The sequence below is a fragment of the Sinohyriopsis cumingii genome, chromosome 11 (genome assembly GCF_028554795.1).
Source record: "Sinohyriopsis cumingii isolate HCF-2022 chromosome 11, ASM2855479v2, whole genome shotgun sequence".
Taxonomy (NCBI): domain Eukaryota; kingdom Metazoa; phylum Mollusca; class Bivalvia; order Unionida; family Unionidae; genus Sinohyriopsis; species Sinohyriopsis cumingii.
Genome location: NC_142971.1, coordinates 56248889 through 56320977, shown reverse-complemented (window position 1 = coordinate 56320977; position 72089 = coordinate 56248889). Strand labels below are relative to the sequence as shown.

The window sequence follows — 72089 nt, the reverse complement described above, 5'->3', positions numbered from 1 at the left end:
CTTGGAACTCGAATTACAAAATACCAACCCCAACAAGATGACAAAGAATATGACAGAAGAAAAGGAATTTCATCTTTTTCGATTTCGAATGCATTCATATTCCTTATTTCTGCGGTGCTCATCGAGCGTGGGAGAAGTGAATCCAAGAACCTATCTTTTGTCATTGTCCTCAGTGTAGCAAGATTCCTGGAGGATCTAACACGTTGTCCAATTTTACCCGATGGATCTTTGAACCTATTGACGAAACGTGGAGCAAAAAGGTCGTCGAACTTTACGGAGATTGCCATCGCTATGCCACGGTAATGGCTCACAATTTCTGGTAATACGATGGACAGTTTTGTCTCAAATACAATACGGAACAAGGCAACGAACGTCTTAAAGTCACATTGAACAGAGCCAAACTTATTTCCATGCAAGAAGGACAAGTGCAGTTTAAAGATTTGACAATTTACTTGGCTATGCCATTGAGTCGAATGCCTAAAACGTTTGGAATGACATAAATGGCCAAAGGTTATTTTTCCGTACTTTTTGAATACCGAACCTAATCAACATGCCGTTTTACCCCCTTTGGCCTGATGCTCACTGCTACGGCTCCGACAACGTGCGCACCTAACAACGATAAGCTTTCTACGCTTGGTACCAAACGGACGCCTCGGACCCCTTCGACTTTCAGGAAAAATTTTTAAAGTATTGTCAGTTGGACATCGACATTTTACGGCGATATTGTTGAAAATTTCGAGAAATTTTCATCTAGAACGGAGGGATTCATCCTTTGAGAAAAGCTCGCACCATTGCCAAAGCGCGTTCCTTAGTGTACCGCAAACGATTCATGCCCGAAAACATAATGGCTGTTATACGCCATCAAACGACGAACGTCAAACGTCAACACTTGGTAAAAACCATACGCTGCCTACATGACTTATGTGACAAGAAAGACAAATAGATCCAACACGCACAAGGATTAGGTGAACGTATTCGGTGGATGGCTGAGACTTCGAACACTTTAAGATCGTGTACGAGTTTAACGGATGCTTTTTACACGAATATGCAATCTGCTACCCTCAACGGTACATACAAAATCAGTTTTTACAGTGGACCATGGTGGACTTGCACGAGACCACATGTCAGTGACGCTTAAAGTTATAACAGCAAGAATATCAAGTCGTGGAAATGTGGGAACACGAATACGATCATCGTTTGAAAACCGATCGGAATTTAAGAAAAAAGTGGAAGTTGGTGGACCCTCCGAACCCGCTGAACAGTTTGTACGGAGGACGGACGAATGCCACCTGTTTTCTGTATTAAGCGGACGAGGAGAAAGAAGAAGAAATCAAATACCTGGAAGGGTGTTCGCTGTACCCTTACGTGTGCAAATATAGTCACCTTTTCGCAGGAACCCACAATTACTGACGAAACAAATCGACCTGGACAACATTCGACATTACGAATGATCGCTTAAATGCAAAGTTTTGCATTCCACCGACTTGTATCATCCAGTTTTACCATACCATTGCCGTACTAGTGCTGAAACGTGCAACCCAAAACCAACCTTATCATCACACGCAGGACAGGAACGTGGGTTACGTATATTTGTTTAAAGCTCTAGACCTGGCATACCAACCGTTAGAAGTGTACTAAATGTACCACTTTCTCTTACGACATAACAGTACTACGAGGGTGCGAGGCTGAAAAAGACATTTTCGCGGATAAAGTGGATGCTTTTTTGAAACTGAAACAAGAAGCCAGCGGCTATCCTTACTAGTGACAAACTCCCAAAGACCTAGAGAAATTCAAAGAAAAATACTTTGAGCAAAAGTGCATCACTTTAGACCACATCGTGAAAAGCGAAGGAAGGCGATCCTTTGCCAAGGTGATGTTAAATTGTTTCTGGGGAGAAATGGCACGACTCCCGTGTTTTCCCAAGACGGAGTATTTGACATAACCTTCCCGCTACTTCCAGATGATTCCCGACAAAACCAAATACATGAAAAACGTAGACGTCCCTTGTGAAGACTTGCTCCTGGTCAATTACGAAAAAGAAATGGGCATTGTACAGGCTGACGAATTTGGAAATGTCATTAGTGCAGCCTACGTTACAGCCTACGAAAACGTAGAACTTTTAGGAGATTGTGCGATGTATTTTGACACAGACAATTACATCTAAATCGATCGCCTTGTTCACTCGTCACCCTGATATCAGAAGAGACCGCTTAGAAGCCTGGACGGACAAGCATCCCGACGACAAGGTTCTGTGTTTTGCTAGTGGCGGTCCAATACATTACGGCTACGAATATCAAGACCCATGAGGAGAAGTGCACACCTAGTGCAAAGTGAAAGAATTTACACTGTATTAGCGCACCAGTCTTGTGGTGAACTTTGAGGTATTGAAAGAAGCCTTGCAATCTGGAGAGGATTAACATTTTAAAGTGACAACCTACGAACCTCACAATATTGTACGTTTAACAACACACCAAATCGTCAGTCAACATTTGGAAAAACTGTATCCAATCGTGTACCAGAAACGAGTACGGCTTCCCAATTACTTCACTTTAGCATACGGACACACTGATATTGGTCAAAATATAAAAAGGGAAAGCGTCTAAGTCCGATATTTAATTTTCATTGCAATTGCCAAGCGAGAAAGATGAATCCTTTTAAACAGACACAATTAAAGTTCGGCGATTCTCAGGTGGAGTGCATTGCTGTTCCGTGCGATTGAAGAGATGCCGTATGCTGTGACCTCAGCGATTCAGCACAACGTCATGGGAAATTCACAATGACTACTACTACTATTACTACTAAACCTACCATGGAAAATGATGCTGTGCGTGTCAAACCTGATGGATGCGAAAGCGATGCCAGTAGTCATTGTAGAGTATTACCTTGTTATTATCCTCAACGTGAACACATGTGGATACAACTCTACGGATGTCATCCCTCCCTGAGTCAACTACTGCGGGTTTCACAGTACCCTCGTCGAAATGAGCCTGTGAAAGAAGAATATTGGTTCCCTGTGAATTTGTCTGAATACTGCGACTTGTGATTCATACAGTGTTGGATGCCACTCATTCTACTTACAAGGTGATCGTACTACACTGAATTCCAACGGAAGAGTTAGAGGATTACCTAAATTTGTTACACAAACAAATCTTGGTTTAAGAGGAAACTTCTGTGCGGCGTGTGGTACGTGAGTTAGTGACTAAAGAATTTTGCTACGGTGCTGAAATAAAACCTCTTCTGTTCAAAACGTACATTTATTACCGTCGACAAAAAAAGATATAAACACTTGCTACCATGCAACGTCCTTTATCATTAGTGATGCCACAATTGCCGTGGAAGGAAATCAGTGACACTATTCAGACTGGCGGATTACCAACACTTTAACGAGAACTGTATCCAATGAATTTGGTCGTTGTGTGGTGTGTGCCTTAGAGACTTCCTTTCGGTGATTTCGTTTACCAGCCAATTGCTTCTGGGCTCTTTACGATCTGTACCTCACAGTACCACCAAAAACATCATGGTGGTACCCTTAAATGTACACGAGTGTCTCATTCTGTTTAAAGCAGTGAGTTTCCATCTCGATACTTCTCTAACTCTACGGAATGGGCCCCAAGTGACCGAGTGGTCTAAAGAAACGCTCTCCGTTACGGATCACTGCCATCTCAACTCTGTCTGCATGGGTTCGAGTTTCGTATTCGGCCAATGTGGGTTTGTGAGAAAGCTTGACATTAGTTTCTCGTAAGTCGGTGGTTCTTTCCGGCTTTTTCTCGAATTCTTTCTCCACCATTAATACTGGCCGTCATGTATACCCTATCGTGTGCTGAAAAATGGCGTTAAACCCTACAACAACAATAACAAACTCTACGGAATAAAATACTCGTCAACCTTTAATCACCGAGGGTTTTTCCTAAGATGTATGTAGCTTGTGACTTACACCCTCACTGGCAAGATGCACGTGATTGGAAACGTATTGGTTTCGAGGCTTGGCTACAAAAGTGGCAAACTATGCCCAAGATTTGTGTTAATGACTTCAAACGTTCAGTGAAAAAGGTAAATTTTAAACCTTTGTAACATGCCAAAAGAATTCGATACCGAATACAACCACCCCATTCAGAATAGGACGGTCGTTGACATTGACATTCCCGAAAGGCCAATCCGGGAGGACACTTGTGTGGCTGTGTTTAGTGTAGAGACTCTAAGAACATTACCCAGTGTCCCTTGGACATCCCATCTTCGTCACAAAAAATGTTGTATATTGTCTTGTTTATATTCCACTTCGATCGTTTTGATGTGTATTTTATCGATGTACCTAACCATTTCCATTATATGTATTTTTGTCGTTCGTATTTAGGGTACAATTTTATTTAATTAAACGTGTCCTGATAAAGTATAAAAAGTATTGTCTTGTGTGTGTTCGTTTCAAAAGTCACATCCCTGCACTATGGCTACCTCTGCTGTCTCTGCTGCCTCTAACTCGTGCCAGCTGGGAGGCCTTGTATCTTCGCCATCCCTTTAACATGTTAATTGCTGCACTGATCGGTTCAGGTAAAACCGAATTCATCAAAAGTTTGATCGAACATAAAAATTATTTGATAGATCGTCCACCTCAACGTATCATGTGACGTTATAAAGAGTGGGAATCGGACTACATCCTCCTGCGAGAAAGTCAAGGCGATTCCATCGTGTTTGTAAAAAGCATTCCTGGAGAAAACGACGGGATCATGTCTGACCCCAGTCAAACTCATTTGAGCATCTTGAACGACATCTTAGGAGAAGACGAAGAAGAGCCTAAACTGTGGTTTACTCGCAAAGGACGAAATGCCAGTATCGTTTACATTACCCAAAATTTGTTTCAACAAAGAAAAGCTCATTGCACCATCAGTCGCAATGCTTATTTGGTCTTGTTTAAAAGCCCTAGATATAAATCGCAACAGCAAGTGTTAGTCAAACGGTTAGGAATGCCTTGGCTGACCTATGCGTACGACGATGCCACATAAACCCCACACGCCTATTTATTCTTGCATTTAGTGCCCACGACCCCCGATTATTTGCAAATTCGTACTCATATCTTTCACCACGGCGCCAAGACGGAGGGCCTGATGTGTACACGTCCCCGTCGACATACAAAATCTACAAAAGCCTCGGACACTTCTGGTCTGTCTGACACATTGTCAACATGACGTCCCTTAAGTCTCTTCTTCCCGTCAAATTGATTCGTGCCTTCTACGATATCAGTCGCGAACAAATCCACAAATACGTGCTCATTTCTTAGAAGCCAGTCTCAGACACGTTTTACGATTCTTTACGGTGACAGCAAGTCAATTACTTCAAGGCATCATTCACATCCCTCATCAAACCAAACGCTTTTTTGACAGACACAAAGTAGCCTTGACGCAACGGGAAGATCTCCACATTTACAATCAAACCGAAAAGCAAATCATTTTGAAACCTGGAGGTAGAGGTTCTATTGGAGGTGTCCTCTTAAAATGGGATCCACATGCCCTAAAAGTCATCCCCAACTAAAAGCTGCTCTCCTACCCAAATGTACCCAGAAGAAAAAGAGCAGTGTTGTCAATACCAGGTCACAGTCCCCAGAAAAAGAAAAGCCCCAAGATAAGACTCCAGCAGCTTCTAATGTTCCTTCACTTCTCCGTTGCTTGTGAAGACAGCTAAACCCAATTTGACAAACGTCTTTCATAATTTGATGAAAAATGTGGCAACCCGTTCCTCCAGGAACTTTTCTAGCGGTGATACCCTCACTTCTTTAGAACTGACCCGATTTAGTCCGTTGCAAACCCCTCAACGGTGAGTGATGCCTGCCTTGCAAATGATACTACGGACCGACAATCAGTGGCGACGTATTCCAAACGATGGTTATCATTGTTTGTGTGCGCCAGAACGCAAAAATATGTCACCCCCACCAGAAGTGCATATCACCACTATCATCGTTCTCCTGTCCGAAAAGGAAAAGGGAAAAGAAAAGGACAGTTTTGTCGTTTTACCTCGCATCCGAAGAAACGCTTAGCCTAGCATCGAAGTGTACCCCAGAAAAGACACAGTCTTCCAAAGAAAAAGAGGAGCATCCAAAAGAGAGAATTTTTTTTGGCGATATAGAAAAAAGTCGTCAAATGTTTGACCTAGCGATAGTCAAAGAGCTCCTCAAAAAGATTTGTTATAAATACTCCACCAAAACTTAAGATAAAAGGACGTGTGCCAAGTCATCGACGTCAGTGTATTTTTTTGTGTGTCATCCGGAACAAACAAAGATGTCATCCCCCATAAGTCATCCCTCCTCTATCCCCAAAGGAAAGAAAAGGAAAGGACTTCCTCTGCGTTTATCCAAATATTGGGACATGTTGTTCGTTCTGTCCAAATCCCCTCCACCCATGCGAAAAGAACTCATTCAAACCACCTTCAAATACGTCATCGATACCATGTGCGACTGTTGTCTGAATGTCTTGAAAGGAATGATACCTCTGTCTCAACACCAGAACGAATGCTTAGCCATGCATCGACACCTGTCAAAAGCAAAAGATGTTGGTGCAACGTGGATAATTTCTGCACCTGTTGTTAGCACCCCTTGTAAAAGAGGTATTGGGAACATTGATTACTTATACTCATGACGGAAGCTGCTTCACAAGGGAAAGGTAACAGTTAAGACAGGATCAAGAATATAAAGGGACTTCTGGGGTCAAAATATCTCAGATGTGACCTTTGAATCTGATGGTGGGACAAAAACTGACTTTAGTCCCTTCCAAACGATGGATGGAGTCCCATCGTAGGCAAAGACAATGGACACCGCATTTACCTCTGAATCCTCATTTGAATGATGTGTCCCAGTTACAACATGAATTGCAATCGTTGATGGATCGCAGCGATTTATCAGAACGGCAAAATCGCAATAATGAGGTCAATTGTTGAAAAAACTTCAACTCTTTCACCAGGTAACTTTAGGCGAATCAGCTCGACCGACTCTGAAAGATTTTAAGAACCTGATGAAATGTCCATCACCATCTCTACCCCCTGTGAACAAAACATTCGCAACCCCACTGATGCCTGAGGTAGAATAGAACGAGAAGTGTTTCAAATACCGTTAGCGTCTCCCATCCCTAGTAAGATTTCAGCGTCCTTGTTGACCCCTTTACCCCACACCCAACAAGAAGAATTTAAAGCTTGGGTTAAAAAGATGATATCCACTCCTCCTTCAAACAGAAGTATAAAATAAAGAACGGAAACCAGAAGTGAAAAAACCCAAGACAAATCCAACCCATTTACGCCACCATCACTACCCTCGACTTCTATTCCCATGGCACATCGGACACTTAAAGCCGTTTCCAAACAACCACCTCGCCCCAGCCAGAGCAGCATCAGTGAAGAGTGTTTGACTTATTCAAGAGAGAGAGAGTCCTGTTGGGGAATTTGTTAGCCAGCGTTTAATATGATCCATCCCATCCCGCGGGATACAGAAGAGTTCAGAAATTGTATCGTGTGCCAAAATCCAACTCAAAAGTGTCCGTTTACCTCAAGTGCTACGATAGTTACAAGAACAAACCACGTACACCTTACTAAAACCCATTCTACTAAAATTTTCCAGATATCGCACTCAAGTGGAGGGGTATAAATCATCAATAGCAAGCCGATTTAGCCGATGTCTCTCATTTAGCCAACTACAATCGTTGCTACAAATATTTGTTTTGTGTCATCGACGTATTTTCCAAATTTGCATGGTCGTTCCATTGACTTCCAACTCGAGCACAGAGTTAGTGCGAGCCCTAAAACTGGTGTTGAAAGAAAGCGGTCGTCACCCCCTTTGATGGCAAACCGACAAAGGCACCACATTTCTGAACCAAGCTTTCCAAAAAGGATTAAAGTAACGAGATATTCATTTTTTCACCACCTGGAATCCCGAAACCAGTGCCATCGTCGTAGAATGTTAGCAACGCATCTTAAAAGAACGCATGTGGAAATATTTTACGCATCAACACACTCTCAAGTACATCGATTTATCAACGTCTTACTTCACCTGGTCCAAGCGTACAACCAATCTTACCATCGGAGCGTCGGATATTCCCCCGAAAAGTGACTTCTGACAACGAAGTGACCGTCTATGAGCGCCTGTTTGGTACGTCCCCAAGAAAGGTGGAATGTTGATGACGGAAGAATGGTGCGTTTTGGCAAAAGCAAACACACTTCCGACAAAGGCTAGTTACCCAACTGGGCCATTGAATTGTTTCGTGTCACTAGACGGGTGCATAGCCGTTATCATGCCGTCTATGCAATGGAAGACATGAAAGGGGAAGTATTAAAAGGAACGTTTTACTTGCCCGAGTTACAACGAGTGACCAAAAAAGAAGACGAAGTGTATGACATCGAAAGCATTCCCAATCAAAGAACCCGGAAAGTGGGAAAACGACGTGTCAAAGAAGTCAAAGTACATTGGAAAGAATATCCGCCCAGTTTTGATTTTGGATCGTCGCTTCGCAAGTCATCGACTATAAGAAGTGAATATAATGCCCTTCAGCACAGCGTCAACCACAACAGTGACCACTTCTTCTCCGAGTTCTTCTCTGTAAGATCTATACAAGCAACCATTGTGGATGTGGTGTGGAGAACGTGTGCCTAAAATGCAAATCGTCTTTTTCTGCCAAATCTTTGTGGTGTATTGTGTCATCAGTGTTTTCGCTGCCAATTTGAGTTTGCAACAAGAAGACAAACAATTGTGGAGCATTTTACTGAGCAGTTGCATCGGTTACCTTCATCCCAATCCTTTCCTGGAATATTTTAACGGTAACAGCTCGAGTCTTGCGACCAACGTCAGATACCCCCAAACAGTCACCACCAAAACAACAATTTCCCACTTTTGGACACTCCTCTGACCTCCAGTGACACCTCGAACAGCATAAATCTGGAATTATGAATAATCCATTTTACTTAACTTTGCCCAGTGACAGTTCGATGGATGTGTTTCCCGACAATTCTTTGTGCTGTATCACGGCAAAATTACCTCAGGCCATCCAAATGAATTACGAAGCCCATTGGGAAGTGGCCTTGGTCAAAATGATTCACCCCCACACAAATCAAAAACATTATTATTTTAACGGTCAACATCTGGTGGACCCTATTGCTTCCTAATTCAATGCGTTGTTTGGCAAAGCCTTGAACAAAATGAAACGAAGTGTTACCATCGAGTACCATAAATTAGCTCGTCGCCGTTCGGGTGCCTAACCGTTGTCCATTATAGTTTGTCCTGAATTGTTTGACATTTTCTCGATTCCCTGTAGAACTAAACCAATGACTAAATTTGATCTTTGTGTACCTCATGTGTATGGATTACAACGTGGTGGGACACACATCCACACCGTTACTGCGAGTCATTCCTTTCAAAGCGGTTTTTTCACGACTAATGCCGAGGAAGGTGGAAATACATATCATGTTAACCGTGAATTTGCACGTGCTCACTATTTGCCCGCCAGTAAGTCCTATTTCGACAGTGTCAACATTAGTATAAAACAAGAGCTGGGACAAAATATTTCATTCACCAAAGGGAAAAAATCACAGTGAAACTCCATTTTAGAAAACGATTATCTAACTACTTGTAAGTCATGTATCCTGTATACCGAGTCGCTCCACAGCGATGACATGGTTTAGGTAACATGCTAAACCCGGCGTTTCGTTCTGTGGCGCCTGTGTTGAAACCAATGGTGACACGAGGATTGCACTCATTGAAAGATGCCGCTTTGATGCAAGGCAAAGAATTTATCCAAATCGTCATCATCAAGAAACAAAACTCCAAAGAAGCCTTCTTGGGAGCAGGCGAAAATGTCTTGCTTCAAACTGGAAAAGACATTTTGGGCCGACGAGAAGCTCCTATAAATGCACTAGACGCTGCTGAGTCAGACATGTATGCTTCCCTGACGCCATAGCAAGGACAAGGTAGAAAAAGACGAAGACGAAGACACTTCTCCAGAGGCCTTCACACACACACACACACACACACACACACTCACAGAGAGCTAGAAAGACCAAGAAAAATGAACCGTCCGAGAATTAGACGTCTTTGATTATTAAATAACAGAGAACAATTATGCATCGAGAGTCTTCGAATGTTCCAGATCGGAACTGGATCTATTTGCCATGCCACCCACTATGATGATGATGCAAGAATCCAAGTGGGTAGAATTTCATCTCATCTCCTCTTGGACGACCTCAGTCCCCATCTAAGTTGAAAGCAATGGACAGCCCAAAGGTTACATCGATGTGAATAGCATAAACATGTACCTGAAAGTCAAAGTTTTCGATCCGACTGGAAATTCTATAGACGGCAATGAGGAAGTAACTCCTGTCAACAATTTCATGCATTCCTTGTTCAACGAAGTAGACTTATACTTGAATAACAAACTGGTCAGTGCAGCATGGATACTTACCCATACCGAGCGTACCTAGAAAATCTCGTGACGTGCGGAAAAAAAGGCCAAGAACACCCGTCTGGATGCGTACGTGGTATCGAAACCTGACACGGTAGGCTAATCCAAAGACACCGATTTGATTACATATAAAGAACCAAACAACAATGTGGGATTCATTGACCGACGAAACAAAATCAGTGATAGGCAGAGTTTAGAACTGATGGATCGTTGCATTTGGACATATGGTTACAAGAGACGTATTTGATGAACGCAGTGGATGTCCGCCTGATATTGAATCGGAGCAGTACCGCTTCCCATTTGATGACTGATGTTGCCAATTACCAAGAAGAAGCCAGACTATATGTGCGACACGTGGAAGTATTACCTAAAGTGGGAAATGAGCAGAATGACCTCCAAGTATCCGAAACAAAGAGTGGAAGTGAAAACATTCACCATTGCGCTGAACTTTCCCTTAACAAAAACCAATTTCCCTACGCGAAAGATAGTTTGTTTTGTGTGAATGCGAGTAGTGTAACTATAAACACTGAATCCTTTACTGATGTGATAGTGTGTGTGTGTATGTGTGTGTCTTTTTTTCCCTAAGAATATTATGTCCCTACTCTTTTGAGTGTTTCTTTTGTGTGAAAGTGGAGTGGTGTGGCTATATTACAAACATTAACTCACTTGACTGGTGTGATTGTAGGTAATGGTGTGTTGTAAATAAAAACTCTCCTCTTCCAGTATCTGTTAGTATGAAGTATTGTTGATTTTGTTGGTATTAGTGTATTGGTTTGTATAAAAATGTATTTTAGGTTAGCACTTTAATCTCTGTGGATTGTTTGGTATGTGAATTGGGTAGTTGGTATGAGGATATGTTTTCCCTCACGTACGTGTTTGAGGTATATAAAGCAATGCGTTCGTCAATCGCTCCGTTCAACACTGAATAACAAAAATGGCATGTAATCACATTGACAAGATGCAGAAGTTGCAAGAGGTGGTGGATGATCTGGGAATGGTGGAAGAAATGTTGGTCAGATTGGAGTATGGGTCTTATAGTCCCCACCGAGTCAAAATGGAGATTAATAATTTGAAGAAAGCGAAGGAAAGACTAAGAGACCTGATAAAAAAGGAAAGGAGGAGAAGGAGGACAAAGAGGAAAAGGAACGATCAGAAGATGGAATGAAAAATGATGAAAAAGGAGGAGAAGAAAAAGAGAAAAAAGAGGAGGAGAAGGAAAAAGACGAAGTGGAGGAGAAAGGGGATCAGAAGAAGAAGACGAAAAATGTTGTGAAGAAGATAATGAACTGGTGGAAAAGATCATTGAAGAAGAAGAAGAAATCCCAAAGGCCCTTTTCAGGGCCCTTCACCTGTCTCGAAAAGATGCCTATTCTCTCTTGTCTAAAAATATTTTTAGTCGGTTGTATAGTTGTTTGTTTAATATATTTATGTCGATAAATTTATGTATGTATATGTCACTGTTTATGTCTCTTACCCTGTCTCTAACCACGTCTCTATGGCTATGCATCTATTTGTCCCTAGAGTAGCGCATATTCAGGTCAACCCTTTGCAATACTGTTCCACCCGATTGAGGTCAGGCCCTTGCAACATTGTTACCATTGTTTCCCCAGTGTCCAGTACCGTGACGTCACCCCTCTCCAATTCTCCTTGTCGCTGGACAGTCCCAATCCCTTGTCGCTATATATTCCCTATGTTGAATTTCCTATTGTCGCTAAACCGTCCCTGTTCACTACTGTCACCAAACCAGAACATGCTCTTACAAAACAAGGTGCAACACCTGTGGCGGCTACCATGCCAGCAAGCGCACGTATCAATGACTACAATGCGCAAACTGTCGAGAACTGTCCTGCCTCAATTCAGATGAGTGTATCTTCACCACCGGGAAAAGGAAAGTATCCACCTCGTGGAGACGGACCACTTATTGTATCAAAAGACGAAAACCGTAGTGAGGCAACTCAACCAAGGAAAGAGACCTCAAGCCACTCTAACATCAAATGACGCACTACATGTCGATACAAAAACTGCAATGGTACCCCCTCCGCATCCATGAGACCCAGGAAAGAAATCATCTATCTTACAAGTCAATGGTACGGAAAAACAGCAGGGTAATAATCATAGCAATGCAACTAAGAAACAGGGAAATGATATTGAAAGAAGTAATGATAATAGAAAAACACGATTTCATATATACCCCTAACCAAGAACGTATCTCAAGCGTTAGCAATGCCAATAGATGCCAGGAACCTATACCCACAATATCAAAAATACCTTAAAGCAACAAGTAGCACTACAAGCAATGAGGATAGTAACAAGGTCATCGATAATGATAATACCAGTATAACATACCATTTCCCACTAAGCGTAATGCTTAAATACATCGGAGAATGTTTAGTAGGTATCATAAACATAACTCAGAGCAACCTAGCTCCAACCCAACCTACCGTTAGACTTTTATCAGAATCGCTACAAGAAATATCTCTGTAAATCTAACTAAATTTCTCGATAATCCTCATATATCAATATCCCAATATTACTGGTTAACTATAAGGTACAAAAAGTAATAAGGACAATGGAATTGCCATGGATTAATTAAGAATAATCCTGAATTAATAATCAAATTAAATAATGAAAATATTAAACCAGGTATCATCTGTCTGCAAGAAACAAACCTGTCTAGTGCTACTAGATTTTCACCAAAAATCCCAGGTTACTTAGCTAGTTATTTCCAAAATAGAACAAATGGTAAGAAAAAGAGGGGGTTGGCCATTTATATTCACGACTCCATTCCCAACTCCGCAATAGGGCTTACCCAATCAGAATCTAACAATGCAGATTCAATTGAATTCCATTATATTAATATCCATACAGGACAGTCAGTTATTTAAATTTTTAATATTTATGATCGTGGGAGTATCATTTCTATCTCAACCCCGACGCACAAACAATTGTCAGATAAACTTAGAGACTGTATCATATGTGGAGACTTTAACGCCCACAGCGAACAATGGAAAAGCAACCATAGGGACAAAGGAGGAAAACTAATAGAATAATGGGTCTATAGCTCAAACCTAGTAATGTTAAATGATGGAGCTCGTATAATAACCCATAAAACGGCACGTTAGCAGCTATAGTCCTTGCTATCTGCACATCCAAATCGGCTAAAACAGCATACTGGGATGTGGACCAAACCAGCACGTTAGGAAGCGATCATTTTCCAGTAATAATCAACCTGAACCTTACCATCCCAATTACTAATTTGACTAGGTTACCGTAATGGAAATTTGACAAGGTAGACTGGTTAATATTCAAAACTACATTTAGGTTTACATTAAGGACTACATTTAAGTTAACATTCGGGTCTACATTCAGGTTAACATTCAGGACTACATTTAGGTTAACATTCAGGTTTACATTTAGGTTAACATTCAGGTTTACTTTTAGGTTAACATTCAGGTTTACATTTAGGTTAACATTCAGGTTTACATTCAGGTTAACATTCAGGACTACATTTAGGTTAACATTCAGGACTACATTTAGGTTAACATTCAGATCTACATTTAGGTTAACATTCAGGTTTACATTCAGGTTAACATTCAGGACTACATTTAGGTTAACATTCAGGTTTACATTTAGGTTAACATTCAGGTTTACATTTAGGTTAACATTCAGGTTTACATTTAGGTTAACATTCAGGACTACATTTAGGTTAACATTCAGGACTACATTTAGGTTAACATTCAGATCTACATTTAGGTTAACATTCAGGTTTACATTCAGGTTAACATTCAGGACTACATTTAGGTTAACATTCAGGTTTACATTTAGGTTAACATTCAGGTTTACATTTAGGTTAACATTCTTGTCTACAGTTAACATTCAGGACTATATTCAGGTTAACATTCAGGTCTACATTCAGGGTAACATCCCGATCTACATTTAGGTTAACATTCAGGACTACATTTAGGTTAACATTCAGGTCTACAGTTAACATTCAGGACAATATTCAGGTTAACATTCAGGTCTATATTCAGGTCTAAATTTAGGTTCACATTCAGATCTACAGTTAACATTCAGGTCTACATTTAGGTTAACATTTAGGTCTACAGTTAACATTCAGGTCTACATTTAGGTTAACAGTCAGGTCTACAGTTAACATTTAGGTATACATTTAGGTTAACATTCAGGTCTACAGTTAACATTCAGGACTATATTCAGGTTAACATTCAGGTCTATATTCAGGTCTACATTTAGGTTAACATTCAGGTCTACATTCAGGTCTACATTTAGGTTAACATTCAGGTCTATATTCAGGCTAACATTCAGGACTACATTCAGGTTAACATTCAGGACTACACTTAGGTTAACGTTCAGGTCTATATTCAGGTTAACATTCAGGACCACATTCAGGTTCACATTCAGGACTACATTTAGGTTAACATTCAGGTCTACATTCAGGATAACATTCAGGACTACATTCAGGTTAACATTCAGGTCTATATTCAGGTTAACATTCAGGACAACATTCAGGTTGACATTCAGGACCACATTCAGGTTAACATTCAGGACTACATTTAGGTTAACATTCAGGACTATATTCATGTTAACATTCAGGACTACATTTAGGTTAACATTCAGGTTTATATTCAGGCTAACATTCAGGACGACATTCAGGTCTATATTCAGGTTAACATTCAGGACTACAGTTAGGTTAACATTCAGGACTACATTTATGTCAACATTCAGGACTACATTCAGGTTAACATTCAGGTCTATAGTCAGGTTAACATTCAGGACTACATTCAGTTTAACATTCAGGTCTATATTCAGGCTAACATTCAGGACTACATTCAGGTTAACATTCAGGTCTACATTCAGGTTAACATTCAGGACTACATTTATGTTAACATTCAGGACTACATTCAGGCTAACATTCAGGACCACATTCAGGTTAACATTCAGGACTACATTCAGGTTAACATTCAGGACTAGATTTAGGCTAACATTCAGGTCTATATTCAGGCTAACATTCAGGTCTACATTCAGGTTAACATTCAAGACCATATTCAGGTTAACATTCAGGACTACATTTAGGTTAACATTCAGGACTATATTCAGGTTAACATTCAGGACTACATTTAGGTTAACATTCAGGTTTATATTCAGGCTAACATTCAGGACTACATTCAGGTCTATATTCAGGTTAACATTCAGGACTACATTTAGGTTAACATTCAGGACTACATTTATGTCAACATTCAGGACTACATTCAGGTTAACATTCAGGTCTATAGTCAGGTTAGCATTCAGGACTACATTTAGGTTAACATTCAGGACTACATTCAGTTTAACATTCAGGTCTATATTCAGGCTAACATTCAGGACTACATTCAGGTTAACATTCAGGACTACATTTATGTTAACATTCAGGTCTATATTCAGGCTAACATTCAGGACCACATTCAGGTTAACATTCAGGTCTATATTCAGGTTAACATTCAGGTCTATATTCAGGTTAACATTCAGGACTACAGACTAACATTCAGGACTACATTTAGGTCAACATTCAGGTCTATATTCAGGTTAACATTCAGGACTACATTCAGGCTAACATTCAGGTCTATATTCAGGTTAACATTCAGGACTACATTTAGGTTAACATTCAGGTCTATATTCAGGATAACATTCAGGACCACGTTCAGGTTAACATTCAGGTCTATATTCAGGTTAACATTCAGGCGTATATTCAGGCTAACATTCAGGACTACATTTAGGTTAACATTCAGGTCTATATTCAGGCTAACATTCAGGACCACATTCAGGTTAACATTCAGGACTACATTTAGGTTAATATTCAGGTCTATATTCAGGTTAACATTCAGGACTACATTTATGTTAACATTCAAGTCTATATTCAGGTTAACATTCAGGTCTATATTCAGGTTAACATTCAGGACTACATTTAGGTTAACATTCAGGTCTATATTCAGGTTAACATTCAGGACTAGATTTAGGTTAACATTCTGGTCTATATTCAGGTTAACATTCAGGTCTATATTCAGGTTAACATTCAGGACCACATTCAGGTTAACATTCAGGACTACATTTAGGTTAACATTCAGGTCTATATTCAGGTTAACATTCAGGACTAGATTTAGGTTAACATTCTGGTCTATATTCAGGCTAACATTCAGGACTATATTCAGGCTAACATTCAGGACTACATTCAGGTTAACATCCAGGTCTATATTCAGGTTAACATTCAGGACTACATTCAGGTTAACATTCAGGACCACATTCAGGTTAACATTCAGAACTACATTTAGGTTAACATTCAGGTCTATATTCAGTTTAACATTCAGGACCACATTCAGGCTAACATTCAGGTCTATATTCAGGTTAACATTCAGGTCTATATTCAGGCTAACATTCAGGACTACATTTAGGTTAACATTCAGGTCTATATTCAGGCTAACATTCAGGACTACATTTAGGTTAACATTCAGGTCTATATTCAGGCTAACATTCAGGACCACATTCAGGTTAACATTCAGGACTACATTCAGGTTAACATTCAGGACTAGATTTAGGCTAACACTCAGGTCTATATTCAGGTTAACATTCAGGACTACATTTAGGTTAACATTCAGGACTACATTCAGGTTAACATTCAGGACTACATTCAGGCTAACATTCAGGACTACATTCAGGCTAACATTCAGGACTACATTTAGGCTAACATTCAGGTCTATATTCAGGTTAACATTCAGGACAACATTTAGGTTAACATTAAGGACTACATTTAGGTTAACATTAAGGACTACATTTAGGTTAACATTAAGGACTACATTTACAAAATCTTTGAAATCTCAAGCATACAGGCTGAACAAATCAAATATCCTGATCCCATATTACGGACATGCAACATACCGCATATCAATTTATCCGTAACAAAGCTTGGACCCAAAAATGACAAACCGTTAGAGATAAGATCGATAATACTCTCTGCCATTAATGACTTGTACTATGATAACACTAAGATCTATACTGACAGATCACAATCAAAGGATCCTATCAGAACGGAAACTGCTATATTAGTACCGGAGGAACCCACAGAGCTTCGATCTTGACTCTCAGATAACTGCTGCTTATATACAGCAGAGTTCTGGGCCATAATTGAAGCCCTTAAATGGGCGCGATCCACAAACATCCGTAAAGCAATGATTATCAGTGACTCACTTAGTGTCTTGAGATCACTCCACCAGCCGTGAAGACTTCGTAGTGTCCAACCTGTTGCTGAGACATATGGAAAACTATGACAGGAAGATCAAATTTATGTGGGTTCCATCTCACATCAACATACCAGGAAACGAAAACGAGGACCAAGCAGACAAAATAAACTTCAAGCAACTAACTCAACCACACTCCGGTACAGCACTAGTTAAAAACAATCTATAGCATAATCAGTAAGGAAATCATGGGGAAATGGCAACAATAATGGGATAATAGCAACAACAACAAAAAAAAAAAGGTTGCGCGCTTTACCATATACAAAAGACTTTTCCAGGAGCATACAAGTACCTACTCTGGCTAACAAACATGACCAGAAAACTATCAATAGAATCAAAACTAGAAACACACTATTAGCCAGCGGTTTTAGAAAATATCTCCCAAGCAATATGGCTTGAGGATTGAATTGCCTTCATTGTCCTACTCCTGAGAACTTGCACCACGTGTTTAACGTGTGCAATAAATACCAAGTACAACGGGAAATATTTAGGACCAAGCAACAACAAAAAAAACAAAAACATAGGAGCCCCAACGACCTACCAGAAATTCCTAGCGCATAGTAACCCTAACATTAATGACATATAATGATAAATTATATTTCCTGAAAGAAATTGGCAAACAAGGAAAAATATAATTCACTTATTTACCCTCCTCATACCCCATTCATTTTGCAAAAACAAACTGTCAGTCAACCAAAAAGCAATGCAGTGGCAACTTATAATAGTCAAGAGAGTTCCTTAAGAGCGCTTAATGCAGCACATGGGCCTTGTGGGGTGGGGGTGGGGGTGGGGGAGGGAAGGAGCATGACAAATGTACGAAAAACTTAAGGAAAAGCTGAAGACAAGCCGCATATGGTGTGGTGTTATCCCGGTGCACATACAGCGTACCCTATACCGAATGAGACAGACCAGACCCACTGCACCATGATGTGATTGCAAGGAATTGACTTAGCAATGGCAGCAGTAACAGGACCCATATCGATTGCGCTAACGTCATTATGACGCACAAGTAAATATATCATTTACCTATCTACACTATCTATATTTCCTTTATTTCTTATAACAAATTATCCCTCTATTCAACAACCAGTGCAGTAGTAACTAAAAATAACAAGGCAGTTCTTCGAAAGGGCGACTGGGTGCAGCGCAGGGGCGGGGGGGGGGGGAGGACAAATGTATCAAAAAGTTTGGGAAAAGCTGGAGACCAGCCGCATAGGGTGTGGTGTTATGCCGGTGCGGATACGGCGGACCCCATGCCGTTTGAGACAGACCTGCCCCCCACCCCCCGCCGATGTGGCTGCAAGCTTTTGACCTAGTAATGGCATTGATAACAGGTCCCAATCAAATCAGTACTACTAAATAATATAATAATACACCCGTCTACCAAAGCAGTGCACGTAGTAATAGACCGGGAAATACTACCTATATACATATAAACAACAATATAAATAAGCATGTAATAAGGTAGAATATATAGACTAGGGTATATCAATAGACATCAAATTTTGATGAGCCGCTGGTAAATATCATAAACACTTATATATAATACAACCATTTGGAATTAGTGAACTACAAGAAGATGGACTAAATATAAGTAATAGCAGTTAGTGAGTCTCCAAGTAAACACTGTGAATCAGTCTAAGCCCAGGACTGATATGGCCAGCCACACAAGGTGGCAACATAAATAACGACTGTAATTATATAGGGCCCCAATTTAAAAATTATTCGGTGGTCAAGAGCCTAAACCATCAGACCCCATTCCACCCCCACCCCCGCACAGTGCGGACTAAATAGAATAGGTAACTATCACTTAAGCCAAGAATAGTATTGGAGCGTGGCTACGAAGATTTGGAAAGCATAATGCAGACTAAGCCGACCAACCCATCTCATAACAAATACTACGAGAGGTTTTACCATCGTCAGAACAAAATATACAAACAAGAAAAGACCGCAGACTAATTTTCAGCGAGGAATACCACCATTTTTTTTTGGGGGGGGGGGGCCACTTTGACCATTTGTGAGCGAAGGAGGCAGCCACCAGGATATATGGGAGGGAAACTATTCGAGTAATAATTGACCTGTGAGAAGTTACAAAAAAGAATAGCGAGAATGCATATGGTTGGACGGGAGGCGTCATTCCATGAGAAGAGGCAGCCACCGAAAAAACTCTGGAATATAGCATGTAGCTTATACGGATGAAAATTGTCGACGTCCGGAAGAAGATCCAAGTCAACGGTTCAGGAGTGAAAAGACCCGATGTATGACTAAGATTGCCTGAATGTATGAGGTTTTCCTTTTGGTAATTGGAAACCTCTTTTGATAATTTCTGTATCACAAGCCTTATGTAATTATGCGTGATACAAAATGATAATGAGTCATTTAGACTCAATTGATTGATTGGGATTATTTTGGAAATTAAAAGTGCACCGTGTACACTAAATTCAAATTACAATGGGTGAATCAATTCATGAAAGTTGTTTGACTTAATGGATTTGGCTAATTGCACAGGTGACTTACACATTATTGGTATTTTAAATTGCCTATTAGAATAACTGGACTAAATTTGATTAGAGTACGACCCGGGGTTTCAGTAATTCAGTTGGCGCTTGTCGCCTCTTGCCTAGTCCCTCTCCTCCTCTTCCTCGCTCTGACATTTACATGACGAAATGTGGAACTATTTCCACTCGTCTAAATTGCAGGTGCCCCGATGAGCGTGTCAGTACGGAACCGGGGTGACGCTATGAATGGGTGATTATCCCCAAAAAGTATATTATACTAGATACAGAATAAGACGATGGGCATGTGTGTTTCTATTCCCGCCCACCTTATGTTCCGTGGGGCATTAATGCTCCAGAATCAGACTAACTAACTAGCACACTATGTGTACATAAACACGTTGAGGAATGAGGCTCTGTTTCCTCCCCCCCCCCCCCGATTTATTCATTAGCCCGCTGTGCAGACATTAACCCGTGGCGCATGCCATATGGCGACTGCCAAGTTAATTTAAAAGGTAGTCAATCAGTGCAGGGAGTTATTGTGTAGAACTAGGAGAAGAAGGGTTAATTTAAATATGGAAAAGAAAACCATCTTTCTTGTGACTAAGTCCCCTTAGCGCAGTTACATCATAATAAGCGCTACTAAACACCAGCGAAGACTGTTGAATATTATGATCCGTTATATGAGGAATCCAGTCAAAATGTAAGTATGCACACTGTTCATTTAATTCTTTGATATTTTTTTTCATTTAAATCCGATGTTAGGTAAATCATAAGTCTTTTTCATAGTTCTTTTAATGATTTTTAAAATTTTATTTTACTTTTCTTGTCCTCTTATCTTTTTTGGTTATCTCAGTAAATCATTTTGTATTAGAGTTAGTAACCATCTTGTTCTTGGGGCTATTAATATTGGTGCTAAAATCATTCATTCCATTGTTCACCTTGACCCCTTTATATTTTCATTGTGTATGCTATTTCGTAGCTGTTACTGTTGTGATAGTACGCTGCTAAAGTCTTTCTCTTTCAGATATTTCTTAATTTATTTCATGTCGCTCTCTAACGCATCTGTCTTCGTCGTTCGATTGATTGCAAATGTAATAAAGGTTCTTTTATTTCTCTTGGTAATATTTTAACAGTTTTCAATGTTTGTATAGCTGCTGATAAAGTAACAATCTGTGTTTGGAGAATCCCTGTGCATTAAAAATATTTATGTGTTGTGATGAAAGTATTTTTTGTAAATATTGAAATTTCGCGTCTCTTTTATTACTACTCTGTTCAATGGAAGATATTTTGTTGTCTGCTTGTTCTCACCATTTCTTAATATCCTTTAAATTATTATCGCTTAGTCTTACGTATCTGAGCACTGATACGTGTATTTACACATTGTTTAGTAACAACATCGTTTATTTTGACGGATATCTTAAACCGGTGGTACGGTAGTTATTCATTTTTAAATCACTGTGTAATGTTTGGTCTGTGTTTGTGGAATAGCTTTATTTTCCACTGATTTAATCCCTTTTTCACTAGGACTCCTTTTAGATATCTCTGCCATTGTTTTAATTTGTTATAACGTATTTACTTAATATGAAAAGCGCACGGTACAGGCATTCAGTTAAAGACAGGCATTACAGACAGGCATTCAATTAAAGACAGGCATTCAATTAAAGACAGGCATTCAATTAAAAGCTAAAACTTGACCATCTTCATCTGTAATGCTAATATTTAATAGTTTTATTGACCCTCTCTCTCTCTGCAACTTTTATAATGATATCAACACTGTGTAAAATAAAGTCACCGTGAAAAACGTTTGTCATTCGTAGAAACTCAAGCAAGCATCTGTAGTTACCATTAGTGTAATGTTTGTTTTTATTGGTCAGGTTGAAGAAACACCATATCAGATTCATCAGATGTATGTCTAGTTCTCTGACCATAGAATCATGCTAATTAAGATTTGTATATGGTTATGTTCATCATGTAATTTTTGGCTGAATTTTATTTATTTACTCGTTATTAGCCGTCATTCAGTCCTTAATCTTTGTTCATGTACATTTAAGGGCATAAGCACTATCATAATTTTAAACAGTGTTTTATTGTTGTAGTCGGTGTTATAAAAATATGTTGCGTTTTAATTCGTTGGAAATAGTGTAATGACCAAACAAGACCTATTCTCTGTAAAGAGATGAATAGTTTGTCGCCTCTTTTTATACGAATTATTCTTAATTTAGTGGATTTTGCAAATCCCAAATTCATACCGCTATCTTTTTTAAGCATCGATGTTTAGACTCCAGTTTTTACATCTTATAGTATGTTTAATTACTTAACTATTTTGTCTGGTAAAATCCCGCTTGATGTAGTTGTAAAACTGGAAATTGAAATTAGAATAATTATTTTTAATTTTAATCAAATTTAGTTAACTATGTGAACCTATCGACATACCAATATATTTTTCACAAGCACACTGTATGTCGTTATAAGAGCCGGACAATGAGTGCCTAGCATGTTCTTTATTTAATTCATTTATTACTGTGAATTTCACCATTCCTGAAATCAGATTGTGGGCTCCTGTGGTTTTTAATTAGGTTTAAAAATGTAACCAATTGTAATATTTCAATATTTCAACAACAAAGCTTAAATGAAACTTGTTGGACTGATTTCTTCTCTTTTTCCATCTTCAGTTAGTCTTGATTTTTTTTGTTATAAGTTTACACTCGCTATATAGAGGTCAGTTCAGATTAGTCTGAGTAGTGAGAGTTTAAAGTCAAATTTCATTCTCGTTCCTGACAATCATTTTCTTTGAGAGAGAGAGAGAGAGAGAGAGAGATTCCACGACATTCCAGAAGTTGTTATTGACCTTATCCAGTGTCATGACGTGCCGAAATCAGAAGGAACTGATAGATTCCATGAGTATTTCTATTTGAATGAGTGTTGCTTCTAATTCTTAACTGAGATGAAAGTTCTTTATGATGTTTATTTTGCTAATATTGCCCATGTTGATCATATATGAGATTTATATAAGACTTCATGACCATTACTTTATCTAAGATGGATGACCATTACTTTATCTATGACAGATGACCATTACTTGATCTATGACGGATGACACCATTACTTTATCTATGACGGATGACCATTACTTTATCTCTGACGGATGAGCATTACGTTATCTATGACGGACGACAACTATTTTATCACGACGGATGAACACAACCCATCATGATGGTGTTATGTGATGTGATTTGGATTTTTTAACGTAACTTTAACAATTTTTCAGTCATATCGCTACTATGTCTGCAGTGTGGCAGTTTATAGTGATGTCTAGCACTGGGGCATCATGCCGCAGACATGTAGCATGATATCCCACCCAGTCACATTATCCTGACACCAGGCCGACCAGTCCTAACAATAACCTCTTAATGCTGAGCGCCAAGCGAGGCAGCTGTTAGTACCATTTTTGTAAGTCTTTGGTATGACTCGGCCGGGGATCGAACCCACAACCTCCCGCATCCGAGGCGGACGCTCTAACCACTAGGCCACCGGAGCGGTTCCCATCATGACGGACGACAACTATTTTTTCATGACGGATGAACACATCCCATCATGGCGGGTGAACACGACCCATCATGACGGATGAACACAGCCCATCATGACGAATAAACATAACCCATCATGACGGATGAACACAACCCATCATGACGGATGAGCCTGCATCTTTAGAGTTGCAGCATTTATTTTCAACAGGCTACATGGTTAATTAGAAAACAATGTTTAAGACTCACCTTGCTCCGTCAAAGTTTGGAGAAAACTTGATATACGAATATTAATCTTTCTCAAACATTTTCTAACTGATTTAAAGGACAACAAATCTGCTGTTTGAGTTTGTTAGCCCGTCAGTTTCCAACTTCTCTCTCTCTCTCTCTCTCTCTTTCTCTCAGACACACACACACACGCACACACACACACACACACACACACACACCACATTTAACAAAACACAAATATTCATTTAAGTATGATGTGATTGTACGTGGTAATGTTGGGAAGACTTTGAAGTGCACTGTTAATTCCGTCAATATACTTTAGTATGCTTTACTAATTGGAATTAGATAAGCAAACTGAACTGTTTCATTTTATTTAATTTTATTATGTATAAAGCACGAATTTACTTTTCTGGATCACAAAACACAGTGACCGTAATTTTCTTTCGATTTATTTCGGATAGTTAATTCAGAAATATTAAATGTTTATTGGTGATCATATACTGGCATTCATACCCTTGAAATTGCCCATAACATGAAATATTCATATTAATGTAAATTGTTATTGCGATACGTCATGGGATTTCTTTGGAGAAAGGTATGCACACGTTCTTTCGACAAGAAAGTGTTTTACATTATCTGGGATATTAATGTCTTCGGTGAAGGCATAAAAGATGTTTCAACTGATGACTTGTTTAGTGATGAAATTTGTGTTGTCTGCCTTCTTTGCTTTTTATTTGGTCTCAAATTTGCATTCTCTGCTAAAGTGCTCACAAGAAGTAAAGTATGATGGAATCTGGAAATCAAACAAAATTAATTTCCCTCCTCCTCTCCTCCTGTCTCATCTTCCTCCTCCCAAATCCAGCTCTGACGTAGACCAAGTGTAATGATTTACAGCACGATAAACAGTTAGTTGGCACTGATGAACATTTGCTGACAGATAGGACAGTATAAGTATTAGGACAGAACTTTTAAGTCAAAGTATTAAGATTGAAATTTTCTCTAAATTGTACTAAAAGTAATTTGTCATTAAATTATATTGAAAGTAATTTTCCACTAAGATATATTGAAATAAATTTTATTTATTTGTGTAGTACAACTGTATGCTATTTTATAAAGATCGCGCTTTACAAGCAGGTGCAGAAATCCATAAAATACATTTCGCTTGTATCTCAATGTCAGCAATTGTCAGCATAAAATACATTTCGCTTGTATCTAAATGTCAGCAATTTAGATTTGGGGGGAAGCTGAACAGGCAAATTATTAAATCAATTATAGATGAGTTACGCAGATGATTCACACGATTTCCCTGGGAAAGGTCAAGTCTTGTTCTGACTGGACAGAGCGAAAGCAAAACCTGTATAAATAGAGAAGCGGGCTTACGAAGGGTTAGTTCGTTCCTCGAGTCAGAACAGCTCTATCTTTTCCTTACAGGTAAGAATCGTCTGTGTTCGCAAATGTCTTTAAAGAATGGGCACATTTTTAATATTTGAGATTTTAACGGTAAAATTCTGATTTTTCCAACATTTTTGTGAGTTTTTTTATATTTTATATTATAATATAATGGAATGTCTAATTGTATTTGTGGTATGTGTGATTGTAAAAGACGAATTCGCTACCAACTTCATTTTTAGATTTAATTTGTAAATAAAAGATTTTTTAAGTAATAATGAGTAATGTTTTAACCTCTGCCAAATTAGTATTCTATTTTAAATTTAGTAAAATTCCTTTCTTCGAAATGATTGTTGCATTAATCGCAACTATTGAATTTTATACTCATTGGATATGATGAAGTAATCGAGATTTAACTATCCGTATTACATTCAAAAAGGCAGAAATTATACAAATGTATAAAGTTGGTAAGCTCAAAGGAAAAGTGTAATTTTATATGTATTTCGTGTATTTTAAATATAAAGCCTTTGTAAATGTATCTTTAGAATGTAGCATTATATATATATATATATATATATATATATATATATATATATATATATATAAAGTACGTTCCTCAATTTAGAACAGCTCTGTCTTTTCCTTACAGCGATTCCATACCTCATTCCCCGTGATGTAGCCGTATCTACACGGTTATTGGTGACACCCTTGTTAGAGAGCCTGCTCTCTCTCTCTCTCTCTCTCTCTCTCTCTCCATGAGCAAAGCCATTTCTTAACTTATGAGTAATCCCTTCTCATAGCAAGAGATGAGAAGAACCTTATGATAAAAACGTGTGGGACAACTTCTTGCAAAATTGATAACTTGGATTAAGATGCAGAATTATTTTAAGGTAAACATTTCCATCTTTTAAATAATGTATTTTTTGCATGATTATAAAAGATACCTAGCAAATAGAATTTTCTGGATTACAGGTAAAGAAGGTCAAGGAGTGGGTCTTCATGTTGACATTTAGAAATCATATTTTCATATGTCTTTCGAGTCGAAATGTTAGATATTTTTGTACACTTTATGAATATCACTTTTCTTAATTAAAGTAAGATCGTTCTTTCTTTACACAAAATGGATTTTTTTACTCAAAATAGCACGTGATTCAATGTTTACAGAAATGACGTATCGTTGCGCAGAATTGCCAGACGTGCAGAATTTGCCGACATGGTTCGTCAAATTATATATATATATATATATATATATATATATATATATATATATATATATATATATATATATATATAATGTTTCTATCCAGTCTCTATGGTAACTTAATTATTTTTTGCAAAAATCATACATGTCCTGTTCATTTGTCTTTTCCCTGCCAAATATTTCTCTTCCGATTCAAACTCTTTGCTAGAGCTGCTAAATTGGAATTAGTACTACCTTATAGATTATCGCCCATAGATTGTTTCTTCGGAGATAACAGGAATTCTACAAAACACAGTTCAGCTTTACGGAAGGTAATTGAATATCAATTCACGCTTAACACTTTATTATTTAAAGTTGAATCTTTTATATCTGAATTTAAATATGAAGCCGCCTTCATCAGTAAAACTCAAACGAACTTGTACTGATCAAAGATTCGTGCCTGGTCATTGTATACTTTCGCTTTCAAAGTGTCATCGCTGATCTATCTTCACAGGAGTCTGACATTACCTGGTGTTTATTTTGTTTTCTGGATCGCACCCTTTATATGGTAAATACTTTATTATACACTACGATCCAGAACAACCAAGACACTAGTAAACGTCAAGCTCATGTGTTTATTTAATAAAAGTGTCTAAGTTTTGGGTCCTAGCCTACAACTTTTAGTACAAGGCTATAAACACTGCTGAGTCTATGAGGCACTAACATACTAAGAACACGAAATAGGCCTACAGAAAGGCACTAAAATATACAATGAATTAACAACAAGCTCAAATTCTTGTTCTTGAACTAAATCTACAACAAACACGTGCTTAATTTCTTTACGCCAGTACACGCATACTAGCCCGCAACGCTGTATTATTGCGGTACTTAATGTTCTTATCGGTACATATTAAAACTTTTTTGCTATTTTGCTTACTTATAATGTGTAATGTTTCACTGGTTTTCCCTCTTTCTATTCCTTTAAAAATCTTTGTCAATCGAAGCTCGCAAACGTAAATAAAACAACATATGGTGGCTGCCCCAGATTAACATACCATGGGAAAACGACTCTTTATTATCGCGGTATTTGCCTAACTTACGAATGGTAGCAGGCAAGTATTATAATAAACATAAAATACAACTTCCGAGAAGAAATGTCCACGCTTATACTGGCATAATATTTCCACTATAAACGAAAAGATACGATAGTAAAATCGAACTCACAAATGTAATTAAAGTGTAAATCCATGAATAACAACATTACAAATTAAAAGCAGTTATTATTTAACTTTATATGAATTTTAAATGCAATGTGAGCAAAGATCTGTAAATATATAACAACTATTATTAATGTTATTATTGAAATACGTCTGATTTCAGGAAAGTTTAGCTTATTATATTCTTATTTACATACAAGAAGTATGATCATAAGCATTTTGAAAATTTTGGTCCAGATTTGATACCATGAAATGAAATTGCAATCTTAAACTTGTAATGACATGTATGTTACCATCAGTATATGACCTATAATCATCAAACATCAGACGATACACTGAATATATTTTGTAATCAAAGCCAATGCAGGTATAGCAAGTTAAACTGGAGTTTTGTATATGATGATCAACGTAATTGCATGCACTTTGCAAAAAAGTGATGTTCATCCTTTTCCATTGTAAACTTCAAAAATGTTGACATTTTAGATGAAATTGTGATGTAAGATATTTGCATCCTTACTGGCTACAGCTTTACATATCTGTAAACAACCGCTAGACAGCACCTGTCCAAAATTAACTGGAAAATCTTGTTTGCCACAAAAATATAGAGCCCATGATAATACAGCATTGGAGTAGACAATTTATGTTATTATGAAAGCATTTCACTACAGTACTGGTGTAGTGGTGAATATTGTACCATTTGAGCTTCGTGGTCCACATATTTACCACAAGCACTTTATAAGACCCAAAATACCACAATTATTGCAATTACTATTATTACAATTAATATTAAATTCTTTTCTTAATAATAATAATAATAATAATAATGAATTTTTACACATACGAATGAAAATAAAAAAGAACATTGAATCAACACTGCTTTCAAAATGATCACTTGTAATTTATTTCAACCAGCATTTTGAAATTGTCATTCTCTGATTGTTTCCAGATGCCAAAATTATAAAAGTACATTAATATTATATTTGAATGAAAATTGTTTTGGGTCTCGTATGTACATAATAAATTCTCATAAAAAATATACAATTTAATTTTATCCCCATGACTAAAAACATAAATACTGAAACACTGCCTTGGTTTGTATATTACATAAATTTAAACAATGGTAGGGATAATAATGAAAATATCAGTAATTACCTGGTCGAGGAAGAATCCTGTGGATTTAGGGGTTAAATGGTGAAAGATAAGATCACTGAGTTAAAGAGGACAAGTGATTTCTGCACAAGAATTTGATTTGTCTAATTAGAGGAGTATTTATGTGATTGAATCAAGTAGAATTATTCCATTATTTAGAATAATCAGTATTATCATGTTGATTATGAAACTCATATTTTTCCCTTAATTTGATCCTTTTATTTTAGGTGTTTATGAAAACTGATGGAGGAAAGTCATAAAAGAGCCATACGCCAAAATTGGTCATACCTTATCCAGAACATTGATATAATAAGTCTAACCGATTATCTACGAGAAGATCGTACACTTACTGATGACATGTGTGAGCAGATTGAAGTAGAGAGGACAACACGGGACAAAATCTCTACATTTCTCAGTATAATTCAGCGGAGAGGGCCTCATGCCTTTAACAAATTTATTAAAGGATTGGAGAAGACTGAACAAAAATTTATCGCAGAGAAGCTTTTACAGTCAGTACGGAATACACCAGTTCAAGCAAGTTCTTGAGAATATAAGAGTAGTTGATAATACAAGAAAAGACTGAGAATAATTTTCTACCTAAATTAACTAATTGTGTAATAGTAATTCAGTAGTCATATTGACATTGTATTAATACAGTAGTCATATTGACATTGTAGTAATACAGTAGTCATATTGACATTGTAATAATACAGTAGTCATATTGACATTGTAGTAATACAGTAGTCATATTGACATTGTGGTAATACAGTAGTCATATTGACACTGTAGTAATACAGTAGTAATGTTGACATTGTAATTTAATGTTTAATAAAAGAAAGCATAATGTTGTCATCATTAAAAGATCTCTTTTTTTAAATTTTGTATACAGCTGCTATTACAGTTTTCTTGAAATGGGTATATTGCATGAATTAGACCTTCATATTTCAAACTATTTAATTAATTGTACAAACTAGGTAGGCAAGAAGTTTTCAGGTTAAAATGTTTTCAGTAGTCAGTACATCAGCATCAGTTGGCTTTACATTTTAATGGGAGCAGTTTGAATTATGTTATTGAGACTGTTTTGCATAATGAATTTTATTACTTCTGTATAATGGTAGCAAAAATCATATTCTGTTTAGCTTAGGCTAACATACCCAAGGGTTGTAAACTCTCGGCCTGGTCCAGTAGATATCATATATTCCCTATTGTTACACAAACGAAGTTCTCAGTGCACTGTAAGATCATAAGGTAGATTTGTTAAAAGGGTCAGAGAAGTTCATTCACAGTACACATTTTCTACAACATGCTTCTCCCATATTTTTGTTATTAGCATAAGAAATACATGTAAAGGTAACCTTTTATTGGCAACAGATATGAGTGAATTAGTATCATTTATTTGGACATTTAAAGTGATGTTTTGTAAAAATAAGGGGTGACAGATACATTTTAAAATTTGCATAGAAAACTTGCACCATGGTTTTTTTCCTATCCATTTTGCCAAATTAATCTTTTCACTGACATTCATTGCACATCAAAAGGGAATAGGTGATATCTGGTAACTATCTTCTGGAGATTCCAATCCCAGTGTTATATAGTTGCCAGTCAATCCCAGTGTTCTATAGTTGCCATTCAATCCCTGTGTTATAGTTGGCAGTGAATTCCAGTGTTATATTGTTGGCAGTCAGTCCCAGTTTATATAGCTGGCAGTCAGCCAGTTTTTGTCTCCCTATATTCAGTGTGGTCACTGACTTGGGTTTGTTGGGGTTTTTTTTGCTAAGCACACTACTATTTTTAAACAACTTCTATACTCAGATAATCTCAAATTACAAAATATAACTCAGTAATATATTTAAATAATCAACATAAGTAAAACCATTCAATAATATCCTAAGAACAGTACATACTGTAAACAGGACATATGCACATAATGTAGTCAGTGCTTCAAAATAGGATCCTTAGATTGATGACATCAGCAAGGATTAAAAACCAAGTTTCACCTCTGTCAAATGAGAGATCATGTCAAAATACCTAGATAGTAAAAAAAAAAAATCGTACATGTTCTTCTTGGTATATTTGTTCATTCCTTGTTCAGTGATGGTAATTCATGTTTATATATACAGTACATTGTAATGCCAGGTGTTAACTCGAACAAGTTTCTCTAGTGGGAATGGAGATGTTATTTTACTTGTAGAGAAAACAAAAGAGGATTCCCATTGATCATTCTTGGGATTGGAACAAATAGTTAACAATTTTATTGTTCTGATTTTAGTATTGTTGTGGCGGTTAAAAAATTATTATGCATATGTTTAAACTTAACATTCTATTTACGAAAAATATATTTTATTTGTAGTGTGATATTGCTAATGGCTATGAATTAAATCCAGATATTATTAAAATAATGATAATATGCTTTTCATTTTCCTTCCTATCCTTTTGAAATTGAGGGACTTATGAGTTTATGCCAGGGACTCACATATATAGGCTAGGGATTCTTGAGTTGCATGGAGTGGTGAGTCCAGGAAGACTCATCCAGAAATTATGTTGAGAGCCATGACTGTTATAAAAACCTTACCACAACTGGTAACATTGCATTCTGTTATGTTTATATATGTTGTGTGTTTAAATGTTGTCCATGATAACAGATTGTAATTATCATTTTGTAAACATGTTACTTAGTTAATTTTTGTCCATGATTGTTGATTATATTTTAAGATAATGATCATTTGTAGGAAACATGTTTACTTGGATTTAAGATCAGGACATTGGTTTTCCCCTGGAAGAAACAACAGTCTCCCTGATGTTTGTCAGATTATTTGCTAAAATTTAAGTAAATTTGTTTACAGATTTGATGGAAAATTCCATTGGTTATAATCTAAGTCCAGTGCAGACCATTATGTCATAGTTCGGGTGACAGTCTGTATATAAGTTTGAAGTAAACAAGATTATTTCATTCATACTTTAAGTTCATCTCTAAAATCATTGTTCATTGTGTTTATATATAATTAGAGGGGAAATCTTTTATTGAAAAATTATTCATTGTTATTACAAAGCACTCACTGACATTTTGGACTAATCAGTAGTGTGGGACTATTGTAAATGTATTCATTCTGGATTATATCATTGTGATTCATCAAAATTGTTAGCAGATCCTCTCATTCAAGGCTACTGACACATCAGTACATTCAATTCTGGAATTCATTTAGATCACTATACTTCTTGACTTGTGATAGAACTTTTAGGATTGTTTGGTATTTAATTCAAAATATTGTAAGTTCCTTTATATTTTCATATTGTATTCACTGGAATTAAATTATTCTTTAAATTTGACTAAACATGCTTTTTTCTGTCACTTATTTTAAAACCACAGAGTCATAAATTTCAGCATCAACTGCACTATGTGGAGAAACTAATTTATATTTTTCATTGTGTGACTTTAATAAGTTTCTGTTACTCATATATCAGAGTTTTCTGTTCTAGAAAATAATTTGTGCATGTGAATGCTGTATATTGCAGATTCCATCACGTGACTGTTCCACTTCATGGAACACAAACATGCATTTAGTTACAAGCTTGCTGATTTCTTTAAAATATTTTTATGTGACCTGGCCAAAAAGCTTTTCAGTTTGAGAGCAGGCTTGCAAGGATATTATGCTGTAATGATTTCTTGTCTGCTGAATTCTCACAACTCAGACAGTTCCAACATACACCATCTGTCCCACGATTTCTCGTCTGCTGAATTCTCGCAACTCAGACAGTTCCAACACGCACCATCTGTCCATGATCATTTCTTGTTTGCTGAATTCTTACAACTCAGACAGTTCCAACATACACCATCTGTCCCATGATAATTTCTTGTCTGCTGAATTCTCGCAACTCAGACAGTTCCAACATACATCATCTCTCCCATGATAAGCCCAGGCAGCCAGCTACATAAATTCATTTAAAAAGGGCTTATCATAGGATATTGCTGTCCCAGCATAAACGTTTGCTAACTTTATGTTGTAGCAGGGTGTCTTATCACCAAACAGGATCTTATATTTGGAGAAATATGGTGAAGTATTTCTTATCTTCATTTATTTATAACACTATAATGACCTTTTCACTATGAATTTTATGAAAAATTAATAGTATGACTACATATTTTTATGCCATGATGCAGGGACTTAAATATATGCATAATATTATATTGGCCCTATTTTTTTAATCTTATATAAACATGACAATAAAACAGTTTTTATATAATTTTTTATTACACTTCCAAGCACAGTAATAATTATAAATAAATATAACAATACCATTATATACACATGAAGTTCAATGTGAAGCATTAGAAAGGCAAGAATGCTTAAAAATGTTTCTTAATCATTGATAATACAAAATACTGCTTATTCTTTACAAACAATGTAACTGAGACTTCATCAATATCTGCCTCGTTTTTTTCCCAGACCGTTTTTAAATGTCTTCCTGAAATCAAAATTTTCAAAAACTAAGCACATCAGTAGAAATTCTCGTAATTTTTTTTTTCAGAGTAGATATACCCATAGAGTTAAGTTTGTTTTGATGACAGATTCTGGCATCTGAAACCCCTCTCAGAGTCTGCAGTAGAAATAGGGGCAACAGGTACCTGGTAGCTGCCTCAAATGTAGCTGGATATAAATCTTTGTTTTTCAGAAGCCCTGTTACACACTTCAGCTCACAAGGTTCAAGCAGTTACCACCAACGTAACATAAGACTAGAACTGTTCACTAACCGACATCATTCAGGCTGTGGGATGGAGATCAGAGTCCACAATCTCTAGCTTTTATTGCTGAGGTTTGTCATCCCCGAGATTTGTCATCCCAGAGGCCCCAATGCTGTCTGGTAGGACCTATATCTGCAACTCAACAGGTCTCCCTTCGAGATCGATCGAAGGCTTATTAAGATGTGGCTTCACGACTTCCGCTGGGTTTGTGGGGAGAATTTTTGTCCCTTTGAACCCATGCCATGACAAATGGAGTCCCCTTCAGTTGGGTTACATAGAAACTGTCTCACATACCTTAGGGGACCAGAAATGATATCTCCAGTGTAAGGGAATGTACCTCCCTCCACCTCCTACCCATTCTCCTAAGGTATTATGATTGGGTAACATTTTTTTAAGCAGAAACTAATTTTCCCAAGTAAAATATGTTTCTTTGAGAATACTTACCCAATCATAATACACACCTTCCCAGTTTCCCTGCAATTAGATCAATAGACAGCATGCCTTCCAGTAAGTGAAAGTTTCTCGGGCTTTGCCCCCCCCCCCCCCCCCCCCGGTCTTAAACATAAGTGGAGATAACTCTGCCTGACTGCCACATAGGCCAGAAGACTAATTTTTGTTGTTGTGGTTGCACTCTACAGTTTCATATTTTGCATAGGGTTAGAATTTTAGAGAAAAAGAATTTCCCCAGCTTTCCTCACTGGTTATACTGGCTATTTAAAAAAGACCTTGTATATTTTAGGTATAATTCAAAGAACCTTTAATTTCCTTTATTTTGATGTATGATTGATGGGTGTAATATGGGTTATAGTGTATACAGCTTGGCCTTACTCCAGATGTGCACGTTTCAAAAAAGTGCAAGCTCTACTTGGTCATTTTCACTTCTGAACTTGAGGTAAATTGTATAAAAAAGAGCCAATAACATTTTTTACATTTTATATATTTGGTAATTCATTCATCGCACTTTCAGAAGCTGGTATTGTCTAGTCTGGCAAAATTCATTTTCCCTATTTTAATAGCTGCTATGGATAGTGTACTTTAGACTAATTCAGGCTGATTTTTTAGCACAAAGGAGCAGTCATTTTAGTTAGCAGTGTGCTTAAATCATGTACAAGTTTCAAAAGTACAATATCCAAAGAAATATCATCCACATTAATGTAGCATAGAGGTATGCCAACATTCTCTCCATTGTGCATGTTTTAAATGCAAACAACTTCAGCTTACATACTTCACTCTCTCAAAAGTACATATTAACTGGTGAGCACCCCCTGTTGTTGTAGGGTTTAACGCCATTTTTCAGCATACGATAGGCTATACATGGTGGTCAGTATTAATGGTGGAGGAAGAACCAAGGAAAACCCCAGAAAGAACCACTGACTCACAAGAAGCTACTGGCAAGCTTTCTCACATACCCACATTAGCCAAATCCGAGACTCGAACCCATGCAGACAGTGAGATGGCAGTGATCCGTAACGGAGAACGCTTTAGACCACTCGGGGGCCCTCCAACTTTTTGTAGTGTAAGACTTAATCAAATTAGCTTTGTAGTATCACTTGACAGTAAAAGTAATCAGATATTCCACACTGGATTTAGAATTGATACACACCAACAGCTGGTTTATGTTACACATTCAATAGGGTTTATGTTCCATGGGAAAAATACTCTCAGGGCAGTCTTTACTCCCCTTCCAAGCTGTATGGTATTTAATAAATAGTATAGAATGTCTTCTGCAGTTATTCTTCAATAACAAATAACATTACACTTTTAGCTCCCTTTAGCTAAAAGTATTATCTAGGAGGGCTGGATTTGTGATGTATTAGTTATATGTACAGTAGTAATTATAACTGGGTAAGTATTCTTGAAGAAACATATTTACTAGAATAACTTGGTTTCTTTTGTAACTGAACGTCATCTACACTTGTTAAACACAAGTTACATGTGATTTGTCAAGTATGTATGTATGTTTGTCCATTAGTCGATTCTCTTCAAACCTGAACTCCATCTATATTAAGAGAGGTTCTTTCTATTGGATCATGCTCCATGAGGATGACTGGATTTCATACAACGGTCCTGGGTAATGGATACTGAGAAAGGAGGGTTAGGGAAGTAAATGCATTATTATGGACTCTTCCAGCAACAATTTAACATCATCTGCATGTGCACTTATTGAGGGAAGGTTGTAATCTAACAAGTTAATAAAAATGGTGTACATTTCTATGTTGTAAAACTTTACTCAGAGATATGGGGAAAAAACAATAAACTCTTTACTGACCTTTGCCATAATGGTGATAAATTTATAATGTGAAATTTATATTTCAAAACGTTTGTCCTTGTTTGTAAATAATTTAGTTTCATTATACTTTGAGAGAATGAATAATACAAAACACTTTTTATACAGAAATGTTATGGATCTTCAGTTCTTGAATGTTTCAATACATTTTAATACAAATCAATCTTTATTTGATTTTTCTTTTATGCCAATCAATATTGTGCATGGAGAGATGAACAGAATGATTAAAGAAATTTACTGGATTCTTAGGTTAGATACTTTGTACCCAAATGGGCTTAATACCAAGGTACAATAAAAAAATTTAATAAAAGAATTTACACATATTATATCCTTTATACATATATAAAAATATATAATTGTATGTACGACTTTATTTCTCTACTTTATTATTTCACTAATTCAGTTTTCATTGCAGATTCATGTATGTTTTTGATCCTGTTGTTCATATAAAAATTTTATGATGATGCATATCATTTATAATGTTAGGTCAAGGATGCAGTTATTTTAAAATATAAAGACGTCAACTGTTTCTTTCGAATCCTTTGTGCCTTACGAAGCATGCAGTAAATGCTAAACAAGTTGAACAGATTCACATGCATTTGTGTTGCTTTTTATTTCATTTCATATGGACATACAGACATGAACAATCTGAATGTATTCACAAAACTGACAATAAATGTTGGCATGTGTGCAAAGTAAAATTCAAAGCGTGGCTATGCATGTTAGAAATGCTGGAGTTGTTTCCCCATAACTAAGAACTGTTGTAACACTCACATAAGACAGGAATCAAAATACTGGCAACAGTTTCATTTTCAACTTTTACCAGATCTATTTAGATTCTCACATTTTTCACAAATGGAAAAAACGAACAAAAACAGTGTGACAAAACAAACATCATTTCGTGCATCGCTGTGCATCATTTTAGAACACATTGCCCTATGTTTGCCATGTTTTTGTGATGCCAGTATGGTATTTGATAGTGTTAATCATTGGACATTATATAAAAGGTTGCAAATCAATTATCTGTCTGTACAGTTCATACTCTAGTGAACTGGTATGGCATACAACTGTAGTGTACTATGTGCATTGGGCAGTACCCAGTTCCTTCCATATAACAAATGGAATGAAGCAGGAACGTGCCTTTATTATTTAATATATACATACAAATGATTTCAATCCAAGTTGAGAAAGTGTCAAGTGGGGCTTAATTTTACATCATTGAAAAGTCCTTCTATCGTAGGTTAAAGGAAATTATTGAAGACATTTTTGAGAATTAAATCATAATAATATAAAAACTTATTACATGGTTTTTCAGTCCACTTCTTTCAAATTACGATGTAATGTGATTTGGATTTTTAACGTAACTTTAACAATTTTTCAGTCATATCGCTACAATGTCTGCAATGGGCAGTTTATAGTGATGTCTAGAACTGGGGCATCATGCCGCAGACATGTAGCATGATGTCCCACCCAGTCACATTATCCTGACACTAGGCCGACCAGTCCTAACACTAACCTCTTAATGCTGAGCACCAAGCGAGGCAGCTGTTAGTACCATTTTTGTAAATTTTTGGTATGACTCGGCCGGGGATCAAACCCACGACCTCCTGCATCCAAGGCGGATGCTCTAACCATTAGGCCACCGGAGCGGTTCACTTCTTTCAAAGTACTGTCTCCTCCATGTGAACTTCTTAACTGCCATGTCAACAGTTACATTCTTTTGATTTAAAATGCAATCAGATGATGAAGATATGACAAGACACTCGAAGAAACATGGTTTATGTAAATTTATAGAAATTGTTCTTTGAATATCAAAATTACATCATTTACATCTTACTGCTGTGCAGTGTATTGCACACCGCCGTGGACAAACTTTAGTGAATACATGTAAATAAAATTAGTTATTGGCTATAAGGATAGTCTTCATTAACCATTAAGCCTTCCAACATAGTACAGTGCCTATGCCATGTTTGTCAACAACAATGTATTTATTTTGATGAATTAAAAATATGTGTTTTCAATGATGACAAGAGTAGCTAACAGTAAGAACTGCACTTTAAAATCTCTGTGGAACAATATTTGTTTTAATTCTCAGATTATAGAGAGAAGTAATAAATTACTCTTTAAATTTTTCTAACAGTTTTGTTCATAGAAATGAGAGACACATTCTGTACTTGCAGATGTGTCTATACTTCTGTAAATAAAACAGCTATGATCGTTTAAGTTTAAAAAACACCTATGATCATTTAAGTTTAAAATACCTTTATATTTTAAATTAGATGCATGGACCATACAGTGTGAAAAACGTATCTGTTTTTATGACGTACATGTAAACAGGTAAAAATATTTGATTCAGCTTGTATGGTACAACAGAACTGTGACAATGGCAACCACAAACTTAATTTTGAGAAATTTTGAATGCTTTTCATTTTTCAAGGTTTCTGAGGTGAATGAACATTTAGAAATAGAGGTATCAAAACCAAATGTCTATCTGTGATGGTGGTGGTGGTGGTGATAATAGTGGTAGCAGCATCAACAACCAGTAATGGAATTAGTAGTAAGAAGATGGTGACCATGAGAAAAACAAGAATAAATGTGAAGTGGTATTGATGGTAGTTGTATTGACAAGATATTGACAAAGTATGCTAATAATAATTACAATATATACATAGTAATTGACATACTTGTTAGTATTATGCATATTCAACATGCATTCACAGAAATATCATTAAATACAATCATACAAGTTCTTTTAAAACATTTACATTTATTTATACCTTTAATTTCTTCACCTTCGTAACTTTAATTAGTGTTCACAGATTTTCAGCTTTTTTGCATTAAATAATGCTCAAATGTTTCACCAAATAAGCTGTTTGAATAGTACCTTCATAACAATTTATAATAATAATAATAATAAATGGAATGTTTTATTTAATGGGTTTTCCCCCATTAGTTTTTAAATTAAGGCACATTACTGCATTCTACACATATTTCTAATTCTATACCCAATATTTAAAAGAAACGCTGACGAACACACAAAACTACACCTGCAGATGTACACATATACACAACACCTGTAAATGGACACATACATATAACACCTGTAGATGGACAAATACACACAACACCTGTAGATGGACACATACACACAACACCTGTAAACAAAGCTACATCCTTGCATGGAAACTGTATTTGATATATTAATACTAATTCATTGTGTTAATCCAAAGTAATACGAAGATAAGGCAAACTATGGTAGAATAATGAATGATGTGTCCAAATATTCTCTTGCCTACATTTTTTGTGTTCTAACCTTTCCTTGATACCCGACTGAGTGTGTGTGATTTAGATTTTTAACGTAGCTTTAACAATGTTTCAGTCATATTGCTACGATGTCTGCAGTGTGGCAGTTTATAGTGATATCTAGCACTGGAGCATCATGCAGCAGACATGTAGCATGATGCCCCACCCAATCACATTATCCTAACACCAGGCCGACCAGTCCTAACACAAACCTCTTAATGCTGAGCACCAAGCGAGGCGGCTGTTAGTACCATTTTTGTAAGTCTTTCTTATGACTCGGCCAGGGTTTGAACCTGTGACCTCCCGCATCTAAGGCAGACGCTCAAACCATTAGGCCACCAGAGCAGTAGATACCCGGCTGAGCATTTCTGCTATTTGTACTGATCTTATTTTATCTAGATACATCTGTCTGAACACCTCTACTGTCTCTGATGATTTTGTGTTCTCTAACTTTATCTAGATACATCTGTCTGAACACCTCTACTGTCTCTGATGATTTTGTGTTCTCTAACTTTATCTAGGCACATCTGTCTGAACACCTCTACTGTCTGTGATGATTTTGTGTTCTCTAACTTTATCTAGATACATCTGTCTGAACACCTCTACTGTCTGTGATGATTTTGTGTTCTCTAACTTTATCTAGATACATCTGTCTGAACACCTCTACTGTCTGTGATGATTTTGTGTTCTCTAACTTTATCTAGGCACATCTGTCTTAACACCTCTACTGTCTCTGATGATTTTGTGTTCTCTAACTTTTTCTAGATACATCTGTCTGAACACCTCTACTGTCTCTGATGATTTTGTGTTCTCTAACTTTATCTAGGCACATCTGTCTGAACACCTCCACTGTCTCTGATGATTTTGTGTTCTCTAACTTTATCTAGATACATCTGTCTGAACACCTCTACTGTCTGTGATGATTTTGTGTTCTCTAACTTTATCTAGATACATCTGTCTGAAGACCTCTACTGTCTGTGATGATTTTGTGTTCTCTAACTTTTTCTAGGCACATCTGTCTGAACACCTCTACTGTCTCTGATGATTTTGTGTTCTCTAACTTTATCTAGGCACATCTGTCTGAACACCTCTACTGTCTGTGATGATTTTGTGTTCTCTAACTTTAGATACATCTGTCTGAACACCTCTACTGTCTGTGATGATTTTGTGTTCTCTAACTTTTTCTAGATACATCTGTCTGAACACCTCTACTGTCTCTGATGATTTTGAGTTCTCTAACTTTATCTAGCACATCTGTCTGAACACCTCCACTGTCTCTGATGATTTTGTGTTCCAACTTTATCCACATACCTCTGTCATAACATCTCTACTTTTCTGCATATCTTACATTCTAGCTTTATCTATATACCTCAGCATGCCTACTGTCTCTGCTGATCTTATGCTGAAACCTTATTTGCATGCCTCTGTTTGACAACCCTACTGTCTCTACCAATCCTATCTTTTAACCTTATTTACAATTTACATATCTGTTTGAACACTCCCACTGTCTCTACCGATCTCATCTTGTAAAATACATTGGCAATTTACAGATCTCTGTTTGAACACCCCTACTGTTTCTACCAATCTCATCTTATGTTGTAACCTTATTTACATATGTTTTAACACCCCTACTGTACCAGTATACTAGATGGAATGTTTGAATTGTTCAGTGTTTGACTTTGGTAACTTGCAACGTCTATAACTAAAAGATCCCAAATTATGCACTGAGCTACAATGGTGAAACATTTTCTGACAAATACGAAGGATGCTAAAATATTTGTTCATCCATAATGCTTTATGATAACATACCCTTTTTCTCAAGTGTAAGCCAATTAAGTTTAGAAGAAAGACCAGTACAAAGTAAATCAACAAGAGTATCAAGTATCATTTATGTGATTGTATTTACTACATGCTGTGTATTTGCTAGATGTTTGTATTTAGTTTGAGGAAGCATACAAATCACAATGTACATATATGATGTATTACTTCCTCCTAATTCATAATCATACAGAAAGGCAAACTTTATTCTTATATTTTGATGAAAATATCTGGCACACCTTCTAAATCGCATCCATTTTCTCTCATGGCTTTCAACAAGTTCAGTACAGTTGCTTCCTTATAATGTGACCGTTTCCATTCTAAAAGTATTTGAAATATCACATTACATGTACTGTGGTTGTTTTCCATCTCTATTTGGTCAATCTTTGCCTTTGGCACTCCCAGATCTATACCTAGCAAGGGATATTCCCTTCCTATTTTCCGTGCTAGGCGACTCAGTTCTTTTTCACTTGGTGATCTGTTCAAGATGGGTTGAGGGATTTGTAATTCTGCAAAACATGAACATAGTAGGGCATATTTAAACTTATTATACTACTATCATTAAAAAGGATATTAAAAATTCTTTAAACAAGAGAATGATTAATTTTTAAAAGATGGATGTAAAAGATATAGTTATAAGCTTTCTGTAAACAACAAAATGATTCGTTTAAAAAAACAAAAGGATATACAAGACCTAATTAACAACTTTCTTTTAACAAAATTATTTTGTTTTTAAAAACTGGATGACCATGGGTATAGTTCAATTCTGAAAAAGACACATGGAAAAGTGATCAAATTTTTGCATGTACTACAGCATGCTGCTATTTCTGACCTAGATAATATAGCATGATGCTATTTCTGACATGGAAAATATAGCATGATGCTATTTCTGACATGGAAAATATAGAATGCTGCTATTTCTGAACTAGATAATATAGCATGATGCTATTTCTGACCTGGAAAATATAGCATGATGCTATTTCTGACCTAGATAATATAGCATGATGCTATTTCTGACATGGAAAATATAGAATGCTGATATTTCTGACCTAGATAATATAGCATGCTGATATTTCTGACCTAGCAGAGGTCTCGCTAGGATATTAAAACTAGGAGTCCAGGACTCCCATTTTGGTAAAAATAGGAGTTCCACCATCAAAAGTTGCAGTCCCTTCTTTCCTACAGAATCAACACGGACGTGAGTGCATCTATATTTAGATGGAGAGGTTTTCGTAATGTAACCATGTAACCACTCAGTTTAATATAGCTTCATTACAACAGTCCATTGACAGGATTGCAAATTTATGGTTTATTTATTTGTCTATGTCCTTCTAGTAATTTTAGGCAATGGTTAAATAGTATCTGATTTGCTGTTTTTCCCCCGTATTTTCGCAAATACGTGTCAAGTCGTAAAACAGCTTAGACATTAAAACGCATCTCGCAAATTCCACAACATAGCATTGTCCCATATGTTTCTGACCTACATAATTTGCATTTTAAAGTTAAATCTTTAATAAAATCATACCTTGGCTTTGCTTTATATGATTTGTATTATTTTTCTGAAAATATCTGCTCGATGATTTACAAAAACAGAAAATCTAATAAACTGGTACATCCCAGATTTAGTGAAGTCCGCCATAATTTCCCGTTAGACCTACTGGTTCACTTACAGTTTCAAACTAATTTTCTGACGAAATAGTGTACAAGAGGCAGTTAACATATATATATATCCAGATCACTGATTCTGATCTTAAAACACATGTTTGTATGTCCTATCATCAAAGGATATCATGCAGAAAATTGATAGTTGCTACCTTACTCGGAAAAGGGTTAAAGGTCAATCAGCTATCAAAACATATGCTTGTGAATGGGCAAGAGTTTGTCAACGTAATTGATATCAAAACTAGGCCTAGCTACTGATGTACTGATGAATACATTTCCTACAACACTAGAACTAACCGGGCTAAGTCAAGGTCAGTCAATGTACCTCTTAAATAGCTCTTGTTTGTCCATCAGAGTGATACTGAATTTTGTCAATCCAAGTAAGAACTCATTCCAAACACTAAGCTAGGCATCACACACTTTCTTACACTTAGCTACTGTCCTATCCGAACTATCAATTCTTGCAGCTTTAGCACTGTTCTGAACCTCGTCACAATCTTTGTAAGTCTGCCGTAACCCCACAATACTTATCCAGATTTACGAATGGCATTTTGTCTAAGTCTCAACATGTCTTGATTCTCGTGCACTACTTATTCCGATACATTCGGAAATGAACACAATAACAAAAGCTAAAGTTGTTTATTTGACGTACTTTTATAAATGACCACATGTACATCTCTGGGTCTTTCTGACTCTGAATTCAATCACTGTAAATATCAGTACATTTTCCCACCCGGGCGCCAGTCAAAGCCTTTGAACTTGCCGCCCAGCTATTGCATCATGTTCTTTTTGATGTACTCTTATAATGGCAACATGTATGTACATCAAGGGGTCTTTCAGGCACTGAATTCTGTCATCGTAAATATCAGCACAGCTAACTGATCAACACATTTTCCCACAAAGCAGGTGGCTGAAGCAGGACTAGCAAGTCTTTGAATTTTGCCACACACCTAGTACATGCGTACAGAGGACTCCCGCCTCAGTGATTTTCTGCATCCCAGATAAAAAACTGGTGTCCAAATACGCGTAATTAAGCGTTTCCAAGATCTCTGCCTATATAATATAGCATGCTGGTATTTCTGACCTAGATAATATAGCATGCTGCTATTTCTGGCCTACATACTTTAGCAATGCCTCATTTCTGACTGATGTAAAAAGCTAATATTTCTGACCAACATACTTTACCATGATCATACTTCTCACCTAAAATTATTTCTGTATGCATTTCTTTATACAAATTGACTGCCTTACAGTAACAAACTACAGGAGTCACAGACAGAATTAAGCCTGGCTATGTCTGTGTTTGATGTTGCAACTGTCATCACAGACTATATGCTTGTGTGTTTGATGTTACAAATGTCATCCATTACCTCAATGCTTGTGTGTGTCTTAAGTTACAACTGTCAACCCTGACCTCTATGCTTGTGTTTGAAGTTACAAATGTCATCCATTACCTCAATGCTTGTGTGTGTCTTAAGTTACAACTGTCAACCCTGACCTCTATGCTTGTGTTTGAAAATGTCATCCATTACCTCAATGCTTGTTTGATGCTACAATTATCATCCCTGTGTGTGTTTGATGTTACAACTCATCGCTGACCTCTATACTTGTGTGTGGTTGCTGTTACAACTGTCATCACTGACCTTGTGTGTTTGACATTACAACTATCATCTCTGACCTCCATACTTGTGTGTGTTTGATGTCACACCTGTCATCTCTGACCTCTATACTTGTGTGTGTTTGCTGTTACAATTATCATTTCTGACCTCTATACTTTTGTGTTTGCTATTACAACTGTCATCTCTGACCTTGTGTGTTTGCTGTTACAACTGTCATCTCTGACCTCTATAATTGTGTGCTTAATGTCACAACTGTTATCACTGACCTTTTCAAAGAAAAGGCAGGAATCATATGATCCTGCCCTGATATCAATGAACGGATGTGTGTGGATATGCATGCATGAGTAACATAACTGTTTATGAAAAGGTTTGTGTGGATATGCATGTATGAGTAACATCACTGTTGATGAATATGTGTGTGTGGATAGGCATGTACAAGTAACATCAATGTTGATGAATAGGTGTGTGTGGATATACATGTATGAGTAAGATCACTGTTAATGAACAGGTGTGTGTGGATATGCATGTATGAGTAACATCACTGTCAATGAATAGGTGTGTGCGATATGCATGTATGAGTAACATTACTGTCAATGAATAGGTGTGTGTGATATGCATGTATGAGTAACATCAATGCCAATGAACACTTATGTGTGGATGATATGCATGTATGAGTAACATCACTGTCAATGAATAGGTGTGGGTGATATGCATGTATGAGTAACATCACTGTCAATAAACAATTATGTGTGGATGATAGGCATGTATGAGTAACATCACTGTCAATGAATAGGTGTGTGTGATATGCATGTATGAGTAACATCACTGTCAGTGAACAATTATGTGTGGATGATATGCATGTACATGTAACATCACTGTCAATGAATAGGTGTGTGTGATATGCATGTATGAGGAACATCAGTAACTTACAGTAAATTACAAAGCCAATGATCCATGCATACAATATATGATATTGTTCACTACGTCCCCTAGGTAGGCTCTAAATCATGCAAATAATAAGCTGATCAAATTTACATGAATACAATAAGCCTGTAAATAAAGCTTTGTTTACAAACTAAATGTTTCCCTTTCTGAAAGATTTGTAAGCAAGAAAGTCATTAGTGTAAGAAAAGTAGGTCCATTTACTCAACTTATTTTAGGTGGTTTAGGATGATATGAGGAACAGACTGGCCAGATTCTAACAACATACCATGCCTACAGTTGGAGATTTGCCTGAAGACAAAACTTTCTGTGGTAAAACAAACAATTAGAGCAACAAATGAAAGAATAGTAGGTTACTGTGAATTATGTCTACCAGTGGTGTTCCAGGATGAAGCCAGGCTCCATAAAATCTCTACGACAAACAAATAGACTTTTCATTAACACAAATATGTATGCTGGTGTTAACCTGAAAATAACTAGTTCATGCATAAAATGTAGATAACTGTGGTCTATTTGCTCCAGGTTAGCTCCCAATGAAACAAAGTAAAATGCTGACCATCTTGTACTAATACTATGCCTATCCTTATATTTTGATAAAACACTAAATCATTAATAATGGAGTTATCATGTATTGGTTGTTGTTGTTGTTGTGGGGTTTAACGCCATTTTTCAGCACACGATAGGCTATGTATGTCGGCCAGTATTAATGGTGGAGGAAGAACCCGGGAAGAACCACCGACCCAAGAGAAGCTACTGGCAAGCTTTCTCACATACCCACACTGGTCCGAGACTCGAATCCACATAGACAGAGGTGAGATGGCAGTGATCCGTAACGGAGAGCGCTTTAGACCGCTCGGCCACTCGGGGCCCCCATCATGTATTGGAGTTATCATGTAAACAACAATGTTATATGTGTAAGAAAAAATGTCACTTTGACCTATTTTTATGAGGTGGTTTAGAATTATGTAAGGAACACTGAAGCCAAGCTTTGTCAACACACCACACCTAAAGCTGGAAGTCAGAGATAAAAAGCTTTTTCATAATGTTCAATCCTTAAATAGTAAAGTCTTTAAGACAAATTGGTCACAGTTATCTGCAATCATGATCACCTAACTGGTCACCAGAATGATGAATGGAACACCAAGACTAAATTCCATAACACCAAGACTAAATTCCATAAAGAGTGATGAATGGAACACCAAGACTAAATTCCATAAAGAATGATGAATGGAACACCAAGACTAAATTCCATAAAGAGTAAAATGGAACACCAAGACTAAATTTGACAAAGAGTGATGAATGGAAAAACCAAGACTAAATTCCATAAAGAGTGATGAATGGAACACCAAGACTAAATTCCATAAAGAATGATGAATGGAACACCAAGACTAAATTCCATAAAGAACGATGAATGGAACACCAATATTAAATTCCATAAAGACTGAGGAATGGAACACCAAGACTAAATTCCATAAAGAGTGATAAATATAACACCAGGGATAAAGTCATAAACATTCTATGCTTAAAGCTGGAGCCATTATGGCAGAAAGACAATACCATTTTAGTGGGAATAATAGGATGGAGACAATAGCATGAGTATAGCATATGTTATATGTACACGTAGGCTAAAAACTTGTACAGTGATTAAAGAATTTTAGCAAAAGGACTACTTTACACTGCATTCTTGAGAAAGGATTAGATGGAATGTGTTTAATTCCTTATTTCCTTTGAAGCATTTGTTAATATTGGACCCAAACAACTTCTTCACCATTAAATTTGGCAATTCAATAATTAAAGCAGACACCATAATGAATATCAATCAAGGGTTGTATAAAAATGTGCAACATGTAAAAAGTGAAAACATCCTCCTGTGAATGCTGGTTTCAGAAATGAAAGAAATAATTTAGAACCACTTCAACATCCCTCTGAAAAAAGGACACAAATAAATGTAATCCAAATAAAACAAAAACATTTCAAACTGCTTTAACATCTTGCATCCAAAACAAATGGATAAATTTAAAAGACTCTCGGGATTCATAAAGAAGCTTACCCTTCATAAAGAATTCATCATTCCCTGCTGTTCCTGCCATGACCCTGGATAGAGAAGCAGAATACTGCAGTGAATCCTGCAAAATAGAAAATATAGCCATCAAACACTAAAGTAATATAACATGTTACGATATTATTGCAATAGACTGATTACAAAATGATAGATAATTCCAATTTTCTTGAAATTCTATGATTATATGATTGCAAATATTGGTACAATAACATAAAAGATGGCTAACATCCTGCAAAAACTTATAAGACACTAAATGTTATTGCTGGTACGATATTTGCTTTTGGGTACCTCCACTTCTAGTATCCTGTAATGACATACGGGCAAAGTTGCTCACTAAGTACATATGAGAGGTACCCCCACTTGGGATTTCCCAACCTCACATCTAGTATCCTGCAATGATATACAGGCAAGATTGCTCTCTGAGCAAATGCGAGTGGTACACCCATATGAGAATTTTAAAACTGCACCACTCTCTTCCTGATCACTACAACTTGTTAAAACACCCCTGATCCTGACACACTTTTTTAAAACTGCACCACTCCCTTCCTGATCACTACAACTTGTTAATAAACCCCTGATCCTGACACACTTTTTTAAATCTGCGCCATTCCCTTCCTGATCACTACAACTTGTCAATAAACCCCTGATCCTGACACACTTTTTTAAAACTGCACCACTCCCTTCCTGATCACTACAACTTGTCAATAAACCCCTGATCCTGACACTTTTTTAAAAACTGAATGAATCACTCAGCTCACCTTAAGTACCAGTAAATGTATAGAAAGCAAATAGAGTGCAATATTTATTCTTTCTTATTACAAGCCATTATATCCTGACTTAGTAGTGACTAAAAATGAACACTGCACACTTCTTTTGTACCTATTTTTCAGTGAGGATCAATGAATTGTTTTCAAATGACTTGACCATGAAAATCAGAGACTATCCGCAGACTTCCATTATCCTACTCAAGCCATGCTTGATGAACTTCGTAGCTTGATGTAATGGTCAGTTCAATGATCAATAGGAACAAATGTTCATTCTTTAATAAGTAACAGGACCTTTCTTAATGATGAAGATTTACTATTTCGGAATTCTCTGTTATGCTTATTCAAAATATGCAAAAGTCAAGCAGGAAAATGTTCCTAACAATATCTGCTTTTATCATGCAACATTCCACCAAATATAACCAAATGTTCATGAAGAAATTATCGCGATGTGTGGCAGTATTCCAATATAAATAAAAACTTATTGCAATGTGTGGTAGTATTCCAATATAAATAAAAACTTATTGCAATGTGTGGTAGCATTCCAATATAAATAAAAAATTGGAACAGACATATTTATGACTGAGATTACAGTCCAAAAAACCTATGTTATCTCTGTAGGTCTAGTATATCCACTACTCTTACTTTTGAGGATCTACATTTTTTACTAATGAGGATCTGTTTCTCCTTATCATAAGGATTCACTTATCTTGCTATTGAGAATCCACTTCTCTTAATAATGATGACCTACTACTCTTACTATTGAGGATCTACTTCTCTGACTACTAGATCCCCCTGCGGGTCCGGGGTTGTAGAATTGGCCCGACGTGCCTCGCTACGTGTCGTAAAAGGCGACTAAGTAGAGGCAACCTGTTTGCCGTGGGTTGCGTCCCGTGTCGGGGGAGGAAAGGATCCTGGTAGTTGAGCAGAGGCTTTCCCTGCAATACACTACTTTGGCCTCTACTTCTCTTAGACGGGTGGTCGGGATGGACCCGGTTCCGACAAATCGCCTGGTCACGCCGAGCCCTAGGAGGTCTTTATTAACTTTCTCACCTTTTTTCTTTTTCTCCTTGTATCTCTCTTGATACCACCGTTGCCCCTATATTCTATTCCTTTATATTTCCCTTTTCCAAGTCTTAGAAGGCTTCCTAGAAGGCGGTGGCTTAATGGGTCAATCAGGGGGTAATTTTACCGACCTTAGAAATTGGCGACTTCAAGGTCAATCAAAGGTAATCTTATCAACTGAGTATGGCATTTGTGTATCCCTGGCACTTGAAAAGTGTCCCCTTGTTGGGCTCCTTGGTGGGTGGGGAGCACGGGTGCTGAATTTTTAATCTAGCCATCATGGATAATTCCAAAAAAAATCAAAATAAAAGATCGAAACCCTTATCAGAGTCTGACGATGAACCATGTAGTGTGGAGTCATTTCCACGCTTCATGGTCATACAGTCAAAAGATGCCACAAAACCGCTTGCCGCACTATCTCCATTTGTCATCGAAAAGACTATCACAGGTTCGATTGGCACACCCAAAAGTGTTAAAAAGTTGAAATCGGGTTGTCTTCTTATTGAGTGTGAGCGACGAGGTCAATCAGACAATATCAGGAAAATGAAAACGTTCTTTGATATCCCAGTAACCTCGTTCGCTCACACCACACTGAATACGTCCAAAGGCGTGATTCGCTGCCGTGACTTGGCTGGAGTCACCGACGCTGACATCATCGAAGGAATGAAAGGTGAAGGTGTCACTGCAGTCCGACGAATACGTATTAAACGTAATAACAATCTGCAGGACACCAACACCATTGTACTCACCTTCAACAGGCCAACTGTACCCAAAGTGGTAAAAGTTGGCTTTTTGCAAGTAAAGGTAGAGATTTACATTCCCAACCCCCTTCGGTGTTATAAGTGTCAAAAATACGGCCATCACGAAGACCGCTGCTCCAAGAGCCAAATATGTGGCCGATGCGGAGACAATGCTCATCAGGAATCTGATTGTAGAGCAACTCTGCATTGTGTCAACTGCGGAAAAGAGCACCACGCAAATTCCAAGGATTGCGATACCTGGAAACAGGAGAAGGAAATTCAGAGGGTAAAATACACATAATATTCCCTATCCAGAAGCCAGAAAAATTGTACAGGCAAAAACAGCCCATCCTGGCCCATCCTTCTCCACTGTAGTGAAGAGCAATCCTAAAACAACGAAGGACGCTCAAACACAAACAGAAGCACCCGATTCAACACCAAATTCAAACACCCCCCATTACCCAGCACAGAAAAACACGGCATCTACTCAGACTACATTTAATAATACCCAACAACCTAAATCACCAAAGAGTAAAAAATCTCACGGAAACAGGCAACAAAAGGGGTCAGATGACCCCATCAAACTTTATAACAGGTTTGGAGACATCGAGAGCATGGATGCAGAAGAATCTGCTCCATGCGCCCAAGGGAACTCCAGACCTACAAACAAAAAATTCACCCCCGTACTTCCTCCAGAGAAATAACAAAACAAATTCCCTCTGCGAAAGGTCTAACCTAGCTCCACAATCTTTAATTTAAATTTATAATGAAAAACACTATCATACAATGGAATTGTCGAGGACTTAAAGCAAATTACAATGATATTCTCCTGCTTTTAAATGAACATGATCCTGCGGTAATATGCCTTCAAGAAACATTCTTGAAAGATACGGACAATATCACATTTAAAAACTACTCCCTGTTTAACACCTGCTCTTCAAATGTTGATAGGGCATCAGGAGGAGTTTCTGTTATTGTAAACAACAGAGCTCCTCATAGCTTCATTCATTTAAACACCAACTTACAAGCCATTGCTGTAAGCGTCACTCTACATCGAGTGATTACATTTTGCTCTATTTATTTACCACCAAACACTAACCTAGTACCAAACGAACTCGACAATCTTGTTCAACAGCTTCCTGCACCCTTTGTTTTACTCGGGGATTTTAATGCCCATAACATTTTATGGGGATCAAATCATATAAGTGACAGAGGTCACAAAGTTGAAGACTTTATTTCTAGACACGATCTGTGTCTATATAATACCAAAACACCAACATATTTACACCCAGGCACGGGTACATACACAAGCATCGATTTGACAATTTGTTCTCCTTCTCTGCTTTTGGACTATGAATGGAAGGTCGCTGATGACCTTCACAGCAGCGATCACTTCCCAATCTTTCTTGTAAATCTTAACTCTACAGTCGATGAAGTAATTCCACAATGGAATTTAAAGAAGGCCGACTGGGCCAAGTTTGAAACACTCTGTAAAACTAGGCTGAATGAGGATACAGTTTTCAATGTTGACGACACCATTCAGCATTTTACATCTATTTTAACAGAGATTGCAGAAGAATCCGTTCCCAAGTCCTCGCCATATTGTAAAAGAACCCAAAAACCTTGGGTCACTAAGGAATGTAAGGAAGCCATTAAACTACGCCGAGAAGCATTAAGGAAATTTAATAATCAACCGACGCCCGAAAACTTAAATATATATCGCATTGCCCGGGCCAAAGCTCGCCGCATAATCAAAGAAAGTAAAAGAGCATCATGGAAGAAGTATGTTTCTTCTTCAAACTATCGTTCCTCTGTTAAAAAAGTTTGGGACACTATACGCAAAATAAACGGAAAGAGAAAGCAAAACCCTCTCCGACATCTGACACTGAACAATGACAACTTTAGTTCAAAACGTGACATTGCTAATATTCTTGCTGACAGTTTCTCGAAAAATTCCTCATCATCTAATTATTCAGAAGCCTTCCGAAAACTTAAAACTCAAAAAGAAAAGTCATGTTTAAAATTCACATCCAACAACTCGGAAAGTTATAATCAATTGTTCTCACTATCGGAGCTTAGGGAGGCTTTAGATAAGGCCCATGATACATCCGCTGGGCCTGACGAGATACATTACCAGTTTCTGAAACACCTTCCAGAATCATCATTAACATCTCTTTTGAAACTCTTCAATGATTTATGGATTACTGGTAATGTACCAAAAATCTGGAAAGAAGCAACTGTAATACCAGTCCCCAAACCCGGTAAAGATAGCGAAGACCCCAACAGCTATCGACCAATTGCACTCACAAGCTGTGTGTGCAAAACAATGGAACGAATGATCAATTCTCGGCTTGTCTGGTATTTGGAAACTAACAATTTAATATCTCCTTTCCAAAGTGGCTTTCGATATGGCCGGAGCACCAATGATCATCTGGTTAGACTAGAAACATTCATTCGCGATGCATTTATTAAGAAAGAACATTTAGTAGCGGTTTTCTTTGATTTAGAAAAGGCCTATGACACGACATGGAAGTACAGGATACTAAATGACCTGAACGATCTAGGTCTAAAAGGCCGTCTGCCCTATTTCATATCCAACTTTCTCTCCGACAGAGAATTCAAAGTACGAGTGGGCTCTACCCTCTCAGATCTGCACGAGCAAGAGATGGGTGTGCTCCAGGGCAGTATTTTATCTGTGACGCTCTTTAACATCAAAATTAATAGCATCACCAAGTGTTTGACTCCTGGTGTGGATTGTTCATTATACGTTGATGATTTTCTAATATGTTATCGGTCAAAGCACATGCATACAATTGAAAGACAACTGCAGCAAAATATAAACAAAATTCAAAATTGGGTCAATGCAAACGGTTTCAAATTCTTGAAATCAAAAACGGTATGCATGCATTTCTGTCAGTTACGAAAACATCACGATGAACCGAACCTCACACTGGATGGAACACCTATTCCAGTTGTTGAGGAAACCAAATTTTTAGGTATAATCTTTGACAGAAAACTGACCTTTATTCCACACCTAAAGAACTTAAAAGCTAAATGCTTAAAAGCACTTAACATACTTAAAGTAGTAGCGCACACTGACTGGGGTGCTGATAGAAAAGTCATCCTAAATTTATACAGAACGTTTATTCGCTCCAAACTAGACTATGGTTGCGTTGTGTATGGTTCTGCCAGAAAATCGTATCTTAAAATGCTTGATCCAATTCACCATCAGGGAATAAGACTGGCTCTGGGAGCATTTAAAACATCCCCGTGTGAAAGCCTTCTAGCTGAGGCGAATGAACCACCGTTATCGCATCGTAGAGAAATGCTTTCCGCACAGTATGCTCTCAAATTAAAATCAAACCCTCTGAATCCTGCTTTTTCGGCTGTTTTTCAACCCAAATACAAAACTTTATACGAAAATAAACCAAACGCCATACCTTCCTTTGGCATTAGAATATCATCCAGCCTTGACACTACAAATATAGATCTTTCAAAAATTCAGAAAACATCCATCTCCGAAACACCACCCTGGCTAATTAAACAACCAAAAGTACGTTTTACGCTACATGATGGGAAAAAGTCCAAAACAAACCCTTCTATCTTCCACAACTCTTACCATGAACTCCTCACCGAATTTAAAAACTACACCAGAATTTACACTGATGGCCCAAAGGATGAGGAAAAGGCTGCTGCAGCCTTTGTTTGTGGAAATCACACAACGCAAGTTCGCTTACCAAATGGAGCATCAATTTTTACAGCCGAAATCAGAACAATAGACCTTGCTCTGTAACATATAGAAAAGAACCGTATTTTAAACAGTATCATCTTCTCCGACTCGCTATCAGTACTCCAGTCGCTACACAATAGAAAACTGGAGAACCCATTATTGAAAAACATACTCGTAAAAAATACCGAGCTGAGTGTCTCCCACAATATAATATACTGTTGGTTACCTAGCCACAATGGTATTAAAGGTAACGAAAAAGCAGATCGCGCTGCTAAAATGGCCCTTTCTCAAGAACCATCTGATTTTAAAATACCATATACTGATTTTAAACCTTGTATCAGAAAGTTCTTACGTCAGAAGTGGCAGGCATCATGGAATGATGCTGTAAATAACAAACTTCACGCAATCAAACCAACTATAGGGGAATGGACTCCTTCCTACAGAACCATTCGTAGGGAGGAGGTAGTCATTGCAAGAATCCGAATTGGTCATACTTATATCACCCACACCCACATACTAAAAGGTGAAGACCCACCAGAGTGCGTTTCTTGCAATGAACCATTCACTGTCAAGCACTTTATGATAGAGTGCTTTGACCTACAACCTACGCGCGATCGTTATTACATTGTGCATGACATGAAAGAACTTTTTGATAATATAAACATCACTCGTATTATAGAGTTCTTGAAAGCCGTAAATATTTACTCTAAACTCTGACTTTTATGCTATCACCTTGTGCAGTTTTATGCAATATATATACCGTCCCATTTTAATACCTATTCATCTTTTTTACATCTCCCGTTGATCGGGAAGCTTTATTTTGCACCGTTACCATCTTACCGTTTTTAATTTCAACCATTTGTTCTTTTATATCGCTGGTCGATATAGGACCTTTTGTAAGTTTTAAAAGATTATACAAATAACACTTTGTTTGGCGCTAAATAGCCTAAAAGTGCTGATGCGCCATTAAAAAACAAACAATCAATCAATCAATCACTCTGACTACTGGAGAATGTACTTATCTTACTATTGGCAATCCACTTATCGTACTATTGACAATCCACTTATCTTACTATTGACAATCCACTTATCTTACTATTGGCAATCCACTTATCTTACTAATGAAATCCACTTATCTTACTAATGACAATCCACTTAACTTACTATTGGCAATCCACTTATCTTACTAATGACAATCCACTTATCTTACTATTGACAATCCACTTATCTTACTATTGACAATCCACTTAACTTACTATTGACAATCCACTTATCTTACTATTGACAATCCACTTATCTTGCTATTAAGGATCTACTTCTACTTCTCCTGCTATTGTGAATCGACTTCATTTACAAGGTAAAGCAATCAATCTGACATTCTCCAATTGACGATATGATATTATCTGGATTTGCAACCCATCTGTCCCCACAAAAAGTGTAGTGTAAGAATTATGATGTGGAAAAATGTATTTATCTCCAAATATAATCAGATCTCTGAGGACAAGGTTTGTAATGAGAGCTTATGCATGTGATATCTCATAGCGTGAGGGAAACATTAACATTTAGACCAATGCACAGTCTCACCCTGTGATTCTATTACAAGAATTTTTTTCTTGTGATAATTTTGACCATTTTGTAAATGATTTGATAGAAAATTGAATGCATCAGTAAATCTGTGAATTGAATCAAATAAGAATAATCTACATCACAAAATGTGTGTACATTCTACCCAATCTGAAACATATTAAGGTATGATAAAAGTGAACCAAAGGAATGTTGTTGTTGTTGTTGGGTTTAATGCCATTTTTCAGCACATGATAGGCTATACATGGCGGCCAGTATTAATGGTGAAGGAAGAACCCGGGAAATCCACAGAAAGAACCACCGACCCTCGAGAAGCTACTGGCAAGCTTTCTCACATACCCACATTGGCTGAATCCAAGACTTGAACCCACGCAGATAGAGGTGAGATGGCAGTGATCTGTAACGGAGAGAGCTTTAGACCACTTGGCCAACCGAACCAAAGGAATACATTTTCATATGAATCTACATAAATGACAAAAAGTAAATTTTCACTGAATTTACTAATTTCCCACATTTTGTCAAGTCTCACAGTTCAGACTCTGAAAGTATCACAAGTAAGCACCACCATAATATACAGAAAGAAATAATGTTAATGTATGGTATTATCCTAATACAAATAATTTTAACATATGGTATTATTTCAATACAAATAATTCTAACATATGGTAGTATTCCGATACAAATAATTTTAACATATGGCAGTATTCCAATACAAATAATTTTAACATATGGTAGTATACCAGTACAAATAATTTTAACATATGGTAGTATTCCAATACAAATAAGAGGAATAGGCAACATATGGTAGTATTCCAATACAAATAAGTGGAATAGGCAACATATGGTAGTATTCCAATACAAATAAGTAGAAATGGCAACATATGGTAGTATTCCAATACAAATAACATAGATCTGGTAGATCTAGCTTAAGTTACCTAAGCTCAACAAGTCCCTAGTTATACTGCTGGTGGGGACTCTAAAGTCCATATAATTAGGGTCTTATAGAGCTACAACAACTTCAGTGGAATGAATTCTGTTTTTAAACAAAATACAGTAACTACATGTTGGTGAATGGTAGATTTATCTGTGGTTACCTTAACCCAAAAAGTCCATATTTACAGGGTTGGTGGGAACTCTAAAGCCAAGATAAATAAGGAATTATAGAGCTACAAAAACTTGTGGAATGAACTCTGTTAATGAGCTACTGCATGCAGGTGAATGGTATATTTAGCTGTGATTATCTTAGCCCAACAATTCCATATTTACAGGGTTGGTGGGGACTCTAAAGTCAGGATAATTATGGACTTATAGAGCTAGGGTAACATTAGCAGAGTGGACTCATGTTGACAAAAGCTACTGCACATGCTAAATCTAGCTACAGTTACCTTACCTTAGCCCAACAATTCCTAGTTATATGGCTGGTGGGGACTCCACAACTCCAGGGTCCTAAGCTAGGTAACAGAAAAGAACAAAAACTAACAAGTTTAGTAATATTCAGCAAATAATTAATTTCCCATGAATAGAAAGTGAAAATTTAAAAAGATCTCACAGCATTGTGAATTAAACCCCAAAATGTCCTAAATGCTCTATCACAACTTCAAAATAAAAAAAGAGTAAGTGAAAGTGTCTTTTGCGAGTTTGCAGACTTCTTAAACAATAGCATCTGTGTAGCTCTTGTGTCTGTTAGTATTGGTAGATTTGATCAACTGGTGACGTTTTAAAATATGATCCATCTTTTTCTTACTCAATGAATTTCAAGTGAAAGCAAGTACGAAACCTGTATTGTGATAACAGTAATACAAGTATTGCCAAAAAGTATTGCTCTCAGCTTTTCTATCAAGTCTGATTCATGGTAAAGTTTCTTATTATTATTTTTTACCATATGTGTGGAACTTTACAAATCCTTTTATAATGCCCATGCTGATTTCATCTGGTGGATATTCTTGTTACTGGAATATGTGAGATCTTGCAGAAATTAAATTTTGCATTGTTAAAAAAGCAAATGACAAATAATCAGGCATATGAAGCAGGTTAATTATCTAGAATGGATATATTTCAACAGGATAAATTGACTTTATATCACTGCCTCTTTTGACAGCTGGATCATGGGACCAAGTGCTCAAAAATCTGGATCCCTTTAAAGATCTGAATTTTGAGAGGCTTACAACTGATGAATTTAAATAGCTGAATCCCTTTTCTCTTAGTTCACATGATCAAATCTTTGTTGTTGTTGTAGGGTTCAAAAACCATTTTTCAGCACAAGATAGGCTCTACATGGCGGCCATTATAAACAGTGGAGGACGTGATGTGATTTGGATTTTTAACGTAGCTTTAACAATTTTTCAGTCATATTGCTATGATGTCTGCAATGTGGCAGTTTATAGTGATGTCTAGCACTGGGGCATCATGCTGCAGACATGTTGCATGATGTCCCACCCAGCCACATTATCCTGACACTAGGCCGACCAGTCCTAACACTAACCTCTTAAAGCTGAATGTCAAGTGAGGCAGCTGTTAGTACCATTTTTATAAGTCTTTGGTATGACTCGGCTGGGAATCAAACCCATGACCTCCCACATCTGAGGCGGATACTCTAACCACTAGGCTACTGGAGTAGTAAATAAATGGTGGATGAAGAACCCAGGAAAACCCCAGAAAGAAACACTAAACCACAAAAAGCTACTGGCAAGCTTTCTCGCATACTGACATTGGCTGAACCCGAGATTCAAACCCATGAGATGGCATTGACCCATAATGGTGAGTGCTTTCAACCACTCTTTATTAATATTTATTGGTAATTTGCAATCCCTTCCTGTATTGACATACCCACCAGTCTAGAAGCTACTGAATTCCTATTCTAACTGCTAACAGATACATGTATGTTCTGACCATATGCAACTGAAATTTTAACTGTATGGTTATTTAACATGGTCAGTAATGACAAATAACTGTGATTAAGAGGTGGAAAATAACTGGTTGGTCTGAGATAACCTGAAAAGTAACTATAGAAAACGAACACTTATTTATCATGGAGTCTTCTCAGAGCCATTATGTACAAGACAATTTATGGGAGTTTTTTCACTTGCTGTGTTGTATAAATAGATCATTTTTATGACATAGTCCCCACCTGGGATACAATTAGTTGCTTGCTGGGTTGCAGAAATAGACCATTTTTATGACATAGTCCCCACCTAGAGTATAATTAGCCACTCACTGTGTTGCCTAAATATACCATTTTTATGACATAGTCCCCACCTGGAGTACAGTTAGCCACTTGCTGTGTTGCCTAAATAGACCATTTTTATGACATAGTCCCCACTTGGAGTACAACTAGCCACTTGCTGTGTTGTAGACATTTTTATGACATAATCCCCACTTGAAGTACAATTATCTGCTTGCTGTGTTACATAAATATACCATTTTTATGACATAGTCCCCACCTGGAGTACAATTAGCCACTTGCTGTGTTGTAGACATTTTTATGACATAGTCCCCATTTGGAGTACAATTATCCGCTTGATGTGTTGCATAAATAGACCATCTTTATGACATAGACCCCACCTGGAGTACAATTAGCCACTTGCTGTGTTGTAGACATTTTTATGACATAATCCTGACCTGAAGTACAACTAGCCACTTTCTGGGCTAAGGTTGCATAAATAGACCATTTTTATGACATAGTCCCCACCTGGAGTACAGTTAGCCACTTGCTGGGCTAAGGTTATAAAATATATCATTTTTATGACATAGTCACCACCTGGATAATATAGAGCATCTTTATGACACAGTTCCCACCTGGTGTACAATTAGCTGCTTGCCATGTTGCATAAATAGACCATTTTCTTGACATAGTCCCCACCTGGAGTAAAATTAGCCACCTGCTGTGTTGTAGAACATTTTTATGACATAGTCCCCACATGGAGTACAATTAACCGCTTACTGGGTTGCATAAATAGACCATTTTTATGACATAGTCCCAACTTGGAGTACAATTAGCCACTTGCTGGGTTGCATAAATAGACCATTTTTATGACATAGTCCCCACCTCGAGTACAATTAGCCACTTGCTGGGTTGCATAAATAGACCATTTTTATGACATAGTCCCCACCTGGAGTACAATTAACTGCTTACTGGGTTGCATAAATAGACCATTTTTATGACAGTCCCCACTTGGGAGTACAATTAGTCGCTAGCTGTGCAAAGGTTGCTGATCTTATGTAACAGGATTTGACCTGAATGGACGCCTGGATTAAATGACAACACAAACACAATGTGAAAAAAGATGGAAGTTTATGAATTGAATTAATAGATATATGCATATTCTCTACAACACATATACAGTGTGAGTCTTTTACTCTCTAAACATACAACTTATTCATTTACTTTACACAAACATTTGTTATATGTGAATGAATTTGTGGCTTTATGAAACCTTATGACATGAATAAATAATTCAAACATTCAAAAATAACATCTGATTGGTTGAATATTCCATGGTGAAGGAAATGTTAAACAGTCTCAATTCTTTTCAGTAATGTCTGTTCACAGCTACTCACTTTTCTGATGATTTTAAGTTCTGCTATAGTGTAGGCTACAGTTTAGTAAAGTCTGTGGAGTGTAAAAATCCATTTACACATTTTACTGAATATTGTATTTCTTGTACAATGACATGCTTAGTATGAAATGACAACTTTTGTCAAAGAAGTGGGTGACAGTGTAAATGAGAAAAACACTGAAAAAGGATTCTATGTCTTGAACACTATTTCCTTGCTTTTTTCATGCATTATTAAGTAATAATAATGCAACTTTTGAAACAATGGAAGTTCAAATAATTTCTAATTGTTTGATTACTGGCCCTGTAAATAAAAATGTTCCTTCCATAAAGGTCTGTGTGAAGCAACATTCATATGGTAATCTCTCCATATCACAATTTTGTATCTCTAGCTCACTGGCTAAAAACCACAAAAAAAGCTTTTAAACAATTGCTATAATTATAATATGAAAAAAATGTACAAAATCTAATTTTGGTCCAAACATTTTTTTAAAATGTAGCATTTTATAAACAGCTATATAATCTTTATCAATGTGCCAGATTTGTTTCTGATGTCTCAACAAATAAAATAGTCCTACAATATACGACATATCACATGTTATTTATGTTTGAGTGCTACCCAAAACATAAATATCAGCATCGAGGTCTTACATGTAGGATAGTCCTACAATGTAAGACACATCACCCAACATTTTTGTTCTGTGGGGGGTGATGGGCCTTACTGCCTAACTAATGGCACTGTGTAGCTTGCTTTGATGTCGACTGACAGTGTAACAAAAGTCAAGTTTTCAGAAATATCACACACAACTGGCAATCAATAATGATGCTTTTTTTTACAAAGTAAAGTTATAATGTTTTTGTCTGGCTTTACTTACCCTGATGTCTTTTCTCTAATAAATTCAAATTCTCACAAAAGAACTGGAACTATTTTCAAAACTGGGTTAAGTTGAAATATTATTCTTTAATGAAACGAATAAAAAATATATTATATGCCTATTGGAACTGTAAGCAACATTTCATTTCACTCAAGAAACATATCCTCCACAAGAACCTACTTTGGCATACCTTGACTACCACCACATTGCAACAAATTCAAATGTATGTCAACAGAACATGAAAATATGTCCATCTGCTAGTGTGATATTTTCATTCAGCCAGGATAAAGACAGCACAGTAACTATTTTAATTACACATAAATTAGTGGAAGAGTGTCGATATAAGCTGCCAAGTGTGAGATATTCCTGAAAGATTGACTACTCATTCTGATGTCAACTGACATCGGAACATGATCTACAAGGCTTTTATTTGGGTAGTAAGACATAGCACTAGAACAAAAACAATATGTGCTACATCTAGTTTTATAACGTAGACACATCACCCGATATTTTTGTTCTGGGGGTGATGGGTCTTACAGCCTAACTAATGGCACTGTGTAGCGTGTTTTGATGACGACTTACAGTGTAACGAAAATCAAATTTTCAGGAATATCACACACAACTGGCAACTAATGAACCAACAACAATGCATTTCTACAAAGTAAAGTTATAATGTTTTTGCCCTGATGTCTTTTCTCTAATAAATTCAAATTCTCACAAAAGAAACGGACCTGTTTTCGAGTTTCATTGGCCTACATTTCAGTGGGCTGGAAAGCGATGAAAGCAGGGAATGCCGAAATCGGATTCAGTTGAAATAATATTCTTTAATGAAATGAATTAAAATATATTATGACTATTGTTACTGTATGCTACATTTTGTTTCGTTCAAGAAACAGATCCCCCACATGACTCTACTTAAACAAACTTCGGCACACCTCGACTACCATCGCATTGCAACAAATTCAAATGTAAATGCATCCATTTGCTAGTGTCATATTTTCATTCCACCAGGATAAAGAGAGCACAGGAAGTATATTAATTACACATAAATTAGTGGAAGAGTGTCGATAATGGCGGCCAAGTGTGTGATATATTCCTGAAATTTTGACTCCTCATTCTGATGTCAACTGTCATTAGAACTGGCTACACAAGGTCGTTATTTGGATAGTAAAACAGCACTAAAACTAAAACAACATGTGCTATATCTTACATTGTAGGACTAGTGCTATGTCTTACACTGTAGGACTAGTGCTATGCCTAGGTCTTACACTGTAGGACTAACATTGTTGGACTAGTGCTATGTCTTACATTGTAGGACTAGTGCTATGTCTTACATTGTAGGACTAGTGCTATGTCTTACACTGTAGAATTAGTGCTATGTCCTGCACTGTAGGACTAACATATATGACTACAAATAAAATAACGGTGGGTATGGTAACTAGCGCTCGTTACAAAGAAAATTGGGAGTATCCTTAAATGACTCGAAGGTTCTTTGTAACAGTACTGCATATGTGCAAATTTTAAGTGAGTTATCTTTCAAATAATAAAAAATCATTGGTTCACCCTAATTTCATCGTTCCATTCAAAAACTATCGTACGAAGTTTTCAGGCCTTTTTTCATACATTTAAATTTTATGCACATAGATTTGACCTTAAAAAAAATAGATATCAGCCATATAACACTAAAAAGCTATTTTTTTTAAAAAATGCAACTATTACAAGATATAATATTATAAAATGTGTGAAACTATCTTACAACAAACAATTCTCTCCAAATTAGTTTTTCCCTTGTGCTACTACCTTCTTTTGTAAAGAGTGTTAAAACAGGGGAGGTAATTGCAGCAAGAAACCATGCAGACGAATATAGACATACCTAAACTTTTTGTAAATGGTAGAAAACGTACGTCAGATAATCTATTTAAAGCATGAATATTCTTGTAATAACATATTTATCTTATTTTTATCAATCCTTATTTGGAAACCTAATTGTTTGAAAGGCATCTAATGAGATTGACAGTTTACCGCCTCTTTCATCAATGAGATTGGTAAAATAGATTTCTTTCTTACGTTGAACTTCTCTGGTACTATGATAAGCTGATGTTTACTTTCATTTCCTGCAAGCTTCTCCTTCAGTTCCCCCCCTCCCTCTTTAATAAGTCTCTTTTCAGCTCTCCTGCCTTTGTCTCTTTGTGTTTGACACACATACAGATTTCAACTACTTGTGTCCTAACACCTGCTTTGGTCGCTGGCTGTCATATTAAAGTAATGGTTTACCTTGATGTGAGGTATTTAATCGCCTTTTTTTTAATGATTGATACTGATAGGCTTACTATTGCATAGTCACCATCTCGTCGTGTTTCATTACATAATTGGGGACCAACCGTTCCATGAATGCTCGTAACCTGCAACAACATCAATGGTGTGATGGCAGCTCTCAAAATCGTTCATTATCCAGATGAGTGGAGACTGTTCATTGAGACGACGAGCCTTAAATCTGTTTTGCTGCATAATGACAATGCTTTGCCATCAGTTCCAGTCCATATGAAAGAAAAATCTAAAACATGAAACAACTTTTGAGGTGCATACACTATTACCAACATCAGTGAGAGCTTTGTGGTGATGTGAATGTTCTTGATCTCTTACTTCGTCTGCAGACTGGATACACAAAGTACTGCTGTTTTCTCTGCGAATGGGATAGTCGTGTGAGAGATTCCCACTTCATCAAGACTGACTGGCCACTCCAGCAGGTATTGGAACCTCTGAGGAAAAGTGTTCAGCATTGGCCATTTGTTGAATCAAGGAAGATTTTGTTAGCACATTTACGCATCAAGCTGGGTCTGATGAAGAACTTTGTCAAGACCATGGACAAAACTCAAGCAGCTTTCAAGTACCTCCGTGGAAAATTTCCAAATTTAAGTAAAGCTAAGATAAAAGAAAGTGTCTTTGTTGATCCTCAGATTCGTAAACGTCTTCAATGATGCATTTGACCGTGAAGGAAAATACGACATGGAAAGCCTTCCAGGAAGTGACAAAAACGTTTCTCGGAAACAACAAGACGGACAACTACAGGGAGTTGGTGGAAAACCTCACCAAGGCACACAAAAGCCTTGGTTGCAACAGGTCACTAAAGATAAATTCTGTTGCACTTTTATCTAGATTTTTTGCACTGAACTAAAGAGCAATGAGCGATGAGTACGGCGAGCCATTTCACCAAGACATTGTAATAAATGAGAAACCCTATCAGGGCAAATGAAGCCCATCAATGCTTGCATATTATTGCTGGACAGTAACAAGAGATGCTCCATTTAATGAATACAGGAGACAAGCCAAGAAACGCAGATTAGACACTTAACGGGAATTAAATTGTGTACTTATATATACATAATAGATTTTGTCTTATATTACCATTTTGGTGTTTTTTTAAGTGTTACATAAATAGGACAGGTGAAATATTGTCATGTAAAGCGACCATAAACACATGGAAAGATTTAGGTTTACAATTTATGATTAAAACTCTGCTATCTACACAGTATACATAGACGTAAAAATGTAAATATCTTGGAAACAGTAGCCAATTATATGTTTTAATTTTCATATTTGTATTCAGCACATCAAAATCCATAATAAATAGCACATTTTATATCTGAAGCGGACGACGTCTTAAAAATGGTAGACCAGTGTAACGAGCGCTTAAGTAGTATTATATACGGGTATTTCTGGCCCCAAACCCTATTTGGTATTCACACGACATGATCCCCCCCCCCCCCCCCGTAGCTCCCTCAAGTTAGACTAAACAGCTACGAAACCAACTTTGTCGAGGCAACAGCGTCCATTTCATAATCGTTTACTCATCGAGGACATCTTATTGAATCGTCGCTGTCGTGAAACAAAATAGGGGTTTGATCCAGAAACACCCCTTATATAAGACTACTCTTATATTTTACACAAAATTGCTATAGATTTTTATATGATATTTAACAGTTATAACGATTTTTTTGCGATCATAGCAAGATTATCAAATTCACTCCGAAAAATCATTACAAGCAAGAGGTAACTTTATATTGTTTCTATTTTTGAAGTACGAGCTATACTTCTCGTTGTTAAGCACAATCGTCATATGCTTACCCTAAAAGAGAATTCTCTTAATTTTGAACGTGGTATCTTCCATCGTAATAACTTCCACTGTATTTCATATTTCACAACAAACAACAAAAAAAAAAAAAAAACTAAATAATGTTATTCATATTTTACAACTCTGTCTGGTTTAATATCATCAATAAAATCGTGGGGCCCCGAGTGGCCGAGTGGTCTAAAGCGCTCTTCGTTACGGATCACTGCCATCTCACCTCTGTCTGCGGCGGTTCGAGTCTAGGATTCAGCCAATGTGGGTATGTGAGAAAGCTTGCCAGTAGCTTCTCGTGGGTCGGTGGTTCTTTCCGGGGTTTTCTCGGGTTCTTCCTCCACCATTAATACTGGCCGCCATGTATAGCCTATCGTGTGCTGAAAAATGGCGTTAAACCCCACAACAACAACAACAACAACAATAAAATCGTCTTTGACTCGTAGTTCCAGTATCATATCTAGCATAATAAACTTTTCATATCTGAGATAGGCTCGAAGTTGATTCAGTATTTTATTATAAGCCGCTATCTTACAAGACTCGTTCTTGTTGTCATATTTTGGTTCTGTCTTTTTCTGTTTGTTGATCGCTGATATCGCAATACCTGCTACTGACACTATCAGCAATAATGGATTTACTGTACCTCCTGCTGATGCTATTCCTGTTGTTGTTAACACAATCTGCATATGGTTTAACACGTTTATGTTTCTGTTGTAATATTTTCTGGCACGTCTGATACAATAAAGTTTTTTTTAATTATCACAGTGCCTATAGTACTTCATCAGCTCGTTACTGTCGTTGTCTAAGAGACTGGATGATATATGGTTGAAGTCGATTACATTCTTTTTGTCTTTAAAAAACTTTGTTAACAATTATTAACGATGAAAAGTAAACATTTGTACAGCAACAGCTTTATTAACCAGAACACTAAATTTACTAGTAAACGGATCAACAAGAAAAATTTATATTCATCATATACCTCAGATGATGTAACTTTATACGTAACATCATCAACAATTTTTCTATGAATCACATCAAGTGGAGGATCAAAAATCGTTGGTATTTCGGAACATCATTCACGTTATTTTGGTAAAGATCTTTTCCATGATCAATATGACCGCTCCGGTGGCCTAGTGGTTAGAGCGTCCGCCCCAGAAGCGGGAGGTCGTGGGTTCGATCCCCGGCCAAAGACTTACAAAAATGATAACAACTGCCTCGCTAGGCGCTCAACATTACGAGGTTAGTGTTAGGACTGGTCGACCTGGTGTCATGATAATGTGACTGGGTGGGACATGATGCATCATGTCTGTGGCATGATATCCCAATACTAGACATCACTTTAAACTGCCACGCTGCAGACATTGTAGCGATATGACTGGAAACTTGTTAAAGCTACGTTAAAATTCTAAATAACACACACATAATAAATATAACCTAATACAAATCTTAAATCACCAGTTTTAATATTATTACGTACCATATGTTGTTCAATCTTTGCATTTACTGTTGCAAAAGACAAATATCCACGTTTATCTGTGTCGAAGTTGATGTTATCTGCAGTTGATGTTATCCGCGGGTAAGTTTAGATACCAAACAATCAGATCTTTTACATTTTTTTATTTTTGTTATGTCAGCAGCTTTCGAGCTTCTTTTTTCTAATATTTTAATGAATTTTTTGTTAAGATCATGATTAAATATATCATAATCAACAGGTTTGATAGTATTACTAATACTTGTTATGTACTTGAGTGTTTGATAAAATATATCTCGTTCAGCATTGCTGTTAATCTCAAGCTTTGTATTTGTCAACAGCGACACGGCCTGTAATCGCTGTTCCTGACAATCGTTTGGATGACAGTACTTACTAATAATATCAAAGATTCTTATAGCTTTTTTAGATGTGGACCTCGCAATTCAGCAGCTCTAACGAAATAGTCTTCGTTTTCTTGTAGATCAGGTAAGATTTTTTGTCAGATCAAATGGAGATACTGGATAATATGTTGTTGTTATTTTATTTGATCCCATGTTTAGCGTGCCTGTCAGTGTGTTTCTGGATATTGCTACTTGTATTGCGGTATAACCGGTTATCATATTGATGTAGTTCCTGTTTGTCAGATCCGATGTTGTTGTTGTAAACGCAGTTGAAGTTATCTTGTTGACACCCATGTTAAGATAACCTATGTCGCCGGACTTTATAACAAAAGTTTGTGAAGTAGCTACCCACCTATCATTGGACAACGTAGTATTATTGAGTTGTGTGTTGTATATGACCTTTCCACCCATGTCTAAGGAACCTGTCATTGCTCCTCCGGCAAGTTTTAAGTACGCCGTCAATGATCCTTTCAGCTGATCATAAGATAGTGCATCTGATTCTTCGCTCGGATGAAAGTCTTTTGGTAGGTCTGTTATCTTACAGCCATTGATGACTGAAATTGTACAAAATCACCAGATATTTGTTTTTAAATTTGCCACTGTGTCAAGTTGGTTGAAACCTACCGCAAGAGAAAGATTTTGATTAGATGGGGGGTATGTTATTTCCAGGTTTATTATTCGTTTTCCTGTCATGTTTATATCACCGGTCATTATGCCACCTGCAGGTGAAAGTTTATAAGATACTGCTGTTGTTAGCTGATTATAACTTACCGTTTGTGTGACATCAGCGTTGTTTATCCGATCTGAAATGTTGATATGTGTTATCTTATTATTGCTCATGTTGACGTTGCCGGTCATGATGCTGCCGGCAAGTGAAAGTTTTTCAGATGAAGCTGTGGTTAGTTGATTATAACTAACGACTTGTGTGTCACTGACGTTGACGGGAGGATATGTTGTTTCTAGATCTAACACTCGCTTCCCTGACACGATAAGATTGCCGGTCATTATGTCACCGGATTTCTAGAGATAATTTGTTAGATCAACATCTGTTGTAGTTGCCGTTGTTTCACCGGATGAACCACTTACTAATATACCAAAACTTGTGTAGTAACTCATTTTTATTGTATGCTGCTGATAAAATTATCAGAATACAATTTTGTGCAGACGTTACATGATGAGCATAATAAACTTTGATACCAAGCGAGTAATAGAAAATGAAAACAATTTTGAGTTACCGGATTGTCATTACCTGATAGTAGGACGTACTGGATCTGGCAAAACTAACTTGTTAACGAATTTGCTACTCAACGACATATTCAACAACGATCGGGTGTATAATCTATACGATCAATCCTCAGCAGGATAAAATATGCTCTGCTAAACAAATACAATGAAAATTAAAAAACGAATTTGTTATGGCGCAGATATATTTATTATAAGGACACCTGAAGCTCTTGTTCCAGTTGCAGAACTGGACTTGGACGAACATACGATTATCGTTTTTGATGACATTCCGTTGAGTAATGCTGAAAGGGACGAGATCAAATCTTACTTTTCATTGTAAAGAACCAGACGATCTAATGCGGTTTATCTTGCAGAAAGTTTTTTATAACGTCGATCGTTTTATCAGAAGAAATATGGGTTGTTTTATATTGTTTAACGGACTTTACAACACTGATATGCATAATATATCACGAGAACAATGCGGTTATCGTTCCAGTAACAAATTTGTTGAACTGTATCATGAGGCCGCTCATGGAAATCAACTTTTGTTTTATTCAATAAATTTGCAAGAGACACTAAGCTTATGTTTCGATGTGGAATTGACAAGTTCTCAGACTGTAAAGAAGTATAAAATTAATGTGTTATTTACAATAATGGACAAGGAGCGGATGAATTTTCTACATATGTGACTACATGAGCTGCGTTTAAGAAAACATTTGAACAACAACGTGCTGGACAACAACAAACAGCAGAAGAAACTGCTAGATTCTTTAAGCCATTTACCGAGTTTGTACTTAGCAAACAATCCGGTGTTGATAAAGTATCACCAGAAGATCTAGAAAAACTATTTTTTTTTTAAAGTTGGCGATGACTACTCGAAGAAGGACAAAAGAAAATTGCTGAAGATATTATTGAGCGATTTGGTGATCCTGATGCACTAGAAGATGAGATTTTAGAAAACTTGAAAGAAAAAGATTTGATATTTAATAAGCAAATGAGAGAACAACTTGTAAAACAAAGAAACTTGAGGAAGTAAACACGGAAGGAATAATAGAAAATTGTAAAACCGCTATTTACAAAAAAAAATTGTATTTTAGAATAGTTTGCCTTTGAGGCTAAAATAAAGATATTAATTTTTAAAATGCACGAAAAAGAAGACCATGTGCTACAAATAAACAATATTTTTTTAAAATTGAATAATATAATATAAAAAGCAGATGAGACTGAAAATGGTTTAGATTCTGCAACAGAAATTGATGATGCTTAAAAATATTATAAGATAGTACGACAAGGTGTTATTGCTAAGATATATTTGAAAGTTTTTGATAGATTTTCAAGATCTGAAAAAGGTTTTACAATTGCGAAAAAATGAGACACTGGAGAAAGAAATAGAAGATGAAAGTTAAATAAAATGGAAAAAGACGACCAGCAGAGTATAACATACAATCAACAATTTGAAACAGATTCTGAATACGAAACGGTGGAAGAAACACCAGGTAAAGGATTAAAGATCTTTAACTCGGCTGCTGATTTTATTGATTTTTTGATGCTACTAATCTCATCGAAAGAAGCTGGAAATACGAGCACAGAAATCGATAATGAAATAGTTGAAATACTTGATCATATGATATCGAACGGATCTTTAACGATCGACAAGTAATAGCGACTTAATTTGTGGTGGATTTGAGACAATATCAAACAGTGCAAACTTTTAAATTTTTGATAACTCTGTTATCGAACTTTGAATGGATAAGTATGAGATCTGATTATTATCTGCTGATATCTGGCGCTCTATGGCAAATGTTAAAACTAACGTCAATGACGATTTTACATTTCGCATAAAAACCAATCGCATCATCGAGTGGAAATCTGTTAAGTTACCACAAGGCACCAACAACGTAACAGATATCAACAAAACAATAATGTATCTTATAACCGCAGGCATCAGTGGTATATCATCTGATAATTCTGAGATCATTCGGAATTATATTACGTTACGAGCAAGAACAGCATAAAATACAAATTGTCTTTAATCTTGGTAACCAATATAGAGTAGGATCATTGTTAGGATTTAACAAACAACAATACGGATCAGATCCGCAAAGCGGATCAACGTCTGCGACAATATCATATGACGGCGAGTCAGCCGTCAACATCACAGATGTAAATACAATCCTGATTAACTGTTCTATTGCAACTGGGCCATACACGGCACGAAGTAGCCAATGAGAGACAATTTATTCTTTAATACTCAGGTTTCACCTGGTTTATTATTGCAAGGAAATCCGAGATAAATAATATACTATCCGATCAATGTCGAAAATCAAAAAATCTATCACAATGACACTAACCGATCAATCGGGTCATCAGATTATCTTAATAACGAAGTTGTTACTAACTATCTGCATCTAGGTGTCAGCAACTGACCATAGTGAGCTAGCTTTCCACAATCAAATTTATCAGACAATTTGTATAATAAGACGAAACAACGAAAAATGTATCACATGAAAATCGCAGGTGTTTTTTTCAAAATGTCTTTTCAAAGATAATAGAATATACCTGGAGTAGCTCACAAAGTATCACCAATCGCGTTATGCGCGTCAAATGCTTTTGCAATAGGAATTGCATCTGTAGCAGGAACAGCTGTCGGAAAAAAGATCGCTTATAAAATCAAAGGTGGAACTCAAAGCGGTCTAACATCTATTGCTGACAACAGTGATATAAAACAGGTTATTTATGAGATAGCACCATCATTGGCAACATCACGTGCGATGATAATAACAACAAACAATTGTTATCTCTGGCCGGAGAAAATATTATTACTTGAAGTACGAGGTAGTATACGAACAGCCGCAGATGGTGATATAGGTGCTGGTGCAAATATTACACTAGTAAACAACGGCTGGAGCTTGTTCAAAAGTGCCAGATATCAACCAGCCAATCAAACAGTGGACGAGATTTATATGCACTTGCCAGTCGCCAAGTACGATTCTTAACACTGTGTTGTTCAGCGATGATTACTCGAGATATGTTGCGACAAATATGATGTGGATCAAGGATACAACGCTAGGAAATACTAATGAACTGGATCTGATTCAAATTGGTGAATCACCAATTGCTGATGCTGATGATGCAGGGACTCGCATTATCATAAACAACTTTTCAGCGAGGCTTCATGGTCTGTATGAAACGGCTCGATCAGTTGATCATGCAGAAACAAATGTAAGAAATGCTCTGATAGCTCTTTGTAATGCAATTTGAATTAATCCGGCAGCCAACGATACTAACACAGCTGCGTTGTTATCAAAAGATCAGAGTATTATTCCTGTGATCGATCTTCGAGATTACAACGATGTTTTTTAAACGATGAAATTATGCAGCTCAGTCACGTCAAATCACATTGATGCTTCCGTTAAGCACAATATTTGGATTTTGCAGTTACTACAATACAGCTTTTCGTGGTATAAAACGTACTCTTACACTTGACCGAGCTGATAATAACGACTGTCTGATTAGAGCTGCTGACATTGCTGATTGCCATTTGTAATTTCACGATTGGCGTATTGGATTCCACGAGTTATTGTATCTGTCTCAAAACTAATAGAACTTGAGACAATGTTAGCTGCGTACAGCAAATATATTTTGAGCAGCACAAGGGTTATCAAACAGATGTACCAAATTCGACCAATAGCACATGGCGAATAACAACAGCACCTAGCGAACAGCTGCTGAGGCATATATTTATCGTGTTTCAGCGACAAAATTAACGTAATAATCAACTACAAAACAACTCGATTTTTTTATAACGCTGACGTCAGACGAATATTTGTTAGAATCAATTCTAAGTAGTATCCTGAACGAGCGATGGAATGCAGCTTTGGAAATAATGCTGATATAAACATATCTCGAACATATATATAGCTGATGGAGGCGATGCAGAAATATCAGGACGCTGATACTGGATCTCAAATATCTGCCGAAGAGTTTCGATCTCTTTACCATATTTTTTATTTTGAGTTAGTAAGCACAGCGTACGAGCTATTGGATCAAAACGCTGGCATCGAAGTAACATGGACGTTGGGAGCGGTTCCTCTTCCTCCAGATAACATACATTATGCGTATGCTCTTGTAACATCTGACAGATACATAACACATGACCCTGTACGAGGTAGGATGAATGTACAGGTGTAGTGTTACAAATATTTTATCTGATAAAATTTATAATGAAAT

The 72089-nt window shown here is 36.9% G+C and overlaps 1 protein-coding gene and 1 long non-coding RNA gene across 2 annotated transcripts; one reads left to right on the top strand and one right to left on the bottom strand.

Moving 5' to 3' along the window:
- The first annotated feature begins 26752 nt into the window (after positions 1 to 26752).
- LOC149788500 (uncharacterized) lies at positions 26753 to 32230 on the top strand. Its single transcript, XR_016424155.1, has 2 exons — positions 26753 to 26864; positions 29126 to 32230. It is a non-coding gene; the product is annotated as an uncharacterized LOC149788500 (long non-coding RNA).
- Positions 32231 to 36520: 4290 nt separating this feature from the next.
- Positions 36521 to 62454, bottom strand: LOC149788499 (death domain-containing protein CRADD-like). The gene is made up of 4 exons (XM_089974496.1): positions 62407 to 62454; positions 56606 to 56666; positions 47321 to 47396; positions 36521 to 41556 (listed from the first exon to the last, which is right to left on the bottom strand). The coding sequence occupies exons 3-4, from the start codon at positions 47358 to 47360 to the stop codon at positions 41258 to 41260; spliced, it is 339 nt and encodes a 112-aa protein (XP_089830622.1). The 5' UTR covers positions 47361 to 47396; positions 56606 to 56666; positions 62407 to 62454; the 3' UTR covers positions 36521 to 41257.
- Between the last annotated feature and the right edge of the window lie 9635 nt (positions 62455 to 72089).

Bases quoted from the DNA above. Each gene is read 5' to 3' on its own strand.
- LOC149788499 (XM_089974496.1), bottom strand. From the start codon at position 47,360: ATGGCAGGAACAGCAGGGAATGATGAATTCTTTATGAAGG. The intron at 41,557-47,320 runs GTAAGCTTCTTT...CATGTTTTGCAG, and splicing joins TGATGAATTCTTTATGAAGG to AATTACAAATCCCTCAACCC.